The sequence below is a fragment of the Colias croceus genome, chromosome 23 (assembly GCF_905220415.1).
Source record: "Colias croceus chromosome 23, ilColCroc2.1".
NCBI classification, from domain to species: domain Eukaryota; kingdom Metazoa; phylum Arthropoda; class Insecta; order Lepidoptera; family Pieridae; genus Colias; species Colias croceus.
In genome coordinates, this window is record NC_059559.1 from 4,338,381 (window position 1) to 4,393,078 (window position 54,698).

At 35.5% G+C, this 54,698-nt stretch overlaps 3 protein-coding genes and 1 long non-coding RNA gene across 5 annotated transcripts; 3 read left to right on the plus strand and 1 right to left on the minus strand.

The window, feature by feature from the left end:
• Nucleotides 1-4,221: 4,221 nt before the first annotated feature.
• On the plus strand, nt 4,222-9,076 carry LOC123702482 (zinc finger protein 26-like). Of its 2 annotated transcripts, none has more exons than XM_045650258.1 (5): nt 4,222-4,446; nt 5,200-5,350; nt 6,421-6,465; nt 6,971-7,099; nt 7,598-9,076. In XM_045650258.1, exons 1-5 carry the CDS (start codon nt 4,306-4,308, stop codon nt 8,650-8,652), a joined length of 1,521 nt encoding a protein of 506 aa, XP_045506214.1. In that variant the 5' UTR covers nt 4,222-4,305; the 3' UTR covers nt 8,653-9,076. The 2 variants fall into 2 exon arrangements, with proteins under 2 accessions (XP_045506214.1, XP_045506215.1); XM_045650259.1 differs by having other exon boundaries at nt 4,338-4,446; nt 5,186-5,350.
• Nucleotides 9,077-14,620: 5,544 nt separating this feature from the next.
• LOC123702484 (phenoloxidase-activating factor 2-like) lies at nt 14,621-23,074 on the plus strand. Its single transcript, XM_045650261.1, has 9 exons — nt 14,621-14,649; nt 16,719-16,786; nt 18,512-18,605; nt 18,853-19,032; nt 19,872-19,989; nt 20,262-20,367; nt 20,707-20,885; nt 21,598-21,762; nt 22,880-23,074. The coding sequence occupies exons 1-9, from the start codon at nt 14,645-14,647 to the stop codon at nt 23,045-23,047; spliced, it is 1,083 nt and encodes a 360-aa protein (XP_045506217.1). The 5' UTR covers nt 14,621-14,644; the 3' UTR covers nt 23,048-23,074.
• A 3,386-nt stretch (nt 23,075-26,460) lies between these two features.
• On the plus strand, nt 26,461-28,589 carry LOC123702490. Its single transcript, XR_006752880.1, has 2 exons — nt 26,461-26,600; nt 28,054-28,589. It is a non-coding gene; the product is annotated as an uncharacterized LOC123702490 (long non-coding RNA).
• An 11,022-nt stretch (nt 28,590-39,611) lies between these two features.
• Nucleotides 39,612-41,312, minus strand: LOC123702571 (piggyBac transposable element-derived protein 4-like). The gene has a single exon (XM_045650345.1). It carries the CDS (start codon nt 41,310-41,312, stop codon nt 39,612-39,614), a length of 1,701 nt encoding a protein of 566 aa, XP_045506301.1.
• Between the last annotated feature and the right edge of the window lie 13,386 nt (nt 41,313-54,698).

A 54,698-nucleotide genomic window follows, 5' to 3' on the forward strand; every position in this document is an offset into this window, starting at 1 on the left:
TTGCAACAAATAATGCTAACAATTTTTTTATCAGATAAATAGTTTAAGAGTTATATCGTAAAAACCATTTCAACCGCTATTTTCAAGATGGCGGCCGCGGGACAAGGGTGGCGACCCCACAAACTTGGCGATAACTTCACACTGACCCCCCCTACACACCAAAAAAATAAAATTGCGTCCTCTAAAAAACGCAAGGTTAGGCCTAAAAAATGTAACATTTCAATGGACTATAAAGAGTTTGTTTCAACGCGCTAATCTCGGAAACTACAGGTCCGATTTGAAAAATTCTTTGGGTGCGTTGATAACTAGATAGCCCATTTGTCGAGGAATGCTTTAGGCTATATATTTATTATTTATTTTTATTTATGTATTTATACAGGGTGTCCTACTATTGGTATACTAAGCGCGAAGGGACTTGTAGTTTTGCAAACACTGATCACGTAAAAAAATATACTTATGGGTCAGGGAGGAAACAGTGACTCAGGCGACTACAGTGACTCATTACTACTTCGGCTAGAATAAGACGTACATAGTTGTTGTCTCCCTCCCTCGTTTGAAGCTACGGTCCTCGGACGACGGACTTGTACTTAAACCAATCAGCCGGCGTCTCAAGCGCCGAACAGTGGCGCCACCGCGTGTTTTTGTTTTAGTGCTCACAAAATTATATTTCAACGTAAGTTTGATTGATTTTAATAAATAATATCTAAAGTGTATAATAAATTTTGTAATCATTTTTTCTGTCTTATAGTTATGTTTATGCAGATTGCCTTTGTGTGTTTAATTCAGTTTATTGATTGATTTCTCGATCCATTTGAAACTAATCTAATATATATATATTATAAAGGCGAAAGTTTGTAAGTATGGATGTATGGATGTGTGGATGTTTGTTACTCTTTCACGTAAAAACTACTGAACCGATTACAATGAAATTTAGCACACATATAGAGGGTAACTTGGATTAACACATAGGATAGTTTTTATCCCGGAAATCCCACGGGAACGGGAACTATACGGGTTTTCCTTTACAAACGCGGGCGAAGCCGCGGGCGGAAATCTAATATGAAATAATCAAAATGGCGAAGTTGTGTACAGTGACTCAATTTGAAGCGGTACACAGTGACTCGTGAGCCACTGTGTACCTACTTCAGTTTATATTATGTAGTTCTATGTCTTTCTTTTGATTTTTTTGGTAATTTGTTTAATCATTATATTTTGTCTATAGAATGCCACGGCAAAAATCTGCAGAACGAAAAATTGGAAAAGTAGATAACACAAGAAAACATTAAAGAAGGTAAGAAAGAAGGGTTGTTATTAATAAAAAATGAAGACTCGATAAGACAAGCATCTAAGAAGACCGGTGTTGCATTTGCTACCCTTAAAAGATATTATTGGAAGACAAAATACTGTGAAACTCTTGACGATCAACAGTTGGAGCCAAATGACGCGATTAATAAAATTTTCACAGCGGCACAAGAACAAGTTTTCAAAGAGTAAGTAACTACTTTACTCATTGTTCTCTTTTGTAATATGGGCTGACTGCCAAAGAAAGCCGACAAGTAGCATAACAATGTGCTAAAATAAATAATTTGAAAATGTCTGCCTCGTGGGAACTGGGAAGCAAATAAAATGGCTGGCAAAGACTGGTTGATGTCGTTCAGGCGTAGACATGATATTAGCTTGAAAAAACCTGAGCCATGCAGTTTTGCCAGGGCTACAGCTTTTAATGGAGAGTTTAATGAAACTTAGTCCTGCCTTTGCGGATGGCACACGAATATTTAACCTGGATGAACCTTCTACTACCACTGTACAAAAACCTCAAAAAGTGATGGCGCCAAAAGGTAAGAAAACTATCGGGAAGGTGACAAGAGGTGAAAGAGGAACGTTAGTAACAACCGGTTGTATAGTGAGTGCTAGTGGGAATTTTTTGCCCCCCGTGATGATATTTCCTAGGAAGACAATAGACTTTCACACCACACCACACACCATAATGATTAAAAACACACCACCTGGAACTCTTGGGCTGGCGACACTGACTGGATGGATGACTGTACATCCCCATACATCTGCTAAGCATGCCGTAAGCATATATAAATTTAAAACGTTTTATAATGCTACCATTAATTCTTGGCCTCTGAGAAATCCTGGCAGGCCAGCCACTATTTATGACTTGGTGAAATAATGTTCCTATTATTTCACCAAGTCATAAATAGTGGCAGTGCATTTCAGAAAGCAATGACGCCAAGAAATATAGTAAATTCCTTCGCGAAGTGTGGAATTTATCCTTTTGACAGGCACGTCTTTTCAGACGAAGATTTTCTGCCAAGCTCAGTCACCGATCGACGTTCGTCCCTGCCCGGAAAGCCGAAAGAAGAAATAGAATTTAATAAAGAATTTTGATGTAAATATTATTATTAATAAATAAATAAATATTATAGGACATTAAGTAACTATATCTTTTTTATTTACACTGAGCCACTGTATACTATTAAAGTCACTGTGTACCTACTACACTACTGAGTCACTGTATACATCCACCGGTACACAGTGACTCAAATCTATTTTTTAAAGTGAAACTTTTATTACATCGTCTCAAACTTTTTGGTCTGTGTAGCGCATGTCGCGTGTATCGCGGCTGCCGAGTAGGTATACCTACTCAGCACGCGACATGCGCTACACAAAGCAGTGTTTGGAACCGTTCGAACAGTTTCACTTTTACCGTGGTTTCATAAAACCACACAACATTTTTTTATATTTTATTTTTTAGTTTAATTAATTTAAAGAGTAATGAAAATATAATGACACAATAGTGAAATGTAGTAACCTGACTTCAAGATCTAAAAAAATCACTTTGATTAGTTATTTACTATATTTTTGAGCGTATCGAAAAAATCCCGAGTCACTGTTTCCTCCCTGACCTGAAAAAACTAAAGGGGACCTAACAAAAAAATTGTGTCTTTAAAGGACCTAACGGGGACCTATCGATTTCGAACCAAAATTCCATTGATGGGGTGCTACATTTGCATTGGTAATAAAACGCCAATATAATTTTCGAACAAACGTTATATTTTATTGTAGGACAAACTATAATACTTAAATGTTTAAAAAATAATAATGGAAAAAAATATTAATAATTTTGAAGGGGGGCCAACCAAACAGTATATTTAATTATATTATTGTTAATAAACAATTAACAAACAAACAATTAAGAACAAAACATGAACTAACGATATGGCATAATAAAAATTTAAAACTAAAAAAAATAGATATATCTAAGTACGGTCTACATAAGTATCCATACTAATATTATAAATGCGAAAGTAACTCTGTCTGTCTGTCTGTCTGTTACTCAATCACGCCTAAACTACTGAACCAATTTTCATGAAATTTGGTATGGAGATATTTTGATACCCGAGAAAGGAAGCATAGGCTACTTTTTATTGCGAAATATCACAGTTGACAGATATGTACTACGTGAAATATGTACCGCGGGCGAAGCCGGGGCGGACCACTAGTTAACAATAAATAAAATAAAAATATACTGTTTGGTTGCCCCCCCCCCCCCCCCTTCAAAATTATTAATATTTTTTCCATTATTATTTTATAAACATTTAAGTATTATTTATGCTAACTAGCATTATATATATATATATATATATTTCATAAATTGTATAATATTGAAATTGAATACAGCGCCATCTATTAGAAGGAGGCTGTAGTCATTATAAATTACGATTCTTCTAGTGTTCACTAGATGTCGCTGATATAAAATAAATGATACAGGATATTAATGTAGATGGCGCCACTAGTTTTAATTATTTAAATAACTAAAGCTTTGTCGCTGAAGCAACATTACAATTAACATAAAAAATGAAAAGTGCATATTTTTTTATTTAATATTGTACTGATTTTTGCCATCCATATTGTAATGTACTTTTACATTTTATTGCGTAAATTTCTGTTATTATGAAATAGAAAACAACGCCATCTATTAGAATCTGGCAGTAATTCTTGTGCAATTAGTTATTACTAGTCATCGCTAGATGTCACAGTAATAAAATATAATTAACCTGATATTGATGTAGATGGCGCTAGTAGTATGTATAGTATTGTAAGTCTTTCATCAATCAAAAATTTGATAGGTAGGTAATAGGTATTGTTTTTGTTTTTGAGTTTTGACAATTACTGTCAAAGCTGTTGTGATTGTTAATGTTATAATTATAATTTAAACTACAACAAAAAAGAATGTAAATAAGACTGTAATTACTTATTATTAATACATTGAAAATAATCTTAATTTCCTTCGAAATGTCTGGTGAAAGCGAAGTATTTAAGTTAGAAAAAGACCTGTGTAGGTGTTGTCATGCCGAGGGAAAATTCATTAAGTTATTTGAACCTTCGCAACATGAAAACTTCTGTGATATGTTAAGAAATTGTTTTGATATTAACGTAAGTAGTATACGACGTATCTTACTAGTCATTGACCATTGTGCTAAGGTCTCTGGATTGATTTACACTATATGTGTGTGTTGTTTTAATTTCCACTCGAGACTTTACCGGTTTTGTCTTAAACTGAATAAATATTGAAACCTCGAGAATCACTCTATCTATAATAAAAACCGCTTCCAAATCGGTTGCGTAGTTTTCAAAATATAAGCATAAGTAACATAGGGACAAACAGACAGTGGGAAGTGACTTTGTTTTATACTATACTAGCGGTCCGCCCCGGCTTCGCCCGTGGTACAAATTCACGTTTTCTCTACATAAGAACTATCCTCGTACTTCAAGGAATATAATAAAAAAAAGAATTAACGAAATCGGTTAAGCGGTTCTCAAGTTATGCGCTTACCAACACATTTTGGGATTCATTTTTATATTATAGAAGATAGCAATTTATTAATTAAGTACCTATATGATTAATTTTAAAAACCAAGCAGTGTTTTTAGTAAATGAGGGAGCTTTGAAGATAAAATTCGTAAAAAATATGAGCATTATTCAACATATCCTCCCTGTATTAAATTTTTGAATAAATACTTTAGAAGTATACTAGCTTACCACCCTCGGCTACGCCCGCTTCGTCGAAAACCTAATAAATTATATACTAAAACCTTCCTCCTGAATCACTCCTATTAAACAAAAAGCGTACAAAGGGACATAAGAGAAAGTGACTTTATTTTATACTATGTAGTGTTTTTATTCCAGATTACACCAGTGCCAGGGAATCTAAGTGATTCCACATACACTATATGTCCAGAATGTGTAATTAAATTGAAAGACGCTAGCACATTTAAAAAGCAAGTACAACAGTGCGAAGAGAAGTTCTACGATATGTATTATAAGAATGCTTTGTTTGGTGAGTGTTGTAGGGTATGTAAGTACAGTGGATTCTGTTGAATTTAAATTGTGGCTCCGCTCCTTTTGGTCTTAGCATGATAATATATAGCCTGTAGCCTTCCTCGATGAATGGGCTATTTAAAATAATTTTTCAAAATGGACCAGTAGTTCCTGAGATTAGAGTGTTCAAATAAATTCTTCAGCTTCATAATATTACGTATAGATTGGAAGGGAAATATCAAACTCATCATAATAAGCGGACATCATACAAAGCGTTTTGTTAGAAAATAAAATCGCCTGTTTTTGTTAGTATGTATTTATTTCAATACAGAGAAAAATAATAGAGATACATTAAGACAAATAAAAAAAAGCAATCAATTGATGAACTCAATTACTAGATGCTCCGCGCGGTTTCACCCCCGTAGCTCCACTCATGTTGGTCGTAGCGTGATGATATATAGCCTATAGCCTTCCTCAATAAATGAGCTATCTAACACCAAAAGAATTTTTCAAATCGGACCAGTAGTTCCTGAGATTAGCGCGTTCAAACAAAAAAACTCTTCAGCTTTATAATAATAGTATAGATTTACATAATAATCAATTGGATATAAGTATTAATAATCATTTAATTATCAAATAATAACAATATTTCTCGTCAATTCAAAATAGTGATCAAAAAAACACAAATAACACCTGCGCTCACTCCAACCACTCAAATAGTTATTTTGGTCGTCACTTAAATAATGGACATCAGCAACTGCTGCAACTAGAATGCATTCTAGTTTTGACTTTGGTTAAATAAAACATCTAAGAGTTGCCGTTGCAGTTGACGGCAGCAATCAATCAGCCGCTGCCGTCGACATGTGGCGACGGCTGTAGTAGCCTCTGCCGTTCACAACTTGCCGTTCGTCTGTTAGAACGCTAACAAATATTATAATAGTATTTTATAACGTCATACCGTTATCTAACATATATTTACTACAAAAACTATACCGATTCATACGCATGACAGAATTTGAGCTCGTATGGATATAGATTTCAGCCATTTTTGAATCATATTATTAAATAAAGGATCATGTATGATTACAGAAAACTACAAATCAACATCTACAGTAAAAGAAGAATTAGATATAGGTAAGTAAATATATTAGATAACTTGGCTTGAACAGCTGCATGCCTCTCCTCTCATCTCCTATCATCTCGTCTCATCTCGTCTCCTCTCATCTCATCTCGTCTCCTCTCCTCTCCTCAGAAGTTAAAATCGTTTCATAAATATGTATAAATTTAAAAACTGTATAGTCTTCAAATAATCATATTATGTTCCTCTATTTTCGTACCATCCTTACTATATAATATTATGAATGCGAAAGTAACTCTGTCTGTCTGTCTGTTACTCAATCACGCCTTAACTACTGAACCAATTTGCATGACATAGAGATATTTTGATACCCGAGAAAGGACATAGGCTACTTTTTACCCGGGGAAATAGGATAGGTTTTATCCCGGAAATCCCACGGGAACGGGAACTATGCGGGTTTTTCTTTGACTGCGTGGGCGAAGCTGCGGGTGGAAAGCTAGTTGTTAATAAAATGAATTTTGATAAAAAAAAAATAAAAAATGCAATGCAATATATTTCCAGATAACTCGGAAGACGACATACATTTGAGTGAGTTGAAAAAATCGAAGCCAAAAACAAAAATGAAAAATAAAAAATGCAAGAAAATCAAACAGGAGGAAGAACAATGCAAAGAGGTCAAATTAAAAAAAGGTAAAAAAACATTTGCGTTTATCTATACTACTATTATTTAAATATTTAATTAGTATTATATAAAGAGTTTGTTTGTTTGTTTAAACATGCTAATCTCAGGAACTACTGATCCGATCTGAAAAATTGTTTCGGTGTTATATAGCCCATTTATCGAGGAAGGCTATAGGCTATAATATATCATCACGCTTAGACTTTTTAGAAGTTGGGCGGGTTGCTTGTTAGAAGTGTACACATAGAGTTTTAAGAATTCATCTATTTGAAAAAAAAAAATGTCTGGAATTTTATAAATATTTTTTACGTACTCAGCATATGCAAAACTATAACCTCCTTTGAGTTAATAGTATACTAATACCAAAAGTGGGACATCCTGTATATGTATATGAATTTTTGTTCTGTTTGAAATGTATTTTAAGACTTCAGGAAGGACATAGGCTGATTATTTGCAATAAAAATAATTTATCAAAGCGTTTTTAATTTTTTTATTTGTATTCATTGCAGATATAGAGAAACCATCGGACTACCGTTCATCAGACATTCGGAACATGGTAAAACTGATCATAATGTTCTCAACGGCTACTCCCTTCCGGTGGTCCTACAGCAAATATATGTGTTTCTTCTGCGATCGAGTATTCACAAAGTTCTCAGAACTAAAACAACATCACTACGACCACTATGAAATTAAAATGGACAACTGCCTACGGTCTATAAATACAGAGACCAAAGTTAAATTCGAAGTCAGCCAGCTATCCTGCAAAATATGCCCGAAAGACATGCAAACGTTGGACGATTTGCTCGATCACATCACTATTACACACAAACAGAACTATAATAGTGTTGTGCGGTGCTCGATATTCGCTTTCCGATTGACGGATACGGAAGCGCCGTGCCTACAATGTGACCAGAGTTTTACTTTCTTCGGCAATTTATTGTCACATGTATACAAGAATCATTTAAATTCTGGACAGTTTCTATGCGACTGCTGTGGAAAAGGGTTCCTAACTAAGTTCATGTTGCGAAAGCATGTGAAACTGGAACATTCTGTTACAGACTATGTGTGCCAAAAGTGTAATATGTCGTTCAAAACGCATGGAGCGTATTCTTACCATCGCATTACGCATAAGGGCGACTTTAACTGCTCCCAGTGTCCAGAAACATTCTCAAGCTGGTACCTAAGGAAGCGACATATAGCGTTCGTGCATGATAAATCCCTGCAAATCACTTGTGAATTGTGTTCAAAGACGTTCGTGAAATACAACTCTTTAAAATGGCACGTGATGTCCGTACATCACAATGATAAGCCGTTCGCGTGTGATCTCTGTGATTTTAAGTGTATTAATAAAACATACTTGAAGCGGCATATGGTCAGCCATTTGGACACAAGGCCGTACCAATGTCATGTTTGTGTGAAAGCGTTTCAGAGGAAGGAACATTTGGAGACTCATGTGCGAATACATACGAATGATAAGAGGTATGTGTGTAAGGAGTGCGGGAAGGGATTCGTGCAAATTGCCGGGTTGAAAGTGCATTTGAGGGCGCATCACTCGAAAACGTGATTGTCTATGGTCGAAAAAAAAATATTTGTGAAGTGAAAAAAACATTTTTGAAGCGAAACACCTAGCGTTGAGAGTAAAATTTCAATGCTTCATGGCAATACCGACGTCATGGAGTAAGGCAACGATTTTAGTATCTTTGGATCTTGTCACAGAAGTTTCACTTCTGACATGTGTACTTGTCACACGCGCTCTTTTTTAAACTATGTTTAGTGTTTTTGTTTATATGAAAATTTTGAAAATATGTGTATGTTTGTCTATGCTTTCATGTTACCAGTATTATTTAGATTTAGTAGTTGCCTGTGTTAATAATGTTCTATTGTCTATGACTGAAAAATATATATTATCATCAGAATTGCCTCTATGTATTATGATATAAATGAGAATGTACAACCTGTTTGAATTAGCTTGAGACCTGAGCCGATGACGTTATTTTAAATATTTTAATATTATACCTTTCCAAAATAAATAGACCGCCTCCGTGGTACAGTGGTTGACGCGTCAGCGTAATACCGAAAGGTCCTGGGTTCGATTCCCGGTGGAGACGAAGAAAAAAAAATTTCTCGGTCTAGCAGGACACAGAAGGCTGATCACCTACTTGTCCCTAAAGAAAATCGATCAGTGAAACAGATGTATAATGCATCTGCCTCTTATCCCACTAGGGGACATGGGACTTCACTTTTTTCCAAAATAAATAAAATAATGGAGTGTAATTCAAAGTGTAAGTAAGTACCACTTTTACGTACTTTGAGTAGTAATATTTTTTAGGGAAAAACTAATATACCTATATCGCGTATGTCGCATTCCGGTCGAGTCTCAACTTAATTCGTACGTGTTATATGCTTCATACAAAATAATGAACAGTATGTAATGAATTTTTATACATAGTGAGCCGCCGGTATAAAAAAGTGAAACAATGGTTATTTAAATTTAAAGGTTATAAATAATTGTTACAAAAAAAAAACTGAAAAATAAAATCATGAAATTATTGTATTCTCACTGATCCTTGATAATATAAAGTTTGGATTAAAAGTGGGTCAATATTGAGCCTAAGGGCGGCCGTACACGGTCCGCATCAAGAGTTGAGATCGACGCCTTGAAGCCGCGACCGCGCGGTGAACTATGGACATTCATTCACCGCCGTACACGGACTGCTCGAGCCGTCAACTGCGCGGTTTTGTAGCGATAGCTCGAGCAGTCAACGAACGACCGCTCGAGCAGTCCGTGTACTTCGCTCAACCGTTAACTGCTCGAGCTGCCCGTGTAAAGGAGTCGGTTTCATACAAATATACAGGTGAAGCTAATAAAAGCGTGTTTAAAATTAAGGGCCAGTTTTACAAGTTGCTGATAAAGACATTGATAGTCTTAATCATGTCAGTCTTAGTCATGATTAGTCTTTTTGACTTTTGAAATACGGTAATTGTCATTTTAACTGCCAGATAAGATAAGCACAATATATCCAGGAATTAAAATGGATAGAAATGTATATAATTGTAATTTATATAGAGAAATGTACAAAATAAAAGTATTCTAAATTTGTATGCAGTTTTATTGATTTTAGTTTAATAATAAAATTAAAAACTTAGCACGTCTCCTCGACTATTTGTTACTCTATCACTTCAAAAGTACTGAGCAGATTTTGATGAAACTTAATTAACAGAACAAAACGTATGTCTTCCAATTAATAAGAAATTGTGAAAAAACATTAGTCACAAGATAGAAGCTTGTAAATAATAATGCGAAAATAGTTATAATTATCATACAATATTATAAACTTTTAAAGAATAAATCCTTCAATCGTGGTTATTTACAAACACATTCCTGATTCCTCGCTACATGTCCTCGCACATTAATTGTGAAAAAGCACCCTTAAGGAGAATCGATTATAGGTATACAATATAACTTATATGGAGTTCCCATTATGAGAGAGAAACTTTCTAAAAAACAACATGTTATTGATACATATTATAGTTAGTCCACATCCTCGCACATTATTCGTGAAAAAGCACCCTTAAGGAGAATCGATTATAGGTATACAATATAACTTATATGGAGTTCCCATTATGAGAGAGAAACTTTCTAAAAAACAACATGTTATTGATACATATTATAGTTAGTCCACATACTCGCACATTATTCGTGAAAAAGCACCCTTAAGGAGAATCGATTATAGGTATACAATATAACTTATATGGAGTTCCCATTATGAGAGAGAAACTTTCTAAAAAACAACATGTTATTGATACATATTATAGTTAGTCCACATCCTCGCACATTATTCGTGAAAAAGTACCCTTAAGGAGAATCGATTATAGGTATACAATATAACTTATATGGAGTTCCCATTATGAGAGAGAAACTTTCTAAAAAACAACATGTTATTGATACATATTATAGTTAGTCCACATCCTCGCACATTATTCGTGAAAAAGCACCCTTAAGGAGAATCGATTATAGGTATACAATATAACTTATATGGAGTTCCCATTATGAGAGAGAAACTTTCTAAAAAACAACATGTTATTGATACATATTATAGTTAGTCCACATCCTCGCACATTATTCGTGAAAAAGCACCCTTAAGGAGAATCGATTATAGGTATACAATATAACTTATATGGAGTTCCCATTATGAGAGAGAAACTTTCTAAAAAACAACATGTTATTGATACATATTATAGTTAGTCCACATCCTCGCACATTATTCGTGAAAAAGCACCCTTAAGGAGAATCGATTATAGGTATACAATATAACTTATATGGAGTTCCCATTATGAGAGAGAAACTTTCTAAAAAACAACATGTTATTGATACATATTATAGTTAGTCCACATCCTCGCACATTATTCGTGAAAAAGCACCCTTAAGGAGAATCGATTATAGGTATACAATATAACTTATATGGAGTTCCCATTATGAGAGAGAAACTTTCTAAAAAACAACATGTTATTGATACATATTATAGTTAGTCCACATCCTCGCACATTATTCGTGAAAAAGCACCCTTAAGGAGAATCGATTATAGGTATACAATATAACTTATATGGAGTTCCCATTATGAGAGAGAAACTTTCTAAAAAACAACATGTTATTGATACATATTATAGTTAGTCCACATCCTCGCACATTATTCGTGAAAAAGCACCCTTAAGGAGAATCGATTATAGGTATACAATATAACTTATATGGAGTTCCCATTATGAGAGAGAAACTTTCTAAAAAACAACATGTTATTGATACATATTATAGTTAGTCCACATCCTCGCACATTATTCGTGAATAAGCACCCTTAAGGAGAATCGATTATAGGTATACAATATAACTTATATGGAGTTCCCATTATGAGAGAGAAACTTTCTAAAAAACAACATGTTATTGATACATATTATAGTTAGTCCACATCCTCGCACATTATTCGTGAAAAAGCACCCTTAAGGAGAATCGATTATAGGTATACAATATAACTTATATGGAGTTCCCATTATGAGAGAGAAACTTTCTAAAAAACAACATGTTATTGATACATATTATAGTTAGTCCACATCCTCGCACATTATTCGTGAAAAAGCACCCTTAAGGAGAATCGATTATAGGTATACAATATAACTTATATGGAGTTCCCATTATGAGAGAGAAACTTTCTAAAAAACAACATGTTATTGATACATATTATAGTTAGTCCACATCCTCGCACATTATTCGTGAAAAAGCACCCTTAAGGAGAATCGATTATAGGTATACAATATAACTTATATGGAGTTCCCATTATGAGAGAGAAACTTTCTAAAAAACAACATGTTATTGATACATATTATAGTTAGTCCACATCCTCGCACATTATTCGTGAAAAAGCACCCTTAAGGAGAATCGATTATAGGTATACAATATAACTTATATGGAGTTCCCATTATGAGAGAGAAACTTTCTAAAAAACAACATGTTATTGATACATATTATAGTTAGTCCACATCCTCGCACATTATTCGTGAAAAAGCACCCTTAAGGAGAATCGATTATAGGTATACAATATAACTTATATGGAGTTCCCATTATGAGAGAGAAACTTTCTAAAAAACAACATGTTATTGATACATATTATAGTTAGTCCACATACTCGCACATTATTCGTGAAAAAGCACCCTTAAGGAGAATCGATTATAGGTATACAATATAACTTATATGGAGTTCCCATTATGAGAGAGAAACTTTCTAAAAAACAACATGTTATTGATACATATTATAGTTAGTCCACATACTCGCACATTATTCGTGAAAAAGCACCCTTAAGGAGAATCGATTATAGGTATACAATATAACTTATATGGAGTTCCCATTATGAGAGAGAAACTTTCTAAAAAACAACATGTTATTGATACATATTATAGTTAGTCCACATCCTCGCACATTATTCGTGAAAAAGCACCCTCAAGGAGAATCGATTATAGGTATACAATATAACTTATATGGAGTTCCCATTATGAGAGAGAAACTTTCTAAAAAACAACATGTTATTGATACATATTATAGTTAGTCCACATCCTCGCACATTATTCGTGAAAAAGCACCCTTAAGGAGAATCGATTATAGGTATACAATATAACTTATATGGAGTTCCCATTATGCGAGAGAAACTTTCTAAAAAACAACATGTTATTGATACATAATACATATTATAGTTAGTCCACATCCTCGCACATTATTCGTGAAAAAGCACCCTTAAGGAGAATCGATTATAGGTATACAATATTACCACAGTATTACAATATTAATATTAATAATATGGAGTTCCCATTAAAAAGGGAGTAATTTTATCCTAAAAAAATAACGTTATTCATATACTCCTTCCTTCCTAGATACTTAAAATTTATGTGTGGTTTATTTAATTTTTTATCTTATACTATACAATTATATTATACCGTCAAAGGTTATCGATGTCCACTTAAGGCGTTAATAGGGGCTAGCGACCTTGGCGACGATTTACTAGGCGCGAATCTATCGTAGTAAAAGTACGTATAAAAATTATTTAAAAAGATATTTGGATATTAAATCAAAATTTAAAACAACCATGCCCTGTGTTTCAATTTCATAAACACACTGTAAAAACACTACAATAATTGACATTATATTGACTTAGCGTTTTGGTAGTACAAAAATTGACCTCAGTTCATGATTTTTTCCAAAAAACCTGATTGTAAAATAAACAAATTTAAACAACCATGCCCTTTTTCATATTCGAAACTATAATATACATTTTTTTAGATATGTACATAAAGAATCTAAGAAGAAAAACGGTTATAAGTAGAGTTAATTTTCGGTATCAAAAGGGGATTCTACCCGATTCAGGCCTTAAATATAATAATTACATTTTGGTATCTCTGACTTGCAAACGAAATGAAATATATTGCATTAATTAATATCTATATACTTACTTACTAATATCACAGCTAATATTATACAGCTGAAGAGTTTGTTTGTTGAACGCGCTAAATTCAGGAACTACTGTTTCGATTTAAAAAAATATAAACCCGCATTGTTTCCGTTCCCGTGGGATTTCCGGGATAAAACTTATCCTATGTGTTAATCCAAGGTACCCTCTATATGTGTGCTAAATTTCATTGTAATCGGTCCAGTAGTTTATGCATTATGCGTGAAAACCATACATACATAATTACAAACCTTTCCTCTTTAAAGTCTAGACAAAGCTTGCCTGGTAGAGAACGCGTATAAGCGATAAGGCCTCGTATTTAACATGGTAGCTATATTATGTATTTTATAAATTGTATGCTATTAAATCAAAAACATCAAATTCAACATAGTATTTGTCTTTTCTTTCGTAAAATGTTTTCTTTCGTAAAATAAAATGTATTGTTGTTTAACATTTCCATACCTACATTGCTATCAAAATGGGTTTTCACGCACGCACGAGAAATATTTATAAATATACTGAAGTATTCAGTATATTTTAAAGTATTGACGATAGTACTTGTGTCTTAAAATGATGTGAGTATCACTATATAGTATAAAACAAAGTCGCTTTCTCTGTCCCTATGTCCCTTTGTATGCTTAAATCTTTAAAACTACGCAACGGATTTTGATGCGGTTTTTTTTAGATAGAGTGATTCAGGAGGAAGGTTTTAGTATATAATTTATTAGGTTTTAGACAAAGCGGGCGAAGCCGCGGGCGGTAATCTAGTTTTTTTTATAATTTTTAAACAATTTGAATCATCTTAATATATATAAATCTCGTGTCACAATGTTTGTCCTCAATGGACTCCTAAACCACTTAACCGATTATAATAAAATTCGCATACCATGTGCAGTTCGATCCAACTTGAGAGATAGGATAGTTTTTATGAAAAAAAAACGTATACATGTAGGTACTACGGGCGAAGCCGGGGCGAACCACTAGTAGATGTAATATTAAAGCCTTTGTAGATATTTAAGCTCTAGTGAGTATATCCTATCCTATCCTACATATTATAATTAATGCAAAAGTTTGTGAGGATGGATGTATATTAGGTATGTGTATGTATGTTTTTTCTCTCTCACGCAAATACTTACTACTGAACCTGAAAATAGAAAAAATTTTTTTTTACATTTTTAGTTCGTTCAACCCCGGTTGAAGCAAGTGAATTTTTGAAAAATCTTTGAATGCAGTTCTATTCCTTTTTAAAAATAAATGAATGTTTCCTTTCGGCAAAATTTACTATCTTCGGTTTTTCAAGTACTTTCCCTCCAGGGCCCATCGAAAATTTCCACACTGGCCTGTAGGACACCGAAAGATAACAAGATCGAGAAGTTTATAAATTTTCTAGCAAAATAGACCTTCGTAGGATTCCAAACGAGAGATAAATTGTATTATTTTACTCCAACATTTTCGCAAAATGATAAACTTACCGAACATTGTTATTTTCCGGTGACATATTAGTATAAGGATAATGCGTATTTATTAACCGACTTCAAAAAAAAGGAGGAGGTTATCAATTTAGCCGGTATTTTTTTTATTTTTTTTTATGTATGTACACCGATTACTCCGAGGTTTCTGAACCGATTTACGTGATTCTTTTTTTGTTCGATGCGGGATGGTGTCGAATTGGTCCCATAAAAATTTTATTCAGATAGGCCCAGTAGTTTTTATTTTATGAGCATTTTTGTCTGTAGGTATTTGTAAATTTTGCAAGTGCAAGTTTGAAGTCGGTTGTTTTTAACGCAGTTATCACTTGTTTTCGTTTATAACGTCTAATTAGTAATTACTTTATACCTAATCAAATTTATTTGATTACTAGCGGTCCGCCTCGGCTTCGCCCGTGGTACATATTCACGTTTTCTCTACATAAGAACCATCCTCGTACTTCAAGGAATATTATAAAAAAAGAATTAACGAAATCGGTTAAGCCGTTCTCAAGTTATGCGCTTACCAACACATTTTGGGATTCATTTTTATATTATAGATAAGAAGATGAAATACATCGTATATAAATAAACTAGCTGAGCTCCGCGGTTTCACCCGCGTGACTCCGCTTCTGTTGGTTAGCGTGAAGATGTAAGCCTTCCTCGATAAATGGGCTATCCAACACCGAAAGAATTTTTCAAATCGGACCAGTAGTTCTTGAGATTAGCGCGTTCAAACAAACAAACTCTTCAGCTTTATAATATTAGTATAGATAATCTGATATTTCAACAAACCAAATGCGTGGAATTCATACAAATTTTCATCCCTTTCATACATTTCGTCACTATCTGTTCCTCGCAGTTTTACCTGCATTATTTCGCTCCTATTGGTGTTAGCGTGATGATATATAGTCTTCTTCAATAAATTGACTATCTAAGTCGGAAAGAAGTTTCTAAATCGGACCAGTAGTTCCTGAGATCAGATCAAAACCTTAAAGACTATCCTGTATTAATCCATGTTACCCTCTTTGTGCATGCCAAATTTCATGAAAATCGGTTCAGCAGTTTTTGTTTGAAGAAGTAACAAACAAACATATAAACTTTCGCATTCATAATTTGTAGGATTCTGTGAATATAATATGAATTAATAATTAATATAATCAAATGTTAATTTTCAGGTTATCACTGTTATGTTTTATGTTATTAACTGTGTTTTTAACACAAGATGGCGCTTTGTCGTATAAACGTAAGTATATAATTATATATTATACTATTTATGGTGAAAAAATAGGACCCAATGGGAAGCACAAGCTTTCAAAAAGTGTTTGGTACAAAGATAGCTTGAGCCCTGAGAAAGGAGATAGGATAGGTTTTATCCCGGAAATCTCACAGGAACGGGAACTATGCGTGTTTTTCTTGGACTACGCGGGTGGAAAGCTAGTTTAAAATCTATTCCATATATAATTAATGTGTAGAAGGGTCAATTCTGTACATTGAAAATATTGAAAAAATAAATAGCGGGGGGTGTTACTGTATCGATACCAAACCCAAATATGTGAGTAAAAAAATTTTTGTCTGTCTGTCTGTCTGTCTGTCTGTATGTTCAGGCATCACGTGAAAACTAACGGTTCGATTTCGATGAAACTTGGTATAATTATACCTTATTATCCTGGGCATATATCTGGGCATACATATATCTGGGTCACCTTATCTCGTTTAAGTCCTGCACAGAGAGAGAGATATCAAGAAGAATAACAATGACATGGAACAAGTACTGGTCTATGAAAGACATATTTAAAGGACCGATACCAGTACGGTTGAAGACGAAGGCCATGAACAGCTGCTTGTTACCTTGTCTTACTTACGCATGCCAAACTTGGTCGCTGACCAAAAAATCTCTTAACCAATTAAGAGTTTGCCAACGAGGAATTGAAAGAAGCTACATGAATATACGGTTAAAAGACCATATAAAAAATACATCCATAAGGAAAGCAACAAAAGCGTATGACGTCGGTAATCATGTTCTTCGATTAAAATGGAGATGGGCAGGACACAACCAAAGGCAAAAAGATGAAAGATGGTCAACGATCATCACAAACTGGTTTTTAGCGGACAGGAGCCGAAAAAGAGGCAGACCCAATAAAAGATGGCAAGATGACATTGTCGATGTAGCGGGGAATCAATGGGTAAAACTGGCTAACGATAGGCAGAAATGGAAAATTTTGGAGGAGGCTTTCACCGCACAAAGCGGTCCTTACTTTAATTAAGAAAATAGGATAAGTACTAAGGGCGGCCGTACACGGACCGCTTCAAGCAGTTGAGACCGACCGCTTGAAGCCGCGACCGCGCGGTGAACTATAGGCATTCATTCACCGCCGTACACGTGACGGCTCGAGCCGTCGCGACCGCTTCAAGCCGTCAACTGCATGACGAAATTCCATCGTGCCGTTGACGGCTCGCGAGCGGTCGTGAGGCATACACTGACTGCTCGAGCCGTTGACTGCGCTAGAGCCGTCGACGGCTTCCTCTCCCCCTGAAAATCAATGACGCGACTAGTCAAAAAATCAACGGCTCGAGCGGTTGGTAGCGACGGCTCGAGCAGTCAAGAACCGACGGCTCGAGCCGTCAACGACCGACCGCTCGAGCCGTCCGTGTACGTCGCTCAGCCGTTAACTGCTCGAGCGGTCCGTGTACGGCCGCCCTTACATAGAATAGCAACAATGTTACTAACAATTAACATATTATATACTAGTTTTAAGATTTTACAAATTATTATATAAAGTAGTTATTAAGTATTAAGTTACTTAAATTGTAAAACATTTTTTGTAAAAGTAAGGAAATAAAAGCTTATATTATATTATATTATTATCCTGGGCATAAAATAGGATACTTTTTATCCCGGAAAAATAAGTAGAAAAAAATAAATCTTAATTTTTCCGCGGGCGGAAGCTAGTAATAAAATATGTTACAGTTGAATCTTGCCGCTCGGACGACATGACGTTCGGTATATGTGTGAACTTCAACGAGTGTGAGGAGAGGCAAGACGAAAACCAATTTACTTTTCTGTAAGTGATCTTTATTTAAAACTCGCTGCGTGCCGCGTGCGTTTCACCCGCATGGCTCCGATCCTGTTGTTCTTAGTGTGATAATATAAATTATAGCCTTCCTCGATAAATGTGCTATCTAACACAGAAAGAATTTTGCAAATCGGACCAGTAGTGCCTGAGATTAGCGCGTTCAAACAAACAAACAAACTCTTCAGCTTTATAATATTAGTATAGATTACAAAACAATGTTGAAAACGTGTTTCAGGCGTTGCCGCGGTTCCAAAACCTGCTGTCCTCTCAGCAAGTTGGTAAAGGTTACAGAAACTCCGTTGACTAAGGTTAATGACAACAAGGGATGCGGTTGGAGTAACCGGGTTTATGACATACAGACCACGCCTGGCAGTGCAACGTATGGCGAGTTCCCGTGGATGATCGCTGTTTTGAGGTAAACTATATTTTACTAAGTACTATCCATGGTACTATCTAGCTTACTGCTTAAAAAATAACAATTAAATTTAGTTAAAACTAAACTGTTTAGAAATTAGAAAACTTAACGGATTTTAAACGCGATTACTAGTTTTCCGCCTACGGCTTCGCCCGCGTTATCAAAGAAAAACCCGCATAGTTCCGTTTCCGTGGGATTTCCTGGATAAAACCTAGCCTATGTTGCTCAGTGAAGATGCAGCTTTCTAATGGTGTATATATACATACATAATTACAAAACTTATATTAGTATATAGATAGTATAGATATTCATATTTGTATGCCAATTTCTTGGCGAATTGTGCGGACATGAAATTTATTGTAAGGACTTTGTAACCACAATTCAAACAAATAAATTTTCATTTCATTTCATTTCATTTCACGCTCGTTGCTGCAATACGTCGGGGTTGGGACAATAATATCATGAATAAATCGCGATTAAAATCTGAATCAATAATTTCTAATTACATGTTGTTGCAATACGCCCAACTAGTTTTAACCAATCTCACTTTTATGTTATTTTTCTTGTGCATTCGTAAAACATGTTTTTGTTTTTTTTGAAGTGAAACTTCTTTATTGGGATTGGAAAAAAATTTAGTGTAACATTTTTTCGTTACGCGTGACAGTTTTCCGTTACGCGCCATCGTTTTCTTATCCCTACCACGCGTGATCGACGTATTTCTGTAAAGTTGCAGTAAATTATGTTTTGATAAATAAGGTCATATAAGTTTCACTTCTTACGTGTGTACACGCACACATTTTCTTTCATTTATTTAATTCCTCTAATTACATTATTTACAGGACATCAAACACAAACAAATCTTGGAATCAGCAAGACTTAATAGGCGGGGGTTCGCTCATACATCCCTCCGTTGTTTTGACAGCAGCACATACTGTTCACAGACTGACGAACGAACAGGTAATGCTATAACTGTAACTATAAGACTCGACTTCGACTTCGACTTCGACTTCGACTTCGACTTCGATTTCGACTTCGACTTTGACTATGACTTCGACTATGACTATGACTATGACTATGACTTCGACTATAACTATGACTACAACTACCACTAACACTATGGATCCATGGTTCCTGAGATTAGCGCGTTCAAGCAAGCAAACAAACAAACTCTTCAGCTTTATAATATTAGTATGGATGAACAATAATATGTATATAATATGTTATTTCAGTTAAAATGTAGAGCGGGCGAATGGAACACACAAACACCGAACGAATTTTACCCGTATCAAGAGAGAAACGTGAAGAAAATCATCATTCACCCGGATTTTCATTCAAGTAAGTTTATAAAAATAAATAATTTCTACGAAAAAGTTCCTCCACATTCTTTAATTGTACCAAATGACAATAATTTACTTTCAAATACTTAGTAGTTAGTTATTGGGTAACAAAAAGAAAACAGTGCGCCCTAAAGAAAAACAAACAAACATACTTTCGCATTTATTCCCGGTAATCCCACAGGAACGGGAACTACGCGGGTTTTTCTTTGACTACGCGGGCGAAGCCGCTGGCCGAGAGCTATTATTATAATTTATGACTTGCTGTGCCCCGCGGTTTAACCAACATTGCTGCTCCTGTTGGCCACGTTTATTTAACACACATGTATGCTTTTTTCAGGGAGAGGACACAATGATGTAGCGTTACTTTTCCTGGAAAGTTCATACGATATATCGTCAACAATAAGTGTAGCGTGTTTGGGACGAACCATGGCCCAGGTCGGGACGGACTGTTATAGTATGGGGTGGGGGCAAAGGGTATTCAATAATATAGATGACCACGCGGTTTTATTAAAGAAGGTAATGTGTTCAGTATATCTTTTATTTTCTAAACATATAATAAATCGTAGGAAAATCAGTGATATTTATGTAAAATTTTAAGAAAATCCACGCATGATGCATTAGTAATATTCATGCAATTTTTTTAGTAAATCTTACTAAAATAAGTACTTTTTGATTTTAGCCCTGACGTAAATACAGACAAACAGACAAAATTAAAATAAACCTGAATTTTTGCCTTCGATATCGATTGTAGATTACGCCCCAAGTATTATTTTAAAAAAAATATTCAATTTTGAATTTCATACGATTTGAATGATGAAAGTTATACAATATGCATAGATTAATGCATCTCGCTTTTATCAACGTTATACCTATACTAGCTGCTCGCCCTGACTCTGCCTGGAAACATTACCTTACATTTTTTCTTAATTTTCATCATATTTTATTATCCTATCCTACTTATCCTATTATAAATATGAAAGTTTGTGAGGATGGATGTGTGTATGTTTGTTACTTTTTCACGCAAATACTACTAAACCGATTACAATGAAATCTAGCACACATATAGATGGTAACTTAAATTAACACATAGGATAGGTTTTATCCCAGAAATCCCACGGGAACGGGAACTATGCGGGTTTTTCTTTGAAAACGCGGGCAAAGCCGCGGGCGGGAAGCTAGTATATTATAAATGTACAGATTTTCTATTTAAAGCCATTTATTTTCCCAGGTACCGCTGCCCATAGTAGCAAGACGTACTTGCGAATATTACCTAAAAAACACAATATTAGGCTCGAAGTTTAAGCTCCATGACTCCCTAATATGCGCTGGTGGTTTACAAGGCGTGGACACATGTACTAAAGACGGCGGATCTCCTCTCGTTTGTCCTATTGGAGTAAGTAAAATATAGGTACAGGGTTACTTGTAAAACACCGGCAACCTCGCAGGACAAGATAGATAACATCATAAGCAACATTTGTTCTACGACTTTTGATAATTTGTTAAATTTTATTTTCATACAAAAATAAATATTCATTTAATTTTCCGTTTGAATATTATAAACTCTACGCCTCCCAAAAAATTACGTAAACAAGAAGCGAACGAGAGGGGGAAGGGGGCGTCGCGTCGTCCATCCGATAATGAATAGAACATAGACTTACAAATTTTAGGAGAGTACAATAAAAGTTTAAAAAATCATTTAAAAATAATTTGCGTTATGCCAAAAGTCGTAGAACAAATGTTGTTACTTATGATATTAGCTATCTTGTCCTGCGAGGTTGCTGGTGTTTTACAAGTAACCCTGTATACTAGACTTACAAATTACAATCACACAAAACAAAACTAATTTCATACACCGAGGATGTACAGGTGTAACATCCTACTAATATTATAATTTATACGAATGTTTGGGAGGATGGATGGATGAATGTTTGTTACTCTTTCACGCAAATACTACTGGACCGATTACAATAGCGGTATGTAGGTAGCTGAAGGCCCAGAATATGACATAGACTTTTTATCACGGAAATCCCACAGGAACGGGAATTATAAAAACGCAGGCGAAGCCGCTGGCCGAAATCTAGTACTAAAATATAACCGAAATCTGAAACCTGTCCCTGAAATCTGTGCCCGCTCTGCATGAAATGCCCCACATATAAATCTAATAACCATAATAAATCTAGGAATGATAAATTAAAAAAAATATTATGTTGGTGGGAAAACTTAACATTTTTATTCTTATATATAAAAATGAATCGCAAAATGTGTTGGTAAGCGCATAACTCGAGAACGGCTGAACCGATTTAGATAATTCTTTTTTTATTATATTTCTTGAAGTACGAGGATGGATCTTATGTAGAGAAAACGTAAACATGTACCACGGGCGAAGCCGGGGCGGACCGCTAGTATAAAATAAAAAAAAAAACATAAAGTTTTGTAAATTTTCATAACATTTAGATAAATCTGTATACATTATAAAATGAAGAATAAATATATAAACATTTCTTTTACAGAATGTTAATGGCGTTTCCCGGTATGCTGTGTATGGTGTAGTGGCATTTGGTATTCAGTGTGGCCAAGAGAACGTACCCGGAGTGTATTCTAGTGTTCCCAATGTTTATGAGTGGCTAGTAGCAACTATGGTGGGAGAAGGCATGGATACCAGCCAGTTTGTGTACTAATAATAATAATAAATACTTTTTAGTTTCCACAAATGTATTTTATTTTATAACTAGATTTCCGCCCGCGGCTTCGCCCGAGTTTTCAAAGAAAATCTCGCATAGTTCCCGTTCCCTTGGGATTTCCGGGAAAAAACCCTATTCTATATTATGTTAATCTAAGTTACCCTCTATTTGTGTGCTAAATGTCATTGTAATCGGTTCAGTGGTATTTGAAAGAGTAACAAACACACACGTACACATCCTCACAAACTTTTGCATTTATAATATTAGTAGGATAGGATATAAAGAAGATTAGCTGTCCCGGCAATTGTCTGCCTTACTCTTATCACTCACTGAGCAAGTAAGTGTAGGTATTATCACTTAAGAAAAATAGATTCTCAGACCTACTCATGCACAGAACTATATCGAGATATATTTTATTAACATTGTGACACGAGAAATTTATCTAAAACTAGCGGTCCGCCCCGGCTTCGCCCGTGGTACATATTAACGTTTTCTCTACATAAGAACCATCCTCGTACTTCAAGGAATATAATAAAAAAAGAATTATCGAAATCGGTTCAGCCGTTCTCGAGTTATGGAATTACAACGAAAAGTGGCATTGATTTTTATATATTAGAGATATACAGGAGTGACATGTTACCCTACGAAAATTTAGAAAACTGCTTATGAATATTACTAATAACTAAAGGCGGGCCTATGTTATATCTACATATTATTACTTACAAAATCCAAACTGCCTTCAAAGAGTTGGAATAAAAAAAAGGCTAATCGGAAACCAAATAAAAAAGACGTCAAGATCCGTTGTCCCAAAAGTTATTAAAAAACTGAATAATAGAAACGTAGGCAGAGTTTTGTACCCGAAACTTAGAGCATGACCGTGGTTGTTTATTGCACGATTTTACGTATTACAGTTGAGTTTTACCTACTACTCTTAATATCATCTTCAAGTATATCCCATCATATCCCAATAAAAATTGCTTCAGAATTATTTACACTTTACAGTGTGTGTTTTCATCCATTAATTAGGTATATCTTTTGCAATTAATGTTCAAATGTTTAAATAATTGATAAAAAAAAATGTGTGTGTACTTATGTACACGTGTTAGAAGTTATAATAAATTTAAATTACTATAAGTTATACTTCTTTGGCGTATGGAAAAAAATACTAGAATATACAACTTGAACATAGACCAGTGCAAACTTAGCACTACTAACTACTTTTCAACCTAGACTTAAAATAACTATTAGTGTATTAGTGTCAATCTATGGTGTATATATATTTTTTGTAGCGGCCACAGGGCCACACTATCTGGAATGTCATCGCGGCGTTTCTGCGTAGGGTCAATCATCATAATTATGGTAACTTAGGTTATAGTTGGAAATAAAGTTTTGATACTTTAATTTATTATTACGAGCTTTGTTTTTTTGAGAGATTAACAACCTCTTCATCTATATAATATTATATATATGTAATCTGGTACTGTTATCTGATACAGATAAAAAAAAGAACAGCTAGTGAAAGTAAGAAAAAACATAATAAAATACAATTAAATTTTGTTTAATCAATATAATCATATTAAATCTAAAAGCCGCGTTCAGCCGCGAATAAAGAATAAGAATCACTATCATTATCTCTGACATCATTAACTCTTCCATGTCTGCAGTTATTCCATCTTGTTTTTTTTGTACTGCTCTTCAACATGAATAACATGGTTTGGTCAAAGAATAAATCTCGTCGAGATACTGATTTTGTATCTTTAAACATTTTGAACGGACCAGATCGTTCAATTTTATATTGTTGCTTGAATAGTTTTTAACTTGATTACTGGTATCATCCATGCAAAATAATAATATTAAACAAATCATACCTACTTATAATAATGTGCAATGCAATCAAGATGAAAAGCATCAAAATATCAAGTCACACTTAACAATGCATTGAGATATTTCTCGTAAACACTCTTGTTTTTCCTTGAAAACTACATCTCTTTCAAATTGTTTCATTTTAAATTTATTAATCATAGTTTAAAGTTTTCGTCATGTTTTCAACTCAGTTTTCAAGAATATTTTTTTTTAATTTTTTTTTTAGAAATCACTAAAATCCTAAGCTAAAATCGCCAAATAAATTTTCGAAATAAAAAGCCAGTTTCATCTTTCGGACGTGACTAGTATAGATTTATTTATTGAATTAAATTTAATAAATGAAACGATACCAATTTAAATTTCGCATTGTTTATGTATGATGTGCGCATGCCTTAATGCTCTAAGGCGCATGCGCAGGTTTTTATTATTTTATAATTTTAATAAAATAAATAATTGAACAATTTCAATGATGAGCCTATACGGACCTAACGGTAAAGAATACGATTTTGATAAAATTTGCCAATTTTGCTATGGATGGGGTGCTAAAGTGTAACTTTTTTATACCTAAAATTAAAAAAATTATAAAAAAAAAACTAAAGGGGACCTAACGAAAAAATTGTGGGACCTTAAAGGACCTAACGGGGACCTAACGATCAAGGTCATTTTCGACCCAAAATTCCATAGATAAGTTCTAAGTTTGCACTGGTCACCAAAAGAAGTATAACTTCAAAAAATTAATTAAACTCTACGTTATTTTTTTCATAATTAACTGAATAAATATAGATCTGTGCAACATGTTTTATTATTCACTTCGTTATCTGTTATCTAACGATTGACAGTTTCCGGTTGGGATGAGACCATAAACTATAGATTTGCCACGAAACAAGTCCCACTACGAACGTAGAACCCCGTTAAAGAAGTTTCACTTCAAAAACCGCATCAAAATCCGCTGTGTAGTTTTAAGATTTAAGCATACAAAGGGCCATAGGAAAAGAGAAAGCGACTTTGTTTTATACTATGTAGTGATGCCTCAAAACTGGGAGAAAATATTTTTGAAGTGAAACTTCTTTATCGGGGTTGGAAAAAAATGTAGTGTAACAATTTTTTCGTTCCGCGTGACATTTTTCCGTTACGCGACATCTTTTTCTTATTCTTACCACGCGTGATTCGACCTATTTCTGTAAAGTTGCTTATTATAATTATTTTTATTTTTAAAAAAATAAGGCCATAAAGAAGTTTCACACACGCACACATTTTTTTTTAATATATAGAGTAATTCAGGAGGAAGGATTTTCGTATATAATTTATAAGGTTTTGGACAAAGCGGGTGAAGCCGCGGGCGGTAAGCTAGTAAAAGTTAAATAGGTACCATTTTCATGACGCGTCCTACAGCGCCGCGAGACTTCTTTCGTGGCGAATGAATTTAGTAAATTCAAAGCAAACGACAAAATTGACATTTGACAGTTCTCTGTAGTCTGTAATCTGTCTGTTGTCATCTGTGTTCTGTGGTCTGTGGATTGAGGGTCGTTTGCGCCTTGCGAGTTGCGGTTTGATACCTACTCCATTTTCTTTTGTTTTGCGTTGTTTCGTGGTTTTCTTCTTGCATATTAATTATTTGCTTTCTTTGATGGTTTGGGGTTTGTTCTTCGCAAACAATAACCGTGAGGTTTCTTCAGTTTGTTTGTATGTGTGTATGTGTTTCTAAAACTTGATTATGTATATATTTCGTATATTTCGTTTCGTTCGTTTTTTGTGCATCGTTAGGTTTGCACATGCTCGATTTTTTTCATAATTTCAGCAATTTTGAAACTGGTTGATCATTTTCGTTAGAATGTCCTTCTCGAATGCATTTTTAAGGCGTATTCGAAAATAAATGCAACTGTCTTCCATGTGTCATTTTTCAAAATGTCGGTATTTCTGTACAATAATACAGTCGCTTGAATTGTCTTCGCCAGAAGTGACGCTGGATTAAAAAAGTACGTAGTATAAATCACTCCTTAGCAGTGCAGTTATCGAAAAAGCGAAAGCAAAAGCGAAATAATTACCATGAGGAAGTATTACCTACTTCCTATGTAATACCTACTATGAAATTATCTCTCAAACAATTTATTTGAACAAAAATCAACATTCTTTTCTACTGCAATTACTTTCAATAAGCATTTTGTAATTTTAATCAACTAATTGAATTCATTCGTTGAAAGTGTTTTGCAAAAATATTTCATATCTGAAAGCTTAACATGACAATGATAGAAATGTGTTCTAAGCTTCTGAGTTCTACTACTTCATGGGATTTTTAGGTATTGATCTTTCCAAATTCGAATACATATTATTATGTTAATTTAAAAGTTCATAATAATATAAACTATTAAAAACATATTTTAACACTATTTTATACAAAACTAGCTTTATGCCGGGGCTTCGGTTGCTTTGTCTAAAACCCAGTAAATTATATACTTAAACCTTCATCTTCAATCACTCCATCTATTAAAAAACTGCATCAAAATCTGTTGCATAGTTTTAAAGATTTAAGCATATAATATCGGGACAGAGAAAGCGGCTTTGTTTTATACTTTGTAGTGACAACACTTTGATTGGTCTGTGCTGTTTATTCAAATAGTTTGTTTGAGGAGCTTGAACTGAGAGTTTGTGCTGTGCATTGATAGACCACTCAGACTTACATACTGGATTTAGTACTTCGTTGTTTGGTAGATTTATGAACATGGACATGACTTTAAAAGAGCAACTACGGACTTTCTTGCTGGTTCTTCTCAATAGAAACTGCTTTCCAAATCGGTAGTGAATGGTAAAACTATGTTATGACGATTCAAAATTGCTTCTAGAAGAAGTCTAATAAAAGAATAAATAAGAATTTGACCAATTCTCGTGAAAGTCCTGAAATATTTGTTCAAGTTCTTCTTATTATTTACTTCAAGCGTAGAGTGAACAGGTACCTTCTAGGCAAGTGCGTTCTATCTTAGACCACATCTCAGCTTAACATCAGGCGAGATTGTGGTCAAGCGCTTCTCTATCGACAATAAAAAAAAAATTCAAGTTTCATATCTAAAAGTCTATTCATGTTGTGGATAAGAAATTATGTTTTCAAATTGTATATATGTATATATATTTGGCACATCCTACAGCTAAAACCGCTTCATGGATTTGACTTTTGAGGTCTTGTCGGAACCACAGACACAATAGAAATGTCTGGGACCAATAGTGCCGCTTGGGGCTCACTGGGTTAAAGGTAAAATACATATGGGTAATGATATTAGGTAGTGTGTGAAACAATTATTATTTTTGTTTAGGCATAAATTTAGGCCATATTTGACACAGCTTATGGTGGTGTATCCTGTGCAACTTGGATACTTACAACGGTCAACGAAGCGACACACCAACATCAGGCCAGTTGGAGTTATTGATTGTGAACTATTCTTCTTAGCTTGCTTCTCCTGCTCCAGGCTGGAAGAGCTAGGCCGACCTCTTTTATTTTCACTTGTGCCTTAGTTACATAAAACGTAGGCCAGTTCATTTCTAAATTGAACATTTTGTTCTTTGCAACATTTTCCTTTATTGCATTGTTTTTTATAATCCATATAATCCAAGAGTTGATAACGGCCAGATCAAGCCAATGGAAAAAATATTTTTTTACAAATGTGTATAAAATAATTTATTTCACACATTTCCGTGCGATTTTAGGAATTGTATACATTTCCTAGGAATTGTATACAATGACGGATTACATACATTTCCGGTAGCATATACATGAGACACGACAATCGACTAAACTAGGTACTAGACTTGTGCTATAGACGATCGACGCTTTCCACTCCATAAGATATGTCTTTGCAACGTCGATAAATTAATACCATATTTTATAGCAGCACTCCTGACGGATGTTTTTCTCGCCTCTTCCATGGCTGCTTTCATTGTTGAAACATTCCAAGATGCTTGTTGCGTTTTTCTTTTGTATCTCTGACCCATCTGCAAGGTTAATAAAAAGTCTTAGTCAATAATTAAAGAAAATTATAAGTTGTTCTGGCTTGGTAATGAGCTGAAATATAATACAATCTACTATATAATATTATAAAAGCGAAAGTAACTCTGTCTGTCTGTCTGTCTGTTATGCTTTCGCGCCTAAACCTCCTAACCGATTTTAATGAAATTTGGCACAGACAATCCCTGAGAAAGAACATAGGCTACCTTTTATTGCGAAATATGTACCATGTGCGATGCCGGGGCGGACCGCTAGTAATATATATATATATATATTTAATTTCTTTATAGGTGGAATAAAGAAACGAAAATGGACACGAATTTTTTGACTATGTCCAATAATTTCTTCATTCATGTGTAACCGCTACCCTCTTTGTACCAAAATACGGGTATGTCAGAGGCGAGGTGATGAACAGTGGTATGATCAGAGAATACTTTTCTATACTCTTCTGGCTGTACAATGACTTCCAGCCGCCTGATCTGTTTCTCAGTTAAGGCGAAGACCCGCTCAGCCGGTAAAAATGAATGTCCAGTTACAGGATATATTATTTCCACTGATTTAATGCCGATGGGGGCATTGTTTAACCACTTCAAAGCCATCCCGATCACCATCATATTTTTATTTTGGCCGCCACATCCATCTGCGACCATTCTTACAACAGTTTTGTCATTCAAATCAATGTTATTAAGGCAGTGAAAAAGACTACTACAAATTTCATTTGATCCTTTTAGTGACTTATTTTCCCGCTGTAAACTTCTTCAATCTTTGCAATAGCTCTCGTTCCGTCGGGGAAGTCCACATCCAAGCTGCTTTCTAATGATATTTTTTGCATTAGGCTTATTTTTGTAGGGGATGTATTTTTATTAATGTGACCCTCTACGTAAGCCTCTATTTTGTCACGATGTTGGTCTTCAATTAAGCGAATGGTTTGAAATTTAACTTCGTATATCTGGCATGACCACCTCCTTGGTACAGTGGTTGACGCGTGAGCGTAGAACCGAGGGGTCCTGGGTTCGATTCCCGGTGGAGACGAAGAAAAAAAAAAGTCTCGGTCTGGTAGGACACAGAAGGCTGATCACCTACTTGTCCCTAAAGAAAAATCGATCAGTGAAACAGATGTATGCATAATGCATCTGCCCCTTACCCCACTACGGGGACATGGGACTTCACTTATATCTGGCATACTATTAATAGTCTGCTTTTAATAAAATCGATATATGAAAAGACTTCCATCTTTGCAAGTACGTCCGATTATCGGTGCGACTGGCGTAATTCTCCATAATAATTTATTATGAAGCCTTCGGATCTCCGTATGAAGATGAAACTCCGATTTCGGCGTCAAATACGGAACGTAACTCTAGAACACCGTTATCCGACGCGCACGCACTGGTAGGGTCGCCATGTGATGTGTGGTGTGCGTGGAGAGAAATAAAACGATTGATGGTTGGTTCGCACTTGTTTATTATTTACACCTTGCCTTTTCTTCGAACAAGCCGATGTAGTTATGATAATTTAGAATTATTTTTAATATTATAAATGTATTCTCTTCTTTAGAAGCTTCATTTATTAAATAGATTTCCAACAACATACGTTTCACTTAAATTCGATGTGTATTCTTTTAATAATATTCAAAATAATGTTATAAAAGTTTCATATTTACAACTTTACTAAAATTGCTTAAAACTGTCATTATTGACTTTAAAACAAGAATGCTAAATGTCAAAGAGAGCGTGCCGGTGCCAATTGAGTGAAGTATTTCGAGTGACGTCTCGAAACAGTCTTGTTGCAATTGGTTTACATATGTTTTAGAAGGTGCCGGTACCAAATAAAGTAAGATTATTTTGTGAACGCAACAAAACATACCCATAATAAGACTGTTATTCTAAAGGTGCCCCCCGGTTACCCCCCTGTCGATCTTTTCCTGTTCTCCAATATTTCGTTTTTCAACCCTTTTTTCCGGTGACTCAACAGCATCAGCATCAGACATAACATCTTCACTTCCCTCATCTTATTCATTTATATCATTATTTTCTACAGGATTATCCACAAATAAATCTTTATTCGAGTTTTTAAATTAAAAAAAAAAATACTCTAATAAAGTGTATAAGGGAGCGTGTATTATTTACCTATAACATGTATATCTCAACCGTCTGGTGCGTGAAACAATATTATGCGACCGTGTACTACTCTGCATTCAGTGCTCCAAAAGTCCCACTCGGACTTATCTCTACGTTATTTTGGAAAATTGGCTCTTGTGGTATGGCCTGCTCTGGTAGGTTAAGCCTAACCTCCTTCCCGTCCTGGGTGATTGCATCAGCGACATGAGATAAATAATCAGCGATTGCCTGTGGAATGACTTGGTAATCAGGCAACATCTCTCTTGCATCTGTTCTTAAATTGAGAACATTCTGGCCGGCGTTTCGGATATCCTGTATCTTACTTTATATTTGTTTTCAACACTAATAGTGCGATCTGTGCATTTTTTCCAATCATTGGCTGTGACACTATTAAAACATTATTTTATAAGGTTTTCTATTTTTCTTTTAGCCAAACTCCATATGAGTTCAATAGCGTTCAGGTCACAATGATATGGTAGAAGTTTCAAAACTTCATGGCCATGTTGTTTCAAACATTCTTCACCTTCATATATTGGAGTTTTATACACACAAGGCACATAATGTGCCTTTGTGAAAAATTCTCCATAATGGATTCCATTTTCAGTTAGCCATTTCTGAATGTCAAGCCTTTAAATCATTCATAGATGGTGGCTTATTTATTTGTGTTACATGGTAGGTAGCGTGGTCCATAAAAATGACACTGGGCTGACTTAAATTAGGTATTAATTTTTCACGTAACCATTTCATAAAATTATTTCTGTTCATATCATCATGATAATCTGCCATTTTTGATTTAGTACTGAATAAAGCATTGGGAACAAAACCTTTTTCGGATCCAGCATGAACAACAATATGTCTTTTGCCTGATGATATTTTATCAATTACACCACTTATAATAAGTAGAAAATGCAGGGTAAACCAATAAATGTGTACTAACCTGTCATTTTTGTCATATAGTCTGTTTCAGATTTCATTTTTTTATTGTCTTCTATGGCTGTGACTTGGTTAACTAAATTATGAATTGTGCTTTTTATTAATTCATCATCCAAGGTGGCTGAAAAAAAAACAACATTTTTTATAGTAGATTTCACTTAAAGGCATTTTTAAGTAAGTTTCAAGGTCATGAACACGACGTCTGGATCTAAACCAAAACGGAAATTGTGATCACATCACAGTAAAATAAAAAAAGTTAGACAATTGTGCTAAAAGTATCAACACGTTGTTGCTAACCTACCTGATGTCGAAACGATTTCATCCAAAAGTCGTCGTTTTTGCGATAACACGTCGTCAGATTCACTCTGTACATGATTATATTTATTAATCATTGTAAACAACGAGCTCCTGACACTACTTTTAATAGGTTTCGGCATTATAACATTAAAAAACTCAACAAAAACCGGATTATTACGAGGTTACGACGTGACAATCTGTTAGACAGGTATTGCCATTATACGAAATCAGTAAAAGGGTTGTGGACTCGACTCGCTTAACAGACTCTATCTCTTCCGGACTAGCTGCGTCTCAATACGCTGACAGATCTACAGAATTGCTTTCGGAGTTTTAAACCGTCACGCGTCCTACGTACATTATTTGCTCGTAACTAAATCAGTAATTTCTCGTAGGACGCTCCACTGGTGTGATATAATATTCCTTTCTGTTTGTCGGGGTTTCAGAACTACTTTAAAAAAAGACATGGCCTCAAAATGTGGCCATGTATACTTCGGCTTATTATCGGCGTCAGTCCCAGAACGTAGCTTAGGAATTTATTTTATTTCTTTACTAAACGTTTCTCTCAAATTTTTCCATATTTTCATTTTTATAATTGGTTTATTGCCTTGTTGATATTTTGAAATACTTTATAAATCCTTGTGTAGTTCAGTCATTAATTCTGGTTCAAATATATTTATGTTACTGTGGTTTGGATATTAAATGGATAATCCATTTAATTTAACGTTTATATATTGTTTTTTTTTATATTTTTACAGTTTCGTTACAACAGAAACAGAACATAATATATATGGATTCATACTATGTATTAACATCTGACAGCAGTCAGTAACTCTTCAAAGGGATCTTCATGTTTCGTAATGATTTCTTCTCCAATTTTACTCAGTGAGCCAACCTGTGAAATTTCCTTTATATTGGTCCTTGGCGAACATTTCTTTTACACTCCACTGGCTTTCAATCCCCTGGGTGAGTCCTATCTGGTGCCACAAAACTATTCTCTGGGTCCATGGGTAAAACACCATGTCATATTCTTAATAAAAAAGTGTTGCAACATATCCAATTTACTGGTACTTTTTTGAGTTCTTTATATAACGAAGCGAATGAGTTTGTCCTCATCTTGTTTGGTAATACTATTTTCTTGACGTTCATAATGGAAAATTTTTCTTGACTTGATGCTTTTATTCTATTAAAACAGCTATTTTTCTCCTGGCACTGGTGTTTTCTTACATTGAGGGGGACGTATTTCAGTGGCTTCGGTTGCATTGGCGTTTAGTTGATTTGTCTCCTCACTTTGCCTTTCATTCTGTTCTTCAATATTAGTTGTAGTGTCTTTATTACTTACACTATTCTGCAGGAAATAAAGTCTTGAAAAATACATATATCGGGCTCCTTTACGAGCACCTGAACCAGAAGGATTTGTTTTTTCTTTATTGGAGCAGTCTCGTATGTTTGTTGTGTAAAAATTTAAAAGTTCTACACTGCAAGTTTTATATCCACTTGACGGTCCGCGCTGTTTTTTTTCTTTGTCATAATTTGTTTTCCACAATTATTTATTACAAACACAAATATTCTGATTATTACATAAATTTAAAACAAAAATATATATTATTAATAGAATATATTATTAATAGTAACATTTATTACAAACACAAATATTCTGAATCTTGCATAATTTTAAAACAAAAAAATTATTAATAGTAACATTTGTTACTTGTTTATTTATTTATTACAAACATGAATATTCTGAATCTAACATAATTTTAAAACAAAACTTATATATTAATAATAAAAAATAAAAACAAACATTCAGGACCGTTTGTGATAATCTCTGAAACTGAAATTAACTTTACATTCCAAGCACTGCCACACGGTGCGACTGGAGATTTTGCGCACATGTGCGCAATACCAACATCTTCCCCGCTTCACATCGGCGTGAACGGGAAAGTGGTCGCTTTCCACAGCTGGCCGATGTTGGAGGTTTGCCACCACGTTTTGTTGCGTTACAGTCGTAGTCGAGCCTGTGATCCTTGTCGTTGTTATATGTCGTGTCTCTATCGTCAGGTCAATCTGTCGGTATGTCTTCACTCTTCAGTAAAGACTCCGCCAGCACTGTTCGGAACTGACGATGACAGATTTTATGTTTGCTGCTGTATATAACAAAACAGTTAAATACAGCAGCATTCAAAAATCGTCGAAACAACTTTTTGTACCAAACGCGCCTCCTGACTCTTTCCAGGGGCTGGGCAGATAAATAGTGATCTTTCCGATCAATACCATCAATACCATGTTCTTTTTTGAGTAGTGTTTCTGCCCCCAAGGTTGCCCAAATAATAAAGCCTTTTCTTTAATCACTTTATTGCTCTTTACAATACATGTGTTGTTTAAGCTAGCCGTTATGCACTACTGAGTTACTGACTAATAATGATGCTGCTCTCAACCCTAACATAACAGTGGGTAAATAAATAAAGTATTACTACTAAGCAGTCTCGCCATAAATGCCTTCAATGATCTATGCCACCTTTCCACCGCGCCATTACTTTGTGGATGGTAAGGCGTAGTACGAATTTTATGAATACCCAAAAATGACATTAACTTTAAAAATAGACTCGACTCAAACTAACGTCCTTGATCGCTAGTAATACGGACGGGACAACCATACCTAACTATCCATCCTTCATAAATATGTTTAGCAACGACGTCTGCAGTAATTTCTTTAACGTGAAATGCTTCAGGCCAACGCGTTCATCTATCTATAATCGTTAATAAATATCTAAATCCCGGTGGAGATCACGTCGGGGTCACCAATGTTGAGTAGTGCTTCTGCCCCCAAGGTTGCCAAATAATAAAGCCTTTTCTTTAATCACTTTATTGCTCTTTACAATACATGTGTTGTTTAACTAAGTGACATAATTAATTAAGTGACATAATTTGCATGCTGTTAATAACGGCTGAACATGCTGGAACTCAATAATTGTTACCTGACATCTATGTATACCATGTTCTTTGGCAAATAAATTAATTTGAATTTGAATTTAAGCTAGCCGTTATGCACTACTGAGGTACTGACTAATAATTATTCTAATATAAGAAATTTTTTGAAGATTTTGATTTTTAGATAAAAAGCGTCGGGGAAATAATGTGGACGCACACACATACAAAAAGCTCGTATTATAATCATTATTATAATAAAGAACATACATTCTTATTATAATCAAGAACCACGCTTGGTTTAAAAGCAGTTCGATTGTACTTCGTCGTTGTTCTGATTTCAAGCTTATGGTACATCGAGATCATCGAAACTAAATTCGAATCTCGCCGTACCATAAGCGACAAATCGTTGCAACTTGCAGTAACTGGCGACGACTTCACCTTGCCTCAAGTCAGTCTTTGTCATGGTCCGTAAAGAACCGTTGAGTCCCGTAACAGTCAGTTCGTCGCAGCTTTAGGCATCGCGCTAGCAATGGACAAATGTAGAAATTGTCCATTATTAGCGTGTGACCTCGATGAAGCAGAGGCTCCATCAGGTCAAAAACTATTTTAGAGTTACAACAGGTATAACCTCTTATAGTACACTTCTAATGGAAAAACTAGTAAAAAAATTATGAACAAATAACCACTTCAGGGTTTGAAGTCACTAACGAAGAACGAACGGAGTCTTGGCTGCGCTGAACTGTCATTGTCAGTTTCAAGAGCCGTTGCTCGTTGATCGTTGATGCTGGTAATTTTCAATTCGAGGTGAAAGTCCCTAACTATGTACTGGTTTAATTTGCGTTACAATATGATAAAGTCCCAGTGTTGAGTGGGAACCTCCATATTTTTTAAGGAACCTAAATGATGTCTGGTTTGAGAAATATTTTCACTCAACGCTAGGGCAGTACCTACACCTTGTCATGGGTTTTATATCCAAAATTGAGCTTCTGTGATGGTTTATAACCTTATTTTTATTATTGTATCCATCATCAAGTAGTTTCAATGAAACTGACTAGTTCTAGGTTGACTTGGTTTCGGTTTTAGGTGTTTAGGTGTACTAAATAAAATACTCGCTTACGAAGCATGCATATTTATTGTGCGCGGCGTAAACGTCCGGCAACGACAATTTTGAGTTTCACACTGAATATAATACATAACATTTATTATTACATTATGTGTTTTGTAAGTCAGCAAAACCCCTACAATATTCCCCCCCTTTTACAAAAAAAATTAATAATATGGAAAAATTTAAACAATTAATAGAAAACAGGCAGATACAGGTTACATGATTATCACACAAATAATCGGTCGTAAGCAAACGTGTCACATTACAAGTACGATACACATAATAAGTTACAATTGCGAAACAAAAACAAAATAAAATACAATATAGAATTAAAAAATTTTGTAAACAATAAGGTAAAATCTAATTAACGTAATATGTTTATACAATATAATAATATGTTAACGATGCAATTTTGCGGGATTGTGAAACTTACGGCTATGTTACACTAAACATAAATCTAATGCGATACTTGGTTTATAGAGCTACATAGGGTATAAAATCATATAGTAACAGCTATTAACGTATTTAGTAGATAACATACTTAAAATTATATATTAAAACGGACTGTGGGTTTAATGACACGACCGGAACGGGTTCTTCGAACTGAGGTCGTGGGTTCAATTTCTGGTGAAACGGGAGGTTCAGGGGTATTTTTCGATTCAGTACTCTTTGATTCATTTTCGGCTAATACGTACGCTGGTTTGAGTCGGTCTATCGAGATTGCAGCTTGCCGATTTGGTAATTGCACTATGTAAACCTTGGACCTCCTTTCCACTACGCGGTAAGGACCGTCATAGGGTGGTTTCAAAGGTTTACGCACTGAGTCATCCCGTACAAAAACGAAATTTACTTTGGAAAGCTCGGGATGAACAAAAAATGAACGAGTATTACTATGAGATTCGGGAACTGGTTGTAATGACTTAACGTGACTCTGTATTTGTTTTATATATTCGGAAGGTTCTAATGATGTAGTATTTTTCATGCTGTCATAAAAATCTCCGGGTAATCGTAGGGTTCGCCCGAAGGTTAGTTGAGCAGCTGAAACTCCAGAATCGCTTCTATACGCGGCTCGTAAACCTAAAAGAACTGTGGGCAACTCCTGAACCCATGATTTACTTGATAAACGTGTCATAAGCGCTGCTTTGAGTGTCCTATGCCAGCGTTCTACAGCGCCGTTTGCCTGAGGGTGATAACTAGTCGTACGAATCCTATTTATACCTAGTAAATTCATAAGTTCCCTAAACAATGAACTCTCAAATTGCCGACCTTGATCACTCGTGAGTCTGATTGGACAACCATAGCGACATATCCAATTTTCGTATAAAAATTTTGCTACTGTCTCGGCGGTAATATCACGAATAGGTAAAGCCTCGGGCCAGCGTGTGTATCGATCAATGACAGTTAAACAGTATCTATATCCATCTTCTGTTATGGGTAATGGACCTATTATATCGATATGAATATGTTCGAACCGATCAGCATTTGGAAATTTACCTAAGTCAGCGACTGAATGTCTATCTATCTTAGAACGTTGACATTCCAGACACGTTTTTGACCATAAATTAATGTCAGTATTCATTTTTGGCCAATAAAACTTTTCCGTAACTAATTTTCGGGTAGCTCGAACACCTGGATGGCTGATATTGTGTATACTGTTAAAAGCTATACGTCTAAATTTATCTGTTAAATAAGGTCGAGCAGTACCTGTCGAGAAATCACAAAAAATCGCTTTATTACAAGTAGGTATAAACGTTTTCTTTAATAAATTTATGTTATTATTCGTCAAATAGTCGTCCGTTGATTGCGATTCTGCTAATTCATTATAATCTAAAACGGTAGGAAAATATATTGTTTCTATTCGTGACAAAGAATCGGCTACTATGTTATTTTTGCCAGTAATATGTTGTATATCCGTTGTAAATTCGCTGATATAAATTAAGTGTCGTATTCTCCTCGGTGTTTCATTAGATTCTTTACCTAATTTTAAAAATGCGTATGTTAGAGGTTTATGATCCGTAAAAACAGTAATGCGTCGTCCTTCAAATAATTTTCGAAAATGCTTAATCGCTAAATAAATCGCAAGTAACTCTCGATCATACGTAGAGTATTTTTGCTTTATAGTTGTCTAATGTCTGGTTGCCTGGATGCTCCATTTTATCTATTATTTGGGCTGTTCTCACCAGATCTGGGTAGTCAGATGATCGGAAGCACTGATAATGTGGTCGGATTAAATGGAGGTAAACAATGTCATCGCTAGGGATTCCCTCCCTCTCCATCATAGACTTAACCTCTTCTCTCTCCCGAGCATACTTCGCCACCTGTCCGGCAAGGGGACTGATACAAACTATCGCTCCGCCTTGGTTTATTACCTGATTAATTAATGAGTAAGTTGTCATATCAGACAAAGAAGTTAGGAATCTGACATGAGTCTTAATAGCTGACATTACGATGTCTTCAGAATCTATCTTGGTAAGGTAATAGATAACTTTCCTCAGAAAGGCTCTTTCTATTACCGTCTCATTGACGTGTGTCCCGCCCTCTTGGATTGGCAGCGAGATGTTAGCCTCAGGAGTGTATTGGATCGAGGATAAGAAGGAGGAGTACCTCTTGGACACCCACTCTCGAAAGCTGCGCTTGGTCGCTACCGGGCGACACATTACGTATGCACCGTAAACTGCCTGAAACGCCACTATTTCTTTCTTTATCTCTCGGCGGACTGATTTTAACCCAATGTAAGCAGAACGAGATTTTGTTGGTACCACCTGCAGATCATCGATCATGATCCTACACTTGTTCTCGCTGCTAACAATTGATGCCATATCTATATCTGTTAACACGTTCATCGCCATGGTGGGTCAAAATGACCGGCACTTGATCTAGCCATTTGGGCCATGGGGGGTCAAAATGACCGGCACGCCAGACCTACCTTTGCGAAGCCCGTTCGCGCCGCAGAATGCAAAAGCTATGTATTCAACCATACAATGTGACCGGCGCGGCCCCAATGAACACCTGTAACTACTTGGTTTTTTGATTTTTTGATGGCATACCTGTTTTTAGGACTTAGAGAAAAAAGTTAATGAAAAAACATAGGATTTCGAATCATATATTTTTATTTCTGTTATAAGTTGCATTTATGCATAAAAATGAAAAGACAACAGAATATTATTAATTTTAGGCATGTTTTTATCAAAATTTAAGAAAAAAAGAAAGACAATAGAACAAAAAATATTAGGAACGTTTTTTATCAAACCACAATTACAAATCGTCATACGAACAACAATCAAACTAAAGATTAATTCAACTCTAAATGGATATTCAAACATTTTAGTGGCATTTGTCAAAACATTGACGACATAAATGGGGATTGCCGGGACAAATAGTGCAAAACCAAGAAACCTTCTTTGTTTTGTTCTTGGCCACATTTCTTCCATGCAACTCAACATTTGATTTGTAACAATCACGACAAAATTTTCTTGTTGATACTGCTGCACCTTCTTTTTTCTTAAGCTCGTGTTTTTGTCTTCTGGGTCGTGGTGTGGTCAATCCCGTATTTTCTTGACTACCCTCAATCAACTGCTTTGCCAACAGTCGCCTAAAATCGACGACAGATATCTTCTTCTTCGTTGTACTTTCATATAGTACTCTTGCATTTACTACAGCAGTATTGAGTAATAATTCGATACCGAGCTTCTTATACCACTTTAACGTCTTTCGCAATGGACTCGAATAAGCACTCATTTGGTCAGACAAGTCAACGGCTGCTTTGGCTTTATTATAATCAATCACAATTTTCGGTTTAATTGTTTCAACCCCTCTTTTGTTCTTTTTTTTTGTAAAACCAATTGAATGTTTGGTTGACAACAAACACACGTCCCTCTTATCCTTCCACTTCATAACCGTGACTCCGTTTTTGTTTTCTTTTGCCATAAACTCACCCGGTTTCAGATTTCCAGTCATGACGTCCTTTGGTAAGTTCTTCCTGTTTTTTCGTAGGGTCCCTACTAAATGAGTATCGTGTTGAACTAACTTCTCAGCTAGATCTAAGCTTGTATACCAATTATCTACGAACATGGTATGACCTTTTCCAAAGTAGTTACGTGCTAAATTCAAGACAACGTTGGTTGGAGTATTATCCTGTGAATCTAATGTCTTTCCTCCATATACCTCCACCTTTGTCGTATAGCCAGGAGTAGTACACAATTTAAATAGCTTGATGCCATATTTATGTCTTTTCGACTTATTATATTGACGGAAAATGATACGCCCACGAAATGGTATCATACTTTCATCGACGCATAAACATTCATCGGGAGTATAATGAATTGAAAATGTTTGGTTCAATATTTCAACCAATCTTCGTATTTTACCCAGCCGGTCATTTTTTGGAACTTCTTCGTTGTTGGAAAAGTGGAGCATTCTAAGCAAAACTTCGAAGCGGTTGCGACTCATAGTCTTTTTTGCAAAAGATTGACCCAACATTTCATCATTAGACCAATAGTCTACGATTTTTGGTAACTTCACTATACCCATCCAAATAATCACGCCTAAAAATCGTTTTATTTCTTCTTTGTCGGTTGGCGTCCAGAGCCGTAGTCTCGACTTATCTTTAATGCCACCTTTATCGATACTTTGTTGGGCAAATATATTCGTCTGATGTGCTATATTTTCAAATAACTGGTCAGTGACTAAGAGGGAATAGAAATCAACAGGTGTAGCATTGGCTAGTTGATTTCGAAGTGAGTAAGGTTTCAGTCCCGGTATTTCGGTAAAAGGAATTAAACGAGGCTGCTTACCACGTGGCTGGTACCACTCACATTCAGGTGTATGGCCGGATAAAGCTGGAGATAAGTCACGGTCATCTTCTTCACTGTCCGACAAAATAACTCGACGTTTTCTGGTACGTGGAATATTTATCACTTCATCACCCTCACTTATGACATGGTCAGTACTGCAATGTGACCTCTCTAAACTGTCAATTACATGTAATTGTTCTTGTGTAAACTCAAAGTCAAAAAAAGTGTCCATTTTAACAATAAAACTATTTTTTCTGCTAAACAAAATCTTAGCGTGCATTTCATGACCAAAACAAATGCGAACTAACGAAAACAATCCGTGATTGGCTTGAGTCATAGGGAGAGGTGAAAGGGGTGAAGGGAGGCGGGAACAACAACCGCACGCACGGTGTACTCCCGCGCTAGCATCCATTAGGCGCGCGGTACCCGTGCGTAGTAGACGTGTCTATAACGTTTGTAAGTACGCTGACCGGCATTGTGACCGGCAAGGCCTGAATGTAATAATTATTCCGTTTAGGCCGCGCTGGGTCGTAATGACCGGCACTTAAAAAAACCCTAAAATAAAGCCAAAATAAACAAATATCACTGTAAAACTTTTATATATGAACAAATAAACCTATAAATAATCATAAAAACCAATGACATTTTTTTATGATTTTGTAAAATAATAGTCGGCGATGAACGTGTTAAATATTTTATGCAGCACAAATAATATGTTGTCAGAATCCTACCCATTCTGGCTCGGGCCCCCTCTTTCTCCTGTGGGATGACCTCTCTTATCTTGTCAAGGGGATCCATAGTATTATTGAAAAACGCAAGTATAAGGTTGGCAGCAACTTCCTTGTTCAATGGAACGTATACGATCTCCTGGGACTGCTCGGTAAACGGAAGAGAGCCGCCCCAGAGCGGTTTATTTTGTCCCAAAGATCAGGACATGCAGTACTGGTCGCACCGCTTATTGATTTATCTGAAAAATTTCTGGCTTGGTCTCTTGATACGTAAACTTTATTCCCTGTCTTAGAAGCCTGTACAGTTAGGTATGTTTGAACTTCAACATTATTGTAAATCAATTTGATGACCAATGTAACTTGGCTGTATTCTGAACTTTCTTCAGCACTGAAAGTTCTCATTACAACAACAGCTCGTACAGCATTGGGCAGATGTCCTTGCCACAGAATCCGTAACGTGTCATCAGGGATTTTGTCCTTGGCGAGCTCCTTCATCCTTCGCAGCAGTTGCGAGGGCTTTTGTTCACCTAGCTCCATCTCACCAATTAATTTTTGAAGCTGGCGGTTTTTCGATTCCTCATAAACAGCCAGTAACCGCTGTTTCAGTGCTTCGAATTTGTGAGTCGCAGGTGGGTCGATGAGGACGTCGGTCACTTGTTGAATTGCTTCTTTACTTAATTTTGAAACAACGATGTCGTACTTAGCCTCATCCGACAATTTTTGAGGGGCTAACATACATTCGACCCGAATGAACCAGATCCTGGGCTGGTCCATCCAAAAATCTGGAATTTTCGATGTGAGTGTTATCGCCGCCATATCCATAGTTGGTGGATGTGCCATTTATACGTTTAATAATTCTCGCGACGCGAACTTGTATGCGCGACGAACGCGGGGTCACCACTTTAAGTGTTTAGGTGTACTAAATAAAATACTCGCTTACGAAGCATGCATATTTATTGTGCGCGGCGTAAACGTCCGGCAACGACAATTTTGAGTTTCACACTGAATATAATACATAACATTTATTATTACATTATGTGTTTTGTAAGTCAGCAAAACCCCTACACGGTTAAATGTTTAATTAAATCCGAAGGTTCGCCTTCTAGAAATTACTTTAAATAATAAAAATCACACTCAGATAAAGTTTTTGAATCGATCACGCGCTTGAACATGATTATTAAATCATGATAGGTGCTTACCTATGCCCGTTGAAGTTATTAATTTTAATAGAAGGAAAACGTTGCCTTTCCTTGCGCTCAGAGTTTGTTAATTTGGTCGTCATAAAGTGCAAACGCGAACAAATAGAGCTCCTCATATTTCTCGTACTTATCTTCGTCGTTAGGATCTAAAACTATAACTTCTACATTGGAATTTTTGAATTCAATAAAGTCACTGCGTAATCTATCCCTTTTGACTTTTAACTCGATTAATTTGCATCAGACTTGTAGTGAAATTGTACATGTTTGTAATTGTAGTTTTACGAGGTTTCGCACAGCCTTATGCGGACTTATGTTCGACGTTTTGACAATTATTACGTCACAAAAGCAAAAATTAATGAAAACGTTTTTAAACTGGTAAAATATTACAATTGCAACGAGCTGAGATCCCCCCTCACCTCCTCCCTTATAGACCCACCTTACTACCAGATGATAGCGTAGTTCTCAATGCGCTTACTTCCCCCTCTCCCCCCCCTACTGCCAGATGCCCGCGTAGTTTCCCACGAGGGCGGCCGGTGAAAATGCGCGTGCCGCTGTCGTCAGATTTTTTCTTTTAGTTAATTAAAATAAATATTCGTTTACCTATGGCTGTCTCTACACATTCAGTGGCCATATCCTCTTGCATGGCCAAGGAGGTACTTGATGTTGGACTGGTATAGGCTGCAATGCAATAATGTGATTAGAATAGAATAGAATAGAATAGAAACACATTTATTCCCAAAAAATGATACAGTACATTAAATTACAGACAACACTTATAACTAAAAAAAAGTATAACATTACATGTAGACATAATAATATTATATTATATTTGTATCACCTCAGGGAAAGGGATTACTGACTCAGCATAAATGTTACAGCAGAGGCTGTAACGCTGTTATTCTGTCAGCACCATATTAAATAAAGAGTCGAGTGACTGTAAAGATTATAATCATTATACTATAATTTCAAGGATAAACAGACTATTTATTTTTCTCTTACAAATGCTGGCACTCTATACTGGATATCACCATAAGCAGCACTCTCCAATAATGGCCAACTCCTTTTTATCAATTTCTGATAAGTCGTCTTTACAAGCCAGTCTACCACCAGTACCAGTTGAGCTGATGCCCTTGCCTTTACCTTATGCTTCAGATCAGCCCAAAAACACATATATTCATTAAATAGTTAAAGAACTCCTCTAATTGAGACTTGGAAACTCGGTGTTCCATTTTTTTCAAGCACCATAGACTAAACACTTTCAAAAACAAACAGCTATACTCACTTGTGCAAAATTACCGCTGAGCACAAACCACGACAAATCACATATAGAAGGACAGGCCCATCTGGGTGAACCATAATGCTGGGTCATCCGGCCAAAACGGCGGCAGTTGGTCAGCTGGTCGCTACAATACTATATGTTGTGTGACACAGCATGCGTTTATTAGTTTGGCAACTGTATCACGATGGTAATGTAGCACTCTGTCTGTGTAAGCAACGCCATCTATTTTTTAATATGCCACTGACGTGTTCGACAGTGATTCTTTCAGAGCATTGTAACCTGGTGTAGTGATGTTCTGGGAAGCCTTCACGAGGATCTAATATAGGTTTCAATATGTACTCTCTCTGGGCATCACAATCACTTTAAATGTTAAACTTAATTAACTTAAACTATATTAATACCAAGATTCATCATGAATGAAATAAGTAGGTTACTACCTTCTTATTTAAATAATTGCCTAGTAGATACACATATTATATTCCCATTACTATTTAAATCAATTAAATGTTGTTTCATGATGTGCTGATTCCACACAAAACTCATTACACATTTATAAGGACAGTGTTTTTTTTTAAGCATGGATTAGTTTGTCATTGTTTTTCTTTAATTGAAGTACCATTTTTGTTGATATATTGTTTACCTTTTGGTTTTGCATCTTTTCGGGGCTTTTTTATATAGATCCTTTTCTTCTTTAATCCTAATGTACCCAACTTTTACACTGGAAGTTCCATCTGTATCTTTCCGTGACGTTGAGTGCCATATAAAATCTTCATCTTCACTTACAAAATCTACATGTCATTTCTTAATTAAATATCGTTTAATTTTCTTGTTTTTTAAATGTCTCGTGAATGTATGATTCAGAAAATGAAGGTAATGTCAGTTTACTTAATTATTATTTACTTAATACTATATTTACTTAATTATTTAGTTAAAATATTCTGTAAGTGAATAGAAAGTCATTTCAATTAAATAGTCAAAAAGAGTTTTCTTGAACGACGCCAAGCTGGTGCATTTTCTAATGTTAAGTGGTAATTTATTATAAATAATTGCTGGAGTTACAAATACGCTTTTTTGATATAAGGCAGTTTTAACGTTGAAACGTACTTGCAGCTGGTCACGATTTTGTTCACTAAACACCTTTGTGAATAGTTCAGGGTGGCGTTTTACGTGGAGAGCTATTTCAAAGATGTATATACATGTCAGTGTCAAAATTTTTAATTTTTTTAAATAGGGTCTACAGCTCTCATTTCAATTTATGTCACAAATTGATCGAATACAGCTTTTTTGGGCTATAGATATGTTTCTTATGTTCGAGGCATTTACCCAAAAAAAAAAAAAAAATTATGCCATATCTTAGTCGTGATGCAACATACCCGTGATATGCTGTAAGCACTATTTTTCATAAGCCACCTTTCGTAACATCCGCAACGCATAGGAAAACTGAAAAATACTCTTACGGACAAAGTCTAGATGAGATTGCCATTTCATATCAGCGTCAATGAATAGTCCTAAGAATTTTGTTGATAAACATTCGTAGATATCTTCGCCTCCAAAATTTATTTTTGAGAGAATAGATTGAGGTTTTTGCTTAGAACACATGTATTAAGTTTTACATTTACTGGCTTATGTTGCTGAGTAGTAGTAACTTTCGTATGATTAATTATAAAATTATCCTGATAAATTTTGTCCGGTTTTATGTTGAAAGCTTTATTAAATTCTATTATATCAGCATGACTCAATGAAGTGCATCTATATGCCTTGGTGTAGTGGTCACATGGTAGTCTTAAAAATCTAAAATAAAAACAATAATAAATAAGTAAATATTACAAAAACAAAAAAAAAATTAGCACTTTCAATACACAGAATTATTATACTGACTACACATAAACCTCCTTCGTCAGATAAAAAATACTTCACGCCATCTAAAATAAAAATCTAAGTAAAAAAACTAACAAATCGCAAGAAAATAGTAAATTATTCAGTAGATGATCTGCTGCAATCAATCTGCTTTTTGTTGTGTCCTTTTCCGTGACAACTGGGGAGTAATTTCCTTTATTAAATTATCCATTATATTGTAATTTAACGCTAACTTTTGTCTGAAATGTATTCAATCAGCCAATCTGTAATGTCATGTCTATTTTGTTCTTGCCTGAAAACTTGTTTTAATCCACGCCACTGGCTTTCTATTCTTTGGGTGTGTGTCCCATCAGGTGCCACAAATCTATGTTTTGGATCACTATGGTTAACTCTTTTGTGTATATATCCATGCTCTGGAAGGCTCATATATGCTCTCCAGGAATCAGTGTGAATGGTTGAGCCTTCCTGCACATGTTTTTTTAATAAGTGGCACGAAAATTTCTGCTGATCTTTCATTGTCGGGACACACTTCCACCCTAAGGTCATCGCTGCCATTTGCAATCATACCGATTACCCAGTGGCCGTCACATTGGGGGGCACGGTTGTACTTTCTCTTGCCAAATTTTGATTCATCTATTCGATTTTTCTGTGACCGCCTATTTTGGGTTGGTCTTCTTGGTTTTCCAATTCGTATAATACTATCGTTTCCCGACACTGTGGCATGACTTAGCACAGCGGCGTCATTATGAGAGCAAAGTTGTTTTTTTGTTTGGTGATATGATAATCCTTCACTAAAAGCATACATTATTTAAAAAATAAATGTTATACTCAGACGCACGTTTTCAAACCACGTTCCAACTGCTCGACTCTCTGCTTTTGTGCGGCAATTGCTTTTCTGGCATCTGAACTTGCCAACTTGGCCTGCTTCTGGGGTAATGTAATCGGGCTCTTATGGTACATACACATTTTTACCCTCGGCAGGAGATGGCGTTATTCAGAAAACTCTATACACTGCTCCACAGTGCTAAGTCTGCTTAACACGCTCCGCTAGTTCCACATGGATCTACAATTTGTTCTTGAAGAGAACAGGTTACCTCGTCATCCTCACTAACATCAAGTTCTCGAAGAGAATCAAAGGAGAAGGGTAGATTTTCTGTTAAATTAGATATATTTAAAAATGAACTGAATCCACTTTTATCTAAAGTAAGATTTTCTAAGGATATTGGCGGTTCCATTTTATTAAAATTTATACTTTTTCTTACACTTTTCAACATTTTTACATTCATTTCCGTTTGATCAAGTGTTGAAGATTCCTTGAAAAAGAAAAAACATGTTAGAACGTCTTATGAATCACAAATACTAAGTAGTACGTAAATACACACCCTTACAATGAGTCTTTCTGTTCTTACAATGTCTACTTGTACTGTTTAGTTTTTACACTTTCATTACAAAATACATACATAACATTAAAGTATGACTTTACTTGAATAATTATAAAAAATTCTAATACAATACGACTCAAAGTTTAATTTGATACCAAAAAATTTGTATCACCATATGTAATAAAATAAACGACCAACTGTCTATAGGTAAATTTAACACATTAATCGCCACTAACAAAGGATTTAACAAGTGAGTCAGTAAATTACAATTTTTATTAATATGTGGCAAGTTTAAAATTACCGCAACATGATTGTCCGCTAACCTGCGGATGTTTTGATACCGACGCATAATATTAATATATAATTGATACCGCGCCATAGAATAATTATTGTCAACCAGTTCCAAATGTTGGACCAAACCCTTAGCCTCACCGGTGAGACTAGCCAACATATAAGCTAATTTTTGAGCAGGTGTTAAATCACATCTATTATGAACCAAACTATCGAATAAATTAATAAATGCAATCCATTGGCTTAAATCGCCACCGAAATGGGGTAAATCTAATTTAGGCAAACGACCTATTATTCCACCGGACGTAAATAAATTTTCTTTATATGGTAGATCACCGAAAGGCTGGACCGTGGACTTAATTTGTCCCACGGCTTGTCGTATTTAGTCCGCCAAATCCTCAGCCTGATCTACATCCGCACATATTCTATCCATAATCTCTGATTCTAAACCCAGTGCATATAATGCCCGATAAGAATTATATAAATCATTCATTTTTTCTTCTAAAACCTCTCCCCGCGACAAAAGGGCTTGAACGCTATCTTTACGCGATATATTCAAAATGGCCGAACCGAGCCATCGCAACACACCGGCTAATTGCGCTTTATGAGAGGCGGCCATTATTAATTAACAAAAACTATCCGTAAACACAAATGAAAAACACAAGTTAATAACCAAATAACCGTATTGAAATAAACAAACTATTACAAAATATCAAATGCACTTATTCGAATATCCAATGTTCTATTTTTAGAACGTAATTAATCATTCAACACAATATGATGCAATACCTATGACTTTGATATAACCTTATAATGACTTTGATATGACCTTATAACTTATAACGTAAATAATGCACCTAGGATTGAAATATTCAACTATTCTTATATAAATTGCCGATATTCTTACGAAAATTATATGTATAACAATTTAAATGTTATGACCGAACATATAAAATCGTAATTATTATAACCAAATATTTCCGTGTTAACTTACGCCTACAACCATAACCCAGTGGTCGGTGATCAACCACGATCTGTTTACCAAATACTTTGAGTCGTATTCTAATCTAATACAATACGACTCAAAGTTTAATTTGATACTTAATACGAATTTATTTGAAATGGTGAGTACCGAGTTTACTTACTATACAATCCTGAAGAATCTGTTGCCATCGCACAGAACACAGACTAGCTCACTTGACATCTCGGACCAGACTGAATAATAATTACAAACAAACTTTCGTAAATTTTCTTATAAAAACTTACATTATTTGTTAATGTTATTCTTATCTCACATAATATTGCTTATATATTAAACTTAACATTTCAAGGCTACTTGTATGATAAAAAATTGAACTTTAAAAAAAAATATATTAATTGCATGTTAAAAATGTAAATCTATGTATACTATAATAAAATTACTGTTCATTATTAAAAATCAGAAGCTGTTTAGCTTCTTCAAGCAATTCTTTTGGAATGATAAGATTTGCTCTTTTTATACTGGAAATAAAGGGATCTGATGTATACAGCAAGATGTTCAGGACGTCTTCCATTGTAGATGAACGCGAACACTTTCCGGCGTGATGTAACCGATATCTTTTGTAATCTTTGTTGCGAGCTTCTTGCGCATCTTCAGACAATTGTCCTATTGGCAAAACTGCAAAATGCTCTATTATGTTGGCTCCGTGTATCAATATTTTATGGACTGAAGACGGCATATAGTACCAGTTATATTTGCTCACGTACAGTTGTGCCGTTCCCAATGTATATTCACAGAATTTTACTGTATCTATAGACTCTATATCTATACAGACGACATTGTTTGAAGGATTATATATATAACCTTTTTATCAATTCCTCATCTACACCAATGATTTCTGAAGAACACTGATAATTTTGGAAAAATCTCCTAGCTGTATTCCCATCGTTACTGTTTCCGGAACCCTGATGTGGTTTGTCAATATGTAAACCAAGCAGTTCCCGGAATCGAGTGAACATATTTCTTTGTTTCCTCTTTCAGTTTTTTATGTTCTGGTGTTATTGCTGACCATTTTTCAAAACGGATATTGTAAGAAATATGCAAAATCATTTCCATGCATCGTATCCAGGCATGTAAAGTGGAGAGTCCGTACTTAAACGCATCTTCATTCTCAGGCCTAGCTGTGACTTTCATCAGATCATTTATAGGCGTAGAAGTTGCACCACAAACTGTTCAAACACAAAACGCAAACATTATTAGGGCTCGATGTCTGTGTCTTACCTTTAAAAGCATCGGCTTTCCCATCTTTCATTAATATTAACAGCTTTGAAATTTTTGCGGTTTGGTAAACGTCGTCCGGCAGTCTGTATGATTTTTTATGCACATCGTTAGTATGACCCATGAATGTAGCCGTAGTAACTGTTTCAGATCATTCTCAGACATGCTAAATATTTGTGATAATGTAGCCAGGTGTTTTCTAAGCCTTGTAGATGAAATTGCTTTTGGATTTTTTGCACCAGATGCCTTCGAATATCTTTCTAAAGTTTTGTAGCCGTAATGAGCTCTCATATCCCGGTTTCCCGAATAGTAACTTGTTTGAAGTAGAAACAAATCTGTCCCTTGAGGAAAGCAGTAATTTAATATTTTCTTGCATCTCTAGAAATTAAAGAATTTGTAACGGATTTTAAACGCGATTTATTCATTATATTATTTTCCCGACGTTTCGAACACTTTACAGCGTGCGTGGTCACGGGGATACACCTTGCACCTCTTCATTGAACAAGACGGGTACCCCACGACCACGTTATCCTCTAACAATAACTCTTTTAAATGTCTTCACAAGTATTCGCTAAGAGGACTAACAGCTGTAGAGCACGTTGGATTTTGCCATAACACTGTATTACTTTCTTCGTGAACTAATCGTAGTGGTACAAGTGAACTGGTCCAGTGGTTGTTGTTTCGAATTGGTATTTGGAGGCAAATACTTAATTTTTATATTTTTCAGGCTAGGAATTTCTCGCATGTGCAGTACAATTATCAATGAATTATTATAATAATTTTGTCCAACATTGTTTTTGAAGGAGTGAAGTTAACACAAGATTTGTGAAATATGTTTAAATTGTATCTTACAGTCATTATACTCTGTATAAGGAAGAGATAGCCTATTCCTAAGCTTTGTTTTGACGACTGAGTATAGAAGAAAGGCCCTTTCTACGTTCTTTACAGTATTTTTGTGCATACTTTTTCGCACTTGAACGCGTAACGCCAGCACTAGATTAGACCACAGATTAAGTATTACTACACTAGACGACGCCATTTTTCACAACACACACTCACGAAAAGAAAGAGCAGGCAACACAGTAAATAAGGGAGTTAAAGAGAGATACAAAAACAATCGTTCACGACACGGAATCTGTTATGGGCGCGTTAAGCCTCTTTTCATTGACACTAAAAACTGCAATGAACATTTTCTTACACACAGGTTTAATTTTATTTTTCTTATAAAATAAGTTGTAAGTGCAGCTTACAGTTCTCTTTCTCATATTATTTGATGGTTTGGTTTTATCCTGTGGTTCATACGAAAGTAATAATCTACAAAGATAGGTATCCTGATCAATTTTGGACGTGTTAGCATAAAAAGCACTACGGGTTATTAGAACTTGGCGCGTAGTGAAACAACTATCATACATTGTTAATGCTCTGATATTATAAGGTTGATGTAGTTGTGTCAATTAGGTAATAGTTAAAACAAGGTATTTAAGTAATTAAACTTTTGATATCTAAAAAAATATTTTTATTTAATTTTAAAGAAATTTACACCATAAAGATTATGTAAATTCAATAATTGTTATTTTTAGTTAAATCTAGACAGTTATTTATGAAAAACTCAGAATAGAGTTATAAATAATTAATAATAATAAATTACATTAATGTAAACTATAAAAAATAACAAAAACAATTTAAAATCATTTAAATTTACTAATATATATATGTATATCTTCCTGTATCTTGGTAAGTGATGCAGCTAATTTTTCTATAGCAGCTGTATGCCTTTCCTCAACAGCCAATCGCTTGCTTTCCAAGTCATAGGCCCAACGAGGCACTCTCTCATCTTGGCTTACTGAAATAGCAATAGCATAATAATTCACTTACATTTTCAAAATTAAATATTGTACTCAGTAGTTTCTTTGAGTAACTAGAGCAACTATTTTCGATTTCAATACGTTAAAAAAAATTGTCACAATGAATTAGATAAACTTGTTAATCAACTAACTATCTATAGTTTATAGAAAGCACATTATTACAATGACAAGTATATTAATTAAAAATAATGGTTAATTTAATGGGAATTAAATAATATTTAATTCTCCTCAAGTACTGTTTTCCGACAAATCTATCTAATTTAGAAGCTCTCATGAATAGTCATTTTCAAAAAGAGTTTGATGGCCTCAACTTTCGCCTCTAAAAGGCCTAAGAACACTCGGTACATGGCGTAGATGTTAGGGACTTGTATATTCTCATGATATGATATAGATATAAATGTAAGGTGACAAAGTCCTAGGCCGATACCTCTTGTGGTTATCGACAACGTAATCGCCTTGAGTGTTTGCTGCTCGCTTAAGCGAGCGAGGGCATCCTCCTCATTAGATCCAACAAACATTTTCTTACGGATCTCTTCGTGTAGAGTGGACATGGTTTCAGCTCCCTTGGTTCGACGCATTTGTGATACTCTCGATCTTTGATACTGCTGACGTCCTCGGCTTTGACGTCCTTTGCCTTTGCCAGGGCTGGGTGAAGCATGATAAGACGGTAGAGTTTCCATAGCTGTGAGCTCTTGGGGGTCTGCAATCAGTTAACCCTAAAAACTGACCCGACAACAACACCCGACGTGATGTCCATGCCCACCTCCACAGTGGTGACCCCCGACAGTTAACAACTCCTTCTGTCCATCCATGATGTCCATGCCCTATCCCTTCCCCGCCTACGATCACCGCCCGCCAGCCAGCGCACTCGGCCTCAAATGGAGTACTGTCCACTACCATGTACGATCGCACATGCTTGGTCAGCTCCACAGCCATCCTCACTGCACACTCCGACTCACTGGAGCATTACACGCAGCATCACCGCACTCAGTTCCGACTCACCGTGAACTAGCGGCTTCCTGTTCCGACTCACTGGAACATACCTGGCACTGGCGAGGCAACTCGTACTACGACCTCCGGTCTCGGAGGGGAGTCCTGTAGCGACACCTCGCTCTGAATCGCGCAAGCGAAATGTTTTCGCTACAGCGCTATATATACAACTTTCCGACATCATCCATCGGGGCCTTCAAGGCCGGCCAGTCGAGTTGACTGGTCGAGGATCCTCCCTTTTTCGATGGAGGAATTCCACCTTCCTTCCTCCACAATAATAAGTCATTTCTATAAAACAAAGGTACGTTGTGAAATTTATCTCGACTCTGAGCAAAAGCATAAACGAGAGGCTTGTGATCTGTATAAATCGTTGCATGCTGAACCTCGAAAATGTATCGAAAATGTTGTACACTTTCATAAATAGCTAACAGAACTTTCCGACATCATCCATCGGGGCCTTCACGGCCGGCCAGTCGAGTTGACTGGTCGAGGATCCTCCCTTTTTCGATGGAGGAATTCCACCTTCCTTCCTCCACAATAATAAGTCATTTCTATAAAACAAAGGTACGTTGTGAAATTTATCTCGACTCTGAGCAAAAGCATAAACGAGAGGCTTGTGATCTGTATAAATCGTTGCATGCTGAACCTCTAAAATGTATCGAAAATGTTGTACACTTTCATAAATAGCTAACAGCTCTCTATAATAGGCTGGCCATTCTGCTTGTTTTGACGTAAGCTTTTTGCTGAAAAATGCAAGAGGCTGCCAATCATTATCAACTTGTTGTTGTAAGCATGCACCTACATGCATACTAGATGCATCTGTAAACAAACCTATTGGAGCACTGGCATTAGGATGTGATAGTGTTGAAACATGGGACAGACTTCTTTTACAGTCTGCAAAACATTCCTTCAATTTTATTCAGGTGTCCACGGAAAAAGTTTGGAGCCTTTGCTATTTGTTTCAGCGACTGCGTCGATTAGAGCGGCTTGGTACTTAGCAGCGTTTGGTAAAAATCTGCGGTAATAATTAACCATGCCAAGGAATCTTCGCACACCTTGTACTGTTTTTGGGAGAGGGAAATCCATGAGCGCACTAATACGATCTTTTGGAGGATGAGCACCCTCAGCGTTAATGCGGTATCCCAAAAACGTTACCTCAGGTGCACCAAATATGCATTTTGCTGGGTTGATGACTACTCCATACTCATTCAGTCGACTAAACAAGAGCCTGAGGTGTTCGGCATGTTGTTGGTGGTCTTTGGAGTAGACAAGAATGTCATCAACGTAGGCGATACAGAAATCGAATCCTCGAACTACTTCGTCAATGAACCGCTGGAAAGTCTGTCCAGCATTGCGCAACCCGAAGGTCATGTAAGGAAATTCATAGAGTCCGAAAGGTGTGATTATAGCTGTTTTGCAAATGTCAGGATTTACAGGTATTTGCTGATAGGCTTTTACTAAATCTAAAGTACTAAATACTGTACATCCAGAAAGATTTTGACAAAAATCTCCTATGTGACGAACTGGATAGCGGTCCGGAATAGTGCGCGCATTTAACGCAAACAAATCAAACTAAGTAGGTATTATAAAATCAAATAGGTGAGTGACATCAACTGACATGACAATTATTTTTTTTTTCAGAATCAAATACTGACTTAGTTCTGATCCACTACCCCTAAAAACATTCTGTGTCATTTCTTTAGTACCACTTCCCCTTGTGCTAGGTTCTGGTTCTGATGTTGATTTTCTGAATTCTGATACAGTGTCATC

Coding starts and splice junctions, on each gene's coding strand:
- LOC123702482 (XM_045650258.1), top strand. CDS start 4,306: ATGTCTGGTGAAAGCGAAGTATTTAAGTTAGAAAAAGACCTGTGTAGG. Junction 5,351..6,420: donor TTATAAGAATGCTTTGTTTG/GTGAGTGTTGTA, acceptor GTATGATTACAG/AAAACTACAAATCAACATCT. Junction 6,466..6,970: donor AAAAGAAGAATTAGATATAG/GTAAGTAAATAT, acceptor ATATATTTCCAG/ATAACTCGGAAGACGACATA.
- LOC123702484 (XM_045650261.1), top strand. Junction 16,787..18,511: donor TGGCGCTTTGTCGTATAAAC/GTAAGTATATAA, acceptor AATATGTTACAG/TTGAATCTTGCCGCTCGGAC. Junction 19,990..20,261: donor ACAGACTGACGAACGAACAG/GTAATGCTATAA, acceptor ATGTTATTTCAG/TTAAAATGTAGAGCGGGCGA.
- LOC123702571 (XM_045650345.1), bottom strand. CDS start 41,312: ATGGACACTTTTTTTGACTTTGAGTTTACACAAGAACAATTACATGTA.